The 72,089-nt window shown below is 39.1% G+C and overlaps 1 protein-coding gene and 2 pseudogenes across 1 annotated transcript; 1 reads left to right on the top strand and 2 right to left on the bottom strand.

Annotated features, from left to right (window-relative positions):
• Window positions 1–17,872: 17,872 nt before the first annotated feature.
• On the bottom strand, window positions 17,873–18,983 carry Or2l13l-ps2 (olfactory receptor family 2 subfamily L member 13 like, pseudogene 2; annotated as a pseudogene).
• Window positions 18,984–48,600: 29,617 nt separating this feature from the next.
• On the bottom strand, window positions 48,601–49,542 carry Or2aj4 (olfactory receptor family 1 subfamily O member 4). The gene has a single exon (NM_001000044.1). It carries the CDS (start codon window positions 49,540–49,542, stop codon window positions 48,601–48,603), a length of 942 nt encoding a protein of 313 aa, NP_001000044.1.
• Window positions 49,543–69,903: 20,361 nt separating this feature from the next.
• On the top strand, window positions 69,904–71,832 carry Hspa8-ps7 (heat shock protein family A (Hsp70) member 8, pseudogene 7; annotated as a pseudogene).
• Window positions 71,833–72,089: the final 257 nt, after the last annotated feature.

Here is a 72,089-nt window from a genome sequence, read left to right as displayed (position 1 = left end):
ATCCTAGTGTTACTTTGTTCTGCTATTTCTGACAGTCCCTAGACTGTCCTATAAGCCTGTGTGTCAGGAGTGCTGTAAACCTGTTTTCCTGTTTTCTTTCAGCCAGTTATTGGGACAGAGTGTTCTGATTTCAGACATTATGGACCATTATGTGTTTTAATAATCATAGGAACTCCCCTTCTAGCTAAAGCTTCAGTTAAGTGCTAAATTACATGATTAGTAGCTTCTCCAGTAAGTAGTGTACCCCATGTAAATGTAGAAAATGTGTCAATAGATACAAGCACATAAGAATATCTTCCAAATTCAGGTACATGAATGACATCCATTTGCCAAATCTCATTGACTTGCATTCCCCAAGAGTTAACCCCTTGTGGGATCATGAGAATATACATAGGCTTACAAATTGGACAATGCGAAATAATTGAATAAAAATAATTGGACGATGCGAATAATTTAGCTTGTTGATAAGGAATTTTATATTGTCTCTGTATTCTGCTAACGTTTGTATGGAATGTGTTATGCTCATCTTCTGCAGAAACAAAAGGAACCAGATGACCCACACATTCATTTCCTTTAGAAGTGAACCCAGGGAATTTAGTATGAGATCTAATATGAGTAACAAAGGTTCCATCCTTACAAGCTCTTAATTCATTTTGCAACTGCAGAAAAAATGCTCTTAAAGGCTCTTTATGATTAGAAATAGCAGAAGTATAAATCTATTATATAATCTCTAAAAGTATGTTGAGTCTACCACTAAATTAACATCTTGTGGATACTTTTGAATAGCTCCAATTATAGCGTATCGCTCATTTTGCTGAACAGAAGTATATTTAGTCAGAAAAATTTAATAATTTAATCCATAAAGCACTGTTAGGTTTTAACACAGCTGTGAAAACTGTAAAGCTTCTGATTAGCTGATCCAGATGAAAGACAAGAGGAAATGACATCAACTAAACTTGGGGTTTTTTTTGTTTTTTTTTTTTTGTTTTGTTTTGTTTTGTTTTTTTATTAACTTGAGTATTTCTTATTTACATTTCGAATGTTATTCCCTTTCCCGGTTTCCAGGCAAACATCCCCCTAATCCCTCCCCCTCCCCTTCTTTATGTGTGTTTCCCTCCCCATCCTCCACCCATTGCCGCCCTCCCCCCAACAATCACGTTCACTGGGGGTTCAGTCTTAGCAGGACCAAGGGCTTTCACTTACACTGGTGATCTTACTAGGATATTCATTGCTACCTATGAGGTCAGAGTCCAGTGTCAGTCCATGTACAGTCTTTAGGTAGTGGCTTAGTCCCTGGAAGCTCTAGTTGCTTGGCATTGTTGTTCATAAGGGGTCTCGAGCCCCTTCAAGCTCTTCCAGTTCTTTCTCTGATTCCTTCAATGGGGGTCCTATTCTCAGTTCAGTGGTTTGCTGCTGGCATTCGCCTCTGTATTTGCTGTATTCTGGCTGTGTCTCTCAAGAGAGATCTGCATCTGGCTCCTGTCGACCTGCACTTCTTTGCTTCATCCATCTTGTCTAATTGGGTGGCTGTATATGTATGGGCCATATGTGGGGCAGGCTCTGAATGGGTGTTCCTTCTGTCTCTGTTTTAATCTTTGCTTCTCTATCCCCTGCCAAGGGTATTCTTGTTCCCCTTTTAAAGAAGGAGTGAATCTTGAGTTTCATGTGTTCTATGCATCTAGGGTAATTCAAGCATTTGGGCTAATAACCACTTATCAATGAGTGCATACCATGTGTGTTTTTCTGTGATTGGGTTACCTCACTCAGGATATTTTCCAGTTCCAACCATTTGCCTACGAATTTCATAAAGGCATTGTTTTTGATAGCTGAGTAATATTCCATTGTGTAGATGTACCACTTTTTCTGTATCCATTCCTCTGTTGAAGGGCATCTGGGTTCTTTCCAATCAGCTGAACTTGTTAACGTCAGCCTTCAGCGAGCCCAGAGTTAAGCAGCTTGACAGGTGATCCCTGGATGGAGTCTATCAGCCAGAGGAAACCTGCTGAGACAAATACAGACTAGGAACAGAAATTAAAATTGTCTAGCAATTGTGGAAGTTAAGAAATACTAAGACCAGGGGGAAAATGCCATTTTCAAGAAGAGAAAGGTGTACTTACCTTGGTTCCACTTGATCTATCACAGGCAGGTCCAAGGTTTAGGACTACTGACTCCATGAACCGTATGTGAACTTTAGCTTACAAAAGGATATGTGTTAGCATTTACCATTGAATTAAAATCCGTGTTTTAGAAATCTATTTAACAGGTCTGTTATACAACTGTAAATGTACAGACTGGACAGAGATGTTTTTGCATGATAAGAAGCATCCTTAAATGTATGTTCAGAAAACAACCTAAGAGAAATTAAAATCTTGAGCTTGTAATTGAATGGTAAAGTGCCAGTGATCCATTAACTTATCAGAACTCCATTAATCAATGTCAAAATTCTGAACTCTAAACTAACAATAGCATGTGGAGGAAGCATATTTTAGAATTTCATGGGCTCATTCCATAATTCCCTGTCCTTTGGACATATGAAACTATGTATATTATATAGATGATAACCCATATTTTATAGATTTAATTCATGTGTAAATATATTTTAATTATATTACCTTAAAGTATATTTAATGCATATAACGTTATTCCTTGTATATAACGTATATACTAGTGTATATAGTTCATATCCTCCAGTGTTATAATTCATAGTAAACGCATATAATGGGCATTCATATAAAGATTATTTAGTGCATAGAACTTATATTTATTGGAAATAAATTATATCCAATGAATACAATTTATATTTAATTTGTATATTTTATACTTGTTTATATAATTAAATTGGAGGCCATCTGCGTGAAAGCCAGAGATACAAATCTACAATGCTGCGCTGTTCTTTCGAGCTTACCATGTTGCTCCCTTACAGGAGCATGGCCATTTCTCTCCCTGCTTCCCACAACCTCCTTAGCCTCTGTCCCTCCAGGGCTCAGAGAGTGCTCAGTCAGTGAGCTTGGAACAGCAGAGCCTGTTGGAGACCACAGGAGTAGCCTGTGACCTCCAATGCAGTTGTATGCCTCTGGGTGCAGCTCCAGAACAGCTTACTTAGGTTTCCATCTCTTTCACCAAAGTTTCTCTGATAGGTTTTTCCTTTCTGAGACTCTACTTCTCTTCCTTGCTATCGTGAAATCTTAACTTAACCTCTTCAATGTTGCTAAATTTATTGTGCCTTCCTGATATTCGCTTTTATGAGTTCCCTTATTACTGGCGTGAGGTGGCTTTAAGACTTTAAAACTCAAGCCACCTCCAGAGTCTCTCTCTCTCTCTCTCTCTCTCTCTCTCTCTCTCTCTCTCTCTCTTCTTCTTCTTCTTCTTCTTCTTCTTCTTCTTCTTCTTCTTCTTCTTCTTCTTCTTCTTCTTCTTCTTCTTCTTCTTCTTCCTGTTTGAAGTCCAAGAAATGACCTCTCAGCATCCTGCTCCTACTGCAATGATCTGAAATTATACACCCAAATAAACTATTTATTCCATAAGTTGCAAGATAGAAATGAAAATTCAATATCACAATTAGGGAACTAAGGGGAAATCTTACTAATAGAAAGATTTAGTTAGAAGACAGACTATCAGGACTTGAAGATAAAATAGAGGACTTTAATCATGGAATTTAAAAATATGTTCAAATTTTAAACCTGAAAGGACTGTTCAACAACTTTTGGACACCATAAAAGACCAAATCTTTGAATTAAAGAAATGGAAGAAGAAAACTTCTAGGCCATTCATCAAGTATTATTAGTATCAAGTTCATAGAGGAAAACATGCCCAAACAAAAGCAAAGTATATTCATACAGAGAAGACAACGTACACAGAACAACAGTACATCAAATATAACCAGAAGAAACACCATATATAATATTATAGTTAAAACTCCAAACACACATTGTTAGAAATTGTATTGAAACTGCAAGAGAAAAACCACAAGTAACTACTAAAGGGAAACTTAATCAGAATAATAGCCAATTGTATCAAATTGTAAGCATGGCCTGTCCTTGCACATACTAGTGTCTCTCAATCTCTTTCTGCAGAGATTTAAATGTTTCATTGTAAATATCCTTCACCTCTTTGATTAGGTTCATTCTAACATGTCTTTTCTCTGCCATAAGTGGAAGTGTGTCCAGGATCTCTTTCAAGGCTTGTTTGTTGTTTCTTTACAAAAAAGGTATGAAATTTTGTAGAATTAATCCTATGTACTGCCACTTCATTGATGTTATTGGTCATCTTAGCAGGTTTCAGTGTAATTTTAGAGATCTTTTACATATAATACCATGTCATCTGAAAATAGGAATAGTTTGATTATTTCTTTTCCTATTTGTATTCTTATAATTTCTTTCTTTGGCTTCATTTATTCACAATCCATTGGATTCATTGATTCATGAAGTGCTTTGAAGACTCTATTAAAGTGGACTGGAGAATGGGTAGATCTGCGTTGTTTATGGTTAAAGTATAATTAATAGTAGACTGTTATATTGATTTAACCTGATTTAGGCTTTAGGATCACATACATAGATTTACTATGTTGAAATGTTTGCTCTAATCTTACTCTATAACTTTCACCATGAACACATGGGGAATTTTGTCAAAAGTTCTTTCTGCATTTATTGAAAGAATCATGTGATTTTGCTTTTGTATAACATGATTTATTACATTAATTGACTTTGGATATCCAAGCATCCCTGCTACTCAAAGATAAAGACAGAGCCTTGGCCAATTAGCCAAAAGAAAAAAGATCACTAAACTTTGCACAATCATTAATGGACTTAGAAGCATCACAAAATGCACCATGGCAGTGCAATACACTACCAAGAAATATTTGAATGCCCTATATCCTCCTAAATTGAAAAATATAGAAGAAATGGCTAGATTTCCAGATGCATGAAATCCACCAAAGTTAAACTAAGAAAAGATGAACGATTTAAATAGATATACCTTAAATGAGGAGATTCAAATAGTAATAAAATTCTATCACATAAAACAAGCCCAAGACCAGAGAGATGGGCAGAATAATTCTACCAGACTTTCTTTGAGGTTCTCAAGTCAAATCCTTCTTAAATTATACAAACACACAAACTGAACCAGAAGGAGCATTCTAAACATCTCTTACAATGCCAGTATTACTCTACTACCAAAACAATGTAAAGACACAACAAAAACAAAGAAAACTATAGGTTAATAGCCTGATAATTATACTTTCATAAATATTCAATGAAATATAAACAAACTGATTGTGGATACATATCAAAAAGATTATCCACAACACACAAAACAAGTTTAAGTTAAATAAAAACACATATAAATGTGATGTAGTCCTACCCAATAATTCATTTCCATGTTTTATGAAAATGAGAAAAATTCTAGGTCAATTAAGTCCCTCTAGTCCAGTCTCATATAGAAACATTTGGTAAGGTGGTCAGTATCTATGAATCACAGTTCACAGAAGCATGCTTAAAAGAAAAGAAACAAATGAGAACTTTAAAATCATCAATGCCATGCATTTATATTTTATTGCTTCTCATTCTATCAATACTTAGTAGACCAATGACACATTATAAAATATCATGTGCATATGAAAAATATTTCAGCTGAAAAATAAATATACTTATTTATGAGGTACAATGTAACATTATGATACATGTAAATATTATATAGTGACAGAATCAGGGTAACGAGCAAATTTATATCTGAAACAGTTTTACTTCTTTGGGAAGAATGTATTCAATATCCTGTCTTTGAGATATATGAAACATTGTGTTTAACTATTTTTATCCAAATGCAGAATAACATAACTAAACCTATTTTGATTGACGAGAACACATAGTAGGGTATGTCTTTATATCATTTTGAGTTTGTTATACTTCAATTTTGACCCACAGGGGAATTGACAGATTCCACAATTTCTCTAATTGTATGTTATTAGTGAAACATACTCCTCCATAAAGACTCCCCATATTTCCACTCAAAACAGGATTTAATAAACATTGTCTTTTGTATAACAACTACTCTATCTGTGATGAAACAGTACTTACTTGTGGTTAATGCTGATATTGTTAAAACATTTTATGACCTTGAGATGGCTCAATTTTCCTACATAGTAGACACAGGTCCCATGTGAGTATTGGTTATTTAAATGGGTACAGTCCACACTGTAATGTGTTGTACATATTGAATATACATTCATATTTGTAACGCTCACCTCAGCCGGCAAGGAAGACACAACATATTCGGATTCTTCTCAGCAGCCTTTATTGCAGGAACACCTCATTGTTGATATGGGGACCCCGAGCAACAAAGGCACTAGCCTTATATACAAAACAGGCTATGGCTATATACTTGTCCTCTAGGGATTGGTGGAGCATGAAATACCTCATTAGCATGAATATCACTCCAGCCTGATAGCTGCCAGAGAAATGCCAATACATACGCTTTGTGGGTGTTTACCACAGATGACCACCGGATGTCAGCGCCATCTTTTTATCTGTATGTGCTGCTCCCTACAACTCCTCCTTTTTTGTTTTATAAAAAAAAAGCCATTAGATGGAGGTAGTGGTCTGAGAGAGACCAGACATGTCTCACAGAGTGCCCAGCTCGGCCATGGCGAGCCATTCTTGCAGTTAGGACTGCACCCCAATGGCGAGAAATGAACTTATGCTGTAACACACTGTTCTGGGCTATATGTGTGTTTTTATTGGAGGAGAAATTGGTCAGAGGAGCTTTTGACCAGCCCGTATGTTTAAACGGGGTGTAGCCACCTCTGTCTATGACTGGTCTAGATCAGGGTGTCACGTCAATATTGTCATTGCTCCTGTCTTAGGTTGATCCTCTTGAAGACTCAGAATTACCTGTCATAGGGTTACCCTATCGCCACTGGGCCCCGTGTCTTAGGTTGGTCCAAGCCCGAGGAAAGTTGCCCATCTTTGGATATAATGACATCACTTGATAGTGACAAAAATGATCTAGGGAGAACTCTAGGGAGAATTTTTCAAAGAGGCCAGCCATATGTTGGGAGAAGCACCATTTTCAATGGCAACCATAGCCTGGTAAACAATCGCCTTGTGTCTGGCATGCTCTCTTTTTAAACGGCAGAAGAGCCAGAGACATACTCCGCATCCCAAGAGGACAATGGCCCCCCAGACAAACATGTCAGCCCATTGTTTAAAAAAGGAGAAAGCATGGGTAATCCATGAGGTGAAATCTCCAAATGTGATAGGTTCCAATCTAGTGTTGTTAAGGACAGCAATCTGCATCAGCAATTGTCTCGATAGTTGCTCCGCTTTCATGGAGCAACTATCCAGTTTCCTTTCAGATAATTCGAGATTTTTTTGCTCTGCTGAGAATACTGAGAAAAATTAGCTTGCAAAGGAGTAATGCATAAACCTCTAAGGAAGGAAACGCAGGACAGCTGTGTTATACGATATAATGCTTCAATTTGTTCTTGGATTAAATCTATACATTGATTAGCTAATAGAAGGCCAGATGCCAAGTGGGAATTAAATATTTCTTGTATCTCTAATGCCACTGCGGTTCTTTCCACAATCTGATGGATAGACTCACTGGTCTATACTTGATTAGTCATAGCAATCACGACTGTTGTTGCTGCAGCGGCTGATAGTACAATGGCTGAAATTATAGCTGCCGTAATACCAAAATCCCTTTTGGTTCTTAGTAAATGAAGTATGGGAAAATTATCTGGATTTGCTTCCACAGGGATAGGCACAAAAGAGGGAATCTTGACCATCACTGCTGTATCATTGATGCCATTCCAGCATTCAGCTAAATAGCAGACTACATCAGAGTTATTACAATTTAAAGCATCATCACTTACATTAGTGCTTATCAGAAAGAAGAAAGGTGGTCTAACACATACTGAAGCACCAACGGAAGTATCATTTGCTAAAAGGCCATTAAACTTGTTATTTGTTCTAGTGGCTGAAATATTATACAATGTAAAGTCTTCACCTAATAATCGGGCAAAAGGAACTAGAAAGGTGTATGCTCCCTGCTCATTTGATAATACCCATTGATACTAAGGCCAAAAATTATGCTGGCCAGTAATTGCTATGAACTGCCATAAGTACTGGCCAAGATCTGGCAATAGCCCACAGAGTAAGTGAATCAACCTGGATTACCATTCCCAGCAATAATAGAGTGCGTAGTTCCATTGTCAGGAGTAGCAAGAAGCAGTTTGCGAGTCAAATGCTCAGCCACCCAAATTGGATTGTCTTGATTCTGTGGAAAAACACAAACAGCTCCCCTAGATCTTGAAATCACAGGATCTGGGCCACACCATTTATCAGTTAAGACATCCTTCCACTTTACCTCTGTATTAGTCATAAGTGTAGTAGCAGCATGGCGATCCGCAGCAGAGCGGCCATGCACATCCAGAATTAAGAAATTTAGAGTAAACAAAGCTAAAGAAAGTTGTTCTTTTGGCATTCGGCCACTGGTAATTCCCTCTTTTTGTTTTTGTATAAGCTCTTTTAAGGTACGATGTGCTCTTTGCACAATTCCTTGACCCTGGGGATTGTACGGTAATCCAGTACTATGCTCAACCTGCATTGTCTGGCAAAATGCCTGAAAGGACTTTGCTGTGTAGGCAGGCCCGTTGTCTGTCTTGAGACTATCAGGCTTTCCCCAGGCTGCCCACGCCTCTAAGCAATGACTAATGGCATTACAAGCCTTTTAACCAGTCATCAGAGTGGCATGTATAATACTGGAACAGGTATCAACAGAAACATGAGCATATTTTAAATTTCCAAATTGAGATGTGTGTGACATCCATGTGCCAAGTTTTTAGCGGAATCAGACCACGAGGGTTAATTCCCACCTGAGGAGGGTGGTGAAAAATGAACACAATTCTGGCAATGTAATACCACATCATGAGCTGCAGCTCTAGAGATTTTAATTTTTTGTTGAAGAGTAAAAGCAGGAACATGAAACTTGTGGTGAAATTCTCTAGCGAGATCAACCAGAGCTGCATGAAAAATAAACTCTCTATGAGTACTAGCAACCACCAGGGCGTTATTGCTGGCCATAGGACCAGGCAAATTAGTATGGGCTCGAATATGTTGTATGAAAAATTTATTTTTTCTGGCCCAAATCAATTCTTGTAATTGTAAAAGAATTTGACATACAGTACTAGTCAACCTAATTGGCCCTGCAATTTCAAGTGAGCGCACAGCATTAACTACGTAAGCAGAATCAGAAATTAAATTAAAAGAATCATGAAATCTTTTAAAAACTTAAGCTGAGAATCCCCTTTCAGGATCTCAGTAGCAGCCCTTTATCAAACTGTCTCAGTGGGCTAAAGGCCCATGGAAAAGAAAACATTAATCTTGACCTTGGACACAGCCTCCAGTTGGAGTAGGCTGAAGAGCTGGTGCCAAGACTTTCTCCTCTTATCATCTTAGAGTAAAGCCTGTTCTGTCTGGCAAAACAAAGTTACTCACAGTCTGCTGCAGACTCTTTCTGAAATTACTTTAGGGGCTCCCCTGTCCCCAAATCTGGGGCATTTTGACCATAGGGGCAGGAACTGGCTGCTGAGGGGATAGGATCAAAGGCACTCTCCATGTTAATGATGATCAACGGGAAAGGTAACTTAATGTTGGAGATCAACTCCTCTCTTGGAATAAGGCCAGCAAATAGGGTAGGTTCCCTTAAAGAACTTCTCTTAATGAACGCTCTCCTTCTGTGAGCAAGTGTTGAAGGTCAGGCCACTAAAGGCAGCAACTGGAATATTTTTTTTCTGACCCTGTTCTTTGAGGGATGGATAAAGTCCTTTCTTGTTCTTGTTTTCCTTAGAGTCCTCCCCTGCCTCACTCTCAACCTTTTCAGATCGTTCCTCCTGTAACATTTCTAACACAGCCTGTCCCTTTTTTATAGCCTGCTGACAGCATTTCTGATCTTCTAGGCAGCTACGCACTAAGCGCCATACTAGCCGAACCCCCACATTCAAGGTTCTTTGCTCCCAAGCAAAATCTAAATCCTTCCCCAGCTTATCCCAGCTGTCCACCATGAGATTCCCAGAGACAGCGAACCAAGGTGCAATGGCATCACACTCACTAAGAAATCTCTCTATAGTGCTTCTTTTCATCCTAAGCCTTTTTCTTTCAAACAGCTCTTGAAAAGCCAGAAAAATTGGGTGAGACTGAGAAGTCTCCATGTTCGCTGCAGCAGCTCCGCAGCTAGTTTCGCTCCCTACTACTGTATGGGCTGCGAGCACAAGCACAGATAAAACACTATGTTTCAAAAAATAATGTTGGCTATCAACCAACACACCGCCACTAGAGCTGGGTCCATAAAATTAAATTTCCTTTCGATTTTAAGCTTACGCTAACCAAGAAGCTCCTGAAGAGCTGACAGGAGCGGGGTGGAGTGTGAGTTTCCCATGCTCTATGAGCTTATTTATGATCGATTTATGAGCAGGGCGGGCTGACATGTTTATTTACACACAATCTTGTAGCTCATCATTAGTGGGCTCTTTCCAGCAAATGCACTCATGCCCGGGACGGTGGCAATTCAAACAGTAACAATACCACCACACAAAAAGGGTAAAAGGCAAAAGTGCTAGTACAACCCACAAGGGATCAATTGGGGAAAACAACATTGCAGTGTTCCACAAACCTTTTTGCCTCTAAACCAAGGCTTTCATCGTCTCTGCTTACTCCAGAGAACATTATTGTCCCTACTTGGGAACTTTATTGTCCCTACTTGGGAACTTTATTGTCCCTTTACCCGGTAGCTTTATAGTCTCTTGTCTGGGAGCTTTATTGTCCCTCACTCAGGAACTTTATTGTCCCTTATCCAGGAGCTTTATTGTCCCTTATCCAGGAGCTTTATTGTCCCTTATCCAGGAGCTTTATTGTCCCTTATCCAGGAGCTTTATAGTCCCTCACCCGGGAGCTTACCGACGTCGCCATCTAGATCTTGAAGAGTTCTGAATCCACGAGGATGTCCTCGGGTCTCCGTACAGGCCACTATTTGTAATGCCCACCGTGGCTGGCAAGGAAGACACAACATAGTCAGATTCTTCTCAACAGCCTTTATTACAGGAACACCTCATTGTCGATACGGGGACCCGGAGCAACAAAGGCACTAGCCTTATATACAAAACAGGCTATGGTTATATACTTGTCCTCTAGGGATTGGTGGAGCATGAAATACCTCATTAGCATGAATATCACACCAGCCTGATAGCTGCCGGAGAAATGCCACCACATGTGCTTTGTGGGTGTTTACCACAAACGACCACCGAATGTCAGCGCCATCTTTTTATCTATCTGTGCCGCTCCCTACACATATTTACTAATGAAAAGAATGATAGCGACCGCCAGAACCTGAAGGAAACAGACCGGATAAACAGTTCTCTGCACCCAAATCCCGTGGGAGGGAGAGCTAAACCTTCAGAGAGGCAGACAAGCCTGGGAAACCAGAAGAGACTGCTCTCTGCACACACATCTCGGACGCCAGAAAAAAACACCAAAGGCCATCTGGAACCCTGGTGCACTGAAGCTCCCAGAAGGGGTGGCACAGGTCTTCCTGGTTGATGCCGCCGCAGAGAGCCCGTGGGCAGCACCCCGCGAGCGAACTTGAGCCTCAGGACCACAGGTAAGACCAACTTGTATGCTGCAAGTGACCTGCCTGGTGAACTCAAGACACAGGCCCACAGGAACAGCTGAAGACCTGTACAGAGGAAAAACTACACGCACGAAAGCAGAACACTCTGTCCCCATTCTGGCTGAAAGAAAACAGTAAAAAAGGTCTACAGCACTCCTGACACACAGGCTTATAGGACAGTCTAGCCACTGTCAGAAATAGCAGAACAAAGTAACACTAGAGATAATCTGATGGCGAGAGGCAAGCGCAGGAACCCAAGCAACAGAAACCAAGACTACATGGCATCATCGGAGCCCAATTCTCCCACCAAAACAAACACGGAATATCCAAACACACCAGAAAAGCAAGATCTAGTTTCAAAATCATATTTGATCATGATGCTGGAGGACTTCAAGAAAGACGTGAAGAACTCCCTTAGAGAAACACAGGAAAACATTAATAACAAGTAGAAGCCTACAGAGAGGAATCGCAAAAATGCCTGAAAGAATTCCAGGAAAACATAAATAAACAAGTAGAAGCCCATAGAGAGGAGACACAAAAATCCCTGAAAGAATATCAGGAAATCATAAATAAACAAGTAGAAGCCCATAGAGAGGAGTCACAATAAATCCCTGAAAGAATTCCAGGAAAACACAATCAAACAGTTGAAGGAATTAAAAATGGAAATAGAAGCAATCAAGAAAGAACACATGGAAACAACCCTGGAATAGAAAACAAAAAGAAGAGACAAGGAGCTGTAGATACAAGCTTCACCAACAGAATACAAGAGATGGAAGAGAGAATATCAGGAGCAGGAGATTCCATAGAAATCATTGACTCAACTGTCAAAGATAATGTAAAGCAGAAAAAGCTACTGGTCCAAAACATTCAGGAAATCCAGGACTCAATGAGAAGATCAAACCTAAGGATAATAGGTATAGAAGAGAGTGAAGACTCCCAGCTCAAAGGACCAGTAAATATCTTCAACAAAATCATAGAAGAAAACTTCCCTAACCTAAAAAAAACAGATACCTATAGGCATACAAGAAGCCTACAGAACTCCAAATAGATTGGACCAAAAAGAAACACCTCCCGTCGTCACATAATAGTCAAAACACCAAACGCACAAAATAAAGAAAGAATATTAAAAGCAGTAAGGGAAAAAGGTCAAGTAACATATTAAGGCAGACCTATCAGAATCACACCAGACTTCTCGCCAGAAAATATGAAGGCCAGAAGATCCTGGACTGATGTCATACAGACCCTAAGAGAACACAAATGCCAGCCCAGGTTACTGTATCCTGCAAAACTCTCAATTAACATAGATGGAGAAACCAAGATATTCCATGACAAAACCAAATTTACACAATATCTTTCTACAAATCCAGCACTACAAAGGATAATAAATGGTAAAGCCCAACATAAGGAGGCAAGCTATACCCTAGAAGAAGCAAGAAACTAATCGCCTTGGCAACAAAACAAAGAGAATGAAAGCACACAAACATAACCTCACATCCAAATATGAATATAACGGGAAGCAATAATCACTATTCCTTAATATCTCTCAACATCAATGGCCTCAACTCCCCAATAAAAAGACATAGATTAACAAACTGGATACACAACGAGGACCCTGCATTCTGCTGCCTACAGGAAACACACCTCAGAGACAAAGACAGACATTACCTCAAAGTGAAAGGCTGGAAAACAATTTTCCAAGCAAATGGTCAGAAGAAGCAAGCTGGAGTAGCCATTCTAATATCAAATAAAATCAATTTTCAACTAAAAGTCATCAAAAAAGATAAGGAAGGACACTTCATATTCATCAAAGGAAAAATCCACCAAGATGAACTCTCAATCCTAAATATCTATACCCCAAATACAAGGGCACCTACATACGTAAAAGAAACTTACTACAGCTCAAAAGACACATTGCACCTCACACAATAATAGTGGGAGATTTCAACACCCCACTCTCATCAATAGACAGATCATGGAGACAGAAATTAAACAGAGATGTAAACAGACTAAGAGAAGTCATGAGCCAAATGGACTTAACGGATATTTATAGAACATTCTATCCTAAAGCAAAAGGATATACCTTCTTCTCAGCTCCTCATGGTACTTTCTCCAAAATTGACCATATAATTGGTCAAAAAACGGGCCTCAACAGGTACAGAAAGATAGAAATAATCCCATGCGTGCTATCGGACCACCACGGCCTAAAACTGGTCTTCAATAACAATAAGGGAAGAATGCCCACCTATACGTGGAAATTGAACAATGCTCTACTCAATGATAACCTGGTCAAGGAAGAAATAAAGAAAGAAATTAAAAACTTTTTAGAATTTAATGAAAATGAAGATACAACATACTCAAACTTATGGGACACAATGAAAGCTGTGCTAAGAGGAAAAATCATAGCGCTGAGTGCCTGCAGAAAGAAACAGGAAAGAGCATATGTCAGCAGCTTGACAGCACACCTAAGCTCTAGAACAAAAAGAAGCAAATACACCCAGGAGGAGTAGAAGGCAGGAAATAATCAAACTCAGAGCTGAAATCAACCAAGTAGAAACAAAAAGGACCATAGAAAGAATCAACAGAACCAAAAGTTGGTTCTTTGAGAAAATCAACAAGATAGATAAACCCTTAGCCAGACTAACGAGAGGACACAGAGAGTGCGTCCAAATTAACAAAATCAGAAATGAAAAGGGAGACATAACTACAGATTGAGAGGAAATTCAAAAAATCATCAGATCTTACTATAAAAACCTATATTCAACAAAATTTGAAAATCTTCAGGAAATGGACAATTTCCTAGACAGATACCAGGTATCGAGGTTAAATCAGGAACAGATAAACCAGTTAAACAACCCCATAACTCCTAAGGAAATAGAAGCAGTCATTAAAGGTCTCCCAACCAAAAAGAGCCCAGGTCCAGACGGGTTTAGTGCAGAATTCTATCAAACCTTCATAGAAGACCTCATACCAATATTATCCAAACTATTCCACAAAATTGAAACAGATGGAGCCCTACCGAATTCCTTCTACGAAGCCACAATTACTCTTATACCTAAACCACACAAAGACCCAACAAAGAAAGAGAACTTCAGACCAATTTCCCTTATGAATATCGACGCAAAAATACTCAATAAAATTCTGGCAAACCGAATCCAAGAGTAGATCAAAACAATCATCCACCATGATCAAGTAGGCTTCATCCCAGGCATGCAGGGATGGTTTAATATACGGAAAACCATCAACGTGATCCATTATATAAACAAACTGAAAGAACAGAACCACATGATCATTTCATTAGATGCTGAGAAAGCATTTGACAAAATTCAACACCCCTTCATGATAAAAGTCCTGGAAAGAATAGGAATTCAAGGCCCATACCTAAACATAGTAAAAGCCATATACAGCAAACCAGTTGCTAACATTAAACTAAATGGAGAGAAACTTGAAGCAATCCCACTAAAATCAGGGACTAGACAAGGCTGCCCACTCTCTCCCTACTTATTCAATATAGTTCTTGAAGTTCTAGCCAGAGCAATCAGACAACAAAAGGAGATCAAGGGGATACAGATCGGAAAAGAAGAAGTCAAAATATCACTATTTGCAGATGACATGATAGTATATTTAAGTGATCCCAAAAGTTCCACCAGAGAACTACTAAAGCTGATAAACAACTTCAGCAAAGTGGCTGGGTATAAAATTAACTCAAATAAATCAGTTGCCTTCCTCTATACAAAAGAGAAACAAGCCGAGAAAGAAATTAGGGAAACGACACCCTTCATAATAGACCCAAATAATATAAAGTACCTCGGTGTGACTTTAACCAAGCAAGTAAAAGATCTGTACAATAAGAACTTCAAGACACTGAGGAAAGAAATTGAAGAAGACCTCAGAAGATGGAAAGATCTCCCATGCTCATGGATTGGCAGGATTAATATAGTAAAAATGGCCATTTTACCAAAAGCAATCTACAGATTCAATGCAATCCCCATCAAAATACCAATCCAATTCTTCAAAGAGTTAGACAGAACAATTTGCAAATTCATCTGGAATAACAAAAAACCCAGGATAGCTAAAGCTATCCTCAACAATAAGAGGACTTCAGGGGGAATCACTATCCCTGAACTCAAGCAGTATTACAGAGCAATAGTGATAAAAACTGCATGGTATTGGTACAGAGACAGACAGATAGACCAATGGAATAGAATTGAAGACCCAGAAATGAACCCACACACCTATGGTCACTTGATTTTTGACAAAGGAGCCAAAACCATCCAATGGAAAAAAGATAGCATTTTCAGCAAATGGTGCTGGTTCAACTGGAGGGCAACATGTAGAAGAATGCAGATCGATCCATGCTTATCACCCTGTACAAAGCTTAAGTCCAAGTGGATCAAGGACCTCCACATCAAACCAGACACACTCAAACTAATAGAAGAAAAACTAGGGAAGCATCTGGAACACATGGGCACTGGAAAAAATTTCCTGAACAAAACACCAATGGCTTATGCTCTAAGATCAAGAATCGACAAATGGGATCTCCTAAAACTGCAAAGCTTCTGTAAGGCAAAGGACACTGTGGTTAGGACAAAACGGCAACCAACAGATTGGGAAAAGATCTTTACCAATCCTACAACAGATAGAGGCCTTATATCCAAAATATACAATGAACTCAAGAAGTTAGACCGCAGGGAAACAAATAACCCTATTAAAAAATGGGGCTCAGAGCTAAACAAAGAATTCACAGCTGAGGAATGCCAAATGGCTGAGAAACACCTAAAGAAATGTTCAACATCTTTAGTCACAAGGGAAATGCAAATCAAAACAACCCTGAGATTTCACCTCACACCAGTGAGAATGGCTAAGATCAAAATCTCAGGTGACAGCAAATGCTGGCGAGGATGTGGAGAAAGAGGAACACTCCTCCATTGTTGGTGGGATTGCATACTGGTACAACCATTCTGGAAATCAGTCTGGAGGTTCCTCAGAAAATTGGACATTGAACTGCCTGAGGATCCAGCTATACCTCTCTTGGGCATATACCCAAAAGATGCCTCAACATATAAAAAAGACACGTGCTCCACTATGTTCATTGCAGCCTCATTTATAATAGCCAGAAGCTGGAATGAACCCAGATGCCCTTCAACAGAGGAATGGATACAGAAAATGTGGTACATCTACACAATGGAATATTACTCAGCCTTCAAAAGCAACGACTTTATGAAATTCGTAGGCAAATGGTTGGAACTGGAAAATATCATCCTGAGTGAGCTAACCCAATCACAGAAAGACATACATGGTATGCACTCATTAATAAGTGGCTATTAGCCCAAATGCTTGAATTACCCTAGATGCCTAGAACTAATGAAACTCAAGACGGATGATCAAAATGTGAATGCTTCACTCCTTTAAAAGGGGAACAAGAATACCCTTGGAAGGGAATAGAGAGGCAAAGATTAAAACAGAGACTGAAGGAACACCCATTCAGAGCCTGCCCCACATGTGGCCCATACATATACAGCCACCCAATTAGACAAGATGGATGAAGCAAAAAAGTGCAGACCGACAGGAGCCGGATCTAGATCGCTCCTGAGAGACACAGCCAGAATACAGCAAATACAGAGGCGAATGCCAGCAGCAAACCACTGAACTGAGAATAGGACCCCCGTTGAAGGAATCAGAGAAAGAACTGGAAGAGCTTGAATGGGCTCGAGACCCCATATGTACAACAATGCCAAGCAACCAGAGCTTCCAGGGACTAAGCCACTACCTAAAGACTATACATGGACTGACCCTGGACTCTGACCTCATAGGTAGCAATGAATATCCTAGTAAGAGCACCAGTGGAAGGGGAAGCCCTGGGTCCTGCTAAGACTGAACCCCCAGTGAACTAGACTGGTGGGGGGAGGGCGGTAATGGGGGGAGGGTTGGGAGGGGAACACCTATAAAGAAGGGGAGGGGGGAGGGGGATGTTTGCTCGGATACCGGGAAAGGGAATAACACTTGAAATGTATATAAGAAATACTCAAGTTAATAAAAAAAAAGAAAGAAAAGAATGAAAGCAAAATATAAAATCAATGTAATTAATTCATGTTAGTTTTGTACAAACACGTGATAATATCAGCATAAATAGTATCATGTCACAGTGATATTTGTAAACTCTTAAGGTATAATGTACCATATCATTCATTATTGAATGTTATTAATTAGTGTTATGAGTTAAATGAATATGTGAATAATTATATTAGTTTTAATAATGAATTTTTAATATTAACTAGTAATAAATCACCAAAATTATTACACGTGTGTGGCATACATTACATTTCCGATGGATGACACATGTCTAACTATTCCTCAGAAGTTGTGAGTTAGGAGTAGTGAGGGAATGATCAAGGTTTCATGAAAGAGAATGTCCCAAGGACTCTTTTCATGGCTCCTAGGACCTCCTTATTCCTCAGGCTGTAGATCATGGGGTTTAGCATGGGGGTGAGGATAGTGTAGAAAACAGCCAGAATCTTATCCTCTGTAGGGGAACGAAGATTTCTAGGTCGAAGATAGGTGTAGACAAAAGGTGCATATTAAAATGTCACCACAGTTAAGTGAGTTGAACATGTGGTGAAGGCCTTTTTCTTTCCCTCTTTGGAGCGCATATGGAAGACAGTAAAGAGGACCCAACCATAGGATGCTGTGATGCCAAGAAAAGGCAGTAGGAGAAAGAGACTCGTGCTCACAAACACCATGTACTCATAAACCCAAGTGTCCATACAGGCCAGGGGCAACATGGCAGGAACATCACAGAAGAAATGGTTAATGGACCTAGAATGGCAGTAAGGAATATGGAGGGCATAGACAGTGTGTGCTAAAGAATTGATGGAGCCCAATATCCAGGATCCTATGATCATCTTCAGACACATTATTTTGCTCATGTGAATGGGATAATGAAGGGGATGGCAGATAGCCACAAAACGATCATAAGCCATGGAAGCCAGAAGTAAGCCCTCAGAACCTGCCATAGTCAAAAAGAAAAAGGACTGCACTCCACAGCCCAGAAAGGAGATGTTTTTCTGGCCAGAGAGGAAGTTAAATGCCATCTTGGGAACAGTGGTAGAAATGTACATCAAGTCCATGAGAGAGAGCTGGCTCAGGAGAAAGTACATGGGAGTGTGAAGCCTTGGGTCCACCCGAATGAGGTGGATCATTCCTGAGTTGCCACACAAAGCCAGAGAGAAGACAAAGATGATGAGCAGCAAAAGTAGGCGGCCAGTTTGGTTCTGTGGAAGCAACCCTAACAGAGTGAAATCACTTGAGCTTTGATTCCATTTCTCCATGAAAATGTATATCTTTATATTTCTTGAAGATTGACCTGAAAGCAAATATACTTATCTTATGAAATAGAACAGAATAAAGAGGGACTAGCTTATAATGAATGTTTATACTGAATTGTTCATCTTCCAGCACCGTCATTCTGTTGAATGTATTTTGAATTCTGAACTGAATGTTTCTTCCCAGGCCATGTTCACAATTCAAATGGTCATGTTGACATCATGACCCACCCACCCTAAACTCTGTATTCCCTCCTTCTTGGCCCTCTTCCCCTAACTAACCATACTACAGACAGGGATCTGTTCCTTAATGTTCTGACTCTCAAAATCTCTAATGAGTCTTTGCTTTTCTGGAAAATTCCATCCATTCCCAATTCTCTCTCCTAGAACAAAAAGGTTTTGCGTATGCTCAGATCCACACTAGTCATTAAATGCTATTTTGTGTGTTCATTTCTATGAAAATGCTTTGATTTGTGGAATTTGGCGGTATCAACTGAATACATACTCACAATGAACGTTTTAATAAAACAAATGGCACACACACTGCGTAATATGTATGTTTGTCATATTTTATAATTATAAATATTATATAAATATTTCCAAATGCTACAAATGTTGCTTATATTCACTGCTTTCTTTCCTTGTTCTGAAGTTCAGTTTCTCCATTGACAGAAGTGAGAAGCTTTTAAAAACCTGTTCATTGTAGAAGAAAATGTGCAGTAGTGAATTCTTGACTTTTTCCTCACCCACACTTTAAAATTTTTTATATTTTAAATGAATTTATGTGTAATTGGGGGGTGCGTGCATACCATGATCCTTGAGTAGATGATAGAGTCCCAGTTCAAGAGTAAATTTCCTTCCTCCATTCTCCTCCATTCAAATCTTTACTTGCTAAACCAACTCAGCAGCCCACATAATAGAGTAACTACTTGCTCTTATTAATTGTGTCATTTATGTCACATATATTTTATTACACATGTCAGTGACTCAACTAAGGACAATAAAACAACAACCAAAGCTTCCAGGGATTAAACCACTACCAAAAGACTGACTCAGGGCTCCAACTGCATATGTAGCAGAGAATAGCCTTGTTGGGACACCAGTGGCCCTTGGTCGTGCCAAGGTTGTACCCCCAGTGCAGGGAAATGTTGGGGGATGGTAAGGGAGCTGTATGGGGGAGGAAGATCCATATGAGAGAGGGGGAAGTGAGGGGAGATTATGAACAGGAAACCGGGGAAGGGAGTAACATTTGAAATGTAAATAAAGAAATATATCTAATAAAAAAAGTAAACCAGAAAAAAAATAATTATCCAATTAATAAGTTAAACAATAATAAAATGATTAAGTTCTATGTTTATGTGTATATATTATTATCTATTCCTAAATATAGAAGTATAACATGCTCCATCTGCATAATTTACAGGTATGTATATATTTTCTAGAAGCTTGGGGTAGAATAACAAATTTAATTTGCAAGAGGGCAGGAAGAATACATGATACAGCCTTGATGGGGGAAATGAAAATGGAAATAATGTAACTATATTGTAATTTGAAATGAAAATATCACCTAAAGAGAACAGACATTCTTGCCAGGATATTTTCTATTTTTCTATGGCCTGTGTAATGGTGTCTCTTGCTGCTCTGCTTCATCTGATTCTTCTTCATCTGCTCTCTCAAGAGTTCAAAATCCATAATTATGTATCATCTTTCCAATACATGCTTTTTTTCCTCTTTCCTTTTTTCAGTACAAGAGTCCATGCTTTATATGTATGAGCCCTTGTAGCTGAGAGAACTACTAAACACACAGCCTAGAAATGTTACTGGTCTGGATAGTCATGTTGGATTACTGATATTTTCAAAAATAAAGAACAACAAAAGGTACCTTGTGAAAAAATTTGTATGTAGTAAAAGAGCTTTCAACATTCCATTTGTCTGTGCTGAGCACTAAACAATTGTAAAACTATGTTTATCACAGAAAATTGGGATTGTAAGTTATCTAGAGATATAAAGAAATTATAAATAATATAATTATAAAAATAATTTATAAATTATAAAGAAATACTGATAATGAGGAATGCATAGCCAGGAATATTGCAAGTGCACAGGACCACTTGGCATAGAGTAAATATGATAACAGAAGAATCCTGTCCTCATAACATTTATTAAATACATGGTATAAACCGACAGATAAACATGAAGTATAAATAAACTCTACAGTCACTACCCTTATGATATACCTTCAGAACACCTTTCCTCTTTCTAGACGGTTGCATGCTCTGTCCATTAATTCTTAGAAGATGATGTAATCTGTAGCACAGATTAAAGTTATGACAAGACTAGGCCAAACAAATTTCAAGAATATGGCCTGATATTACATAAGTCCATGTGTGTTTGTTTTTGTGTGTGTGTATGCGTTTGTGTGTGTGTGTGTGTGTGTGTGTGTGTGTGTGTGTGTGTGTGTGTGTGTGTGAAGTCATAAGAGATTAAGGGTAAGGGACAGCTGGAATGGAGCCTTCCTGAGCCACTAGGTTTAGGCATCATGTTAATAGGTCTTTTTTAAGTCCCCTACTCAAAGTGATGACCAAGGAACAGAGTCAGGATGAGGAGTCAATGAGGACAAAAACAATGAGACAAGTGCTTCTGAAGAGCAAGTATGAGGGCAACTATGTAGGGAGCAAAGGATTTATATTCTGATCAGGATAAGGCAGAAAACAAGGAGAGTAATATGCTCTTAGATATACTTTTCATCCTCATCCAGAGCACTCTTGTTCAGAAGTAAGAACATGCGTAGAAGACTAGTTAGAGGGAATTGATATGTTTAGTGGCTGACCCGGATTTAAGAAGAGATCCACATGTCCCAGAAAAGCAATGGTGCCTGTATACATTAGGGCAGTGGGCTCTCTCCCTGGACATGAGCTCCAGTTTGATGATTGATTGATTTCTAGTCCCCAGCACAGCATGTACATACATCAGGCTCTCAACCTGTGTGCCTGTTGGGATGAGTCAAACATTATCTTTAGAGATGATAGATTATTATTGTTCATACTGAGTAAACTGACATTTTAAAAAGCAAGTCATCTGTATCATGCCTTCTGAATAAAGAGAAACCTTTTAGAGGCATTTTCCTTTACTTCCTTGAACACAAGTCTAGCTGTAGAGGAAGGAACATCCTATATGTAGTCTTAGATTTTTCAATTCCTGATTCGGCCACAGGGTCTATAATAAGCTTACATTTCATATATTGACATTTACATGTTAAATTTCTATAAAAGGAAAGCACAAGTGTATGCTCTCAGATCATGTCTCAGTGGTCCATCAGCATGCCTTGAGGCATGTAGAGCAAAAATAATTTTTCCAACCTTAGAAACTATCATTTGGCACCTTATGTTAGAGAACAGCTATTTTTAGGAACCAAGATACCAGGACTTAAGATTTAAGATCTAAGACACTGAGTCAGAACTAAAGCTTTTTCTTTTATTCCCCAGACAATTTCTTTATCCTGTCTGGACTTTTTTAGTGTACCAGAGGCATAGGAAGAGCCATATTCTTGGTTACATTTTAATTTTAAAATCTTTCAGTAGCTGCAAGGTAGATGTCTGTGTGTGTCCCTTGATTACTCCAAAAGACATGAAAAACAGTTGCTTAAAGCTCTGTCTGAAGAGTACTATTATATAGGAATGCTACAAATGCAAGATGCTGGATTTCTTTTGCCAAAGTTATAGGTGTGTACACACACAACACATGGAAAGATCTTTATAGCACAAGAAAATGACCATCAGAGTCTCTGTATAGTCTGAAAAACTCCATGGATCACTGGAGGACATGAACATCAATGAGCCATCTGCTTTCGAGAAACCTCAAGACCAGAAATCTTCAGTTGCTTGCTTATAGTCACAACCTTGAATCCAAGCTCTCTGTAGAATTTAAATACATTTACATTGTTTCCTTTGAATTTTAATTTCTTTTTGGTTTTCTATTTTTATGAAAATCCTAGAACCAGTCTTATGACTTGAAAACCCTATTTCCAGGATCTCTCCTAGTTAATGTGGCCGAAACCAACTCTGTTCAATAATGTCATTCGAATTCAGCTCATCTGAGGAGCATTTACTCATGTTTGTGAGAGAAAGTACCTTTACAATGTAGTCATTCCATGCAGATAGTCTGTGGAACTTGAGAAGTCTTCAGATCCCCCGCCTGACTCACATCCCCTGGCAGGTGTGCCACAAGATAAACTTTCTGTACAACAGCAGCAACTAAAGACTAGAAATCTGCTTCTTCTGAATAGATTCTTCTAGAATCTTCCAAAAATGTCAGGAAAAATTACCTATTACTCATCTTATTCATAATAAAGCCAAGAGAACATCATTATTCCTTTTGTACACTATTTATATTGCCATTGCTCAGATAAAAGATCCTCTATTACTATTTTTAAAAAAAAGAAAAGAGAAATCTTAGATTTATTTCCCACAGACTCTTCTGGTGACAGACAGAAAGGCAAATGCTTTATTTTAGTGCCCAACCTCAGACCGGGCCTTAGAGATTCCTTTTTCCTCTAAGTACTCCCTCATGCCTAAATCTAAAGAGACACAGACTTGGCTATTTCTCCTGAGTTGGCTGCCCTGAAGTAACTCACTTTTGAACTTGAGGAAATAAATATATGACAACCACCACTCCTGTCACTGTGGGATACCAGAAAATAGGCTAAAGACCTGGCTACATGATTCTAGAAAATTACATGAGAGCTGTAAGAATAATGAGCCATATGTATTCACTCTTAAAGCTTAGATCCGAAATGGTTACAAATTGAGATACAAAGCATTTATTGAGACAAAAATCCCGCATTAGTCATAGGGCAATGCAGAGTTCTCGTGGCAAAGCACATATTCAGTCTCAGGAACATCTGGGCTGACAGATCCACCTCTGGTTGAAAAAGCAAGTTCATCAAATTTCAAAACAAATGAAATATTGTAGCCTGAACTTTGTCTGCTACAGTTTGCAGGATGTTCCAGGAACCAGCAGGGCAGATATGTTATTTGCCTGCAAAGTGTCTATTAAGAAATAGGATTGAGAAGACTTATAATTTCACCATCCTACTCAATCTACAGTGAGTTAATGAGCAAACATTTGTGGCATTTAAGATATCTGTGCACTGAGCCTCATTTTATAAATATTTGACAGTGTTACTCGATGACATTATACTCAATAAATATTAGTAAACTTTTACTGAAAGCTTCTACTGCTTAGTTCCAACTGTTCAATGTTGGAAAATGATGACTGCCTATCAAACTTTATCATTATCTTTTATGTAAAACTTCATCTTCTTTTATCAGGGCATTACAAACTGCATTGCCTAAAATGTCTCCATAAATTATCCTCTTTCAATTTCTTATAATGCATGCATGGTCCATATGTAACTCTGAAATGTGCCTTGAGGAAAGGCCAAGCCATGATGACAGACATTACTCCAACTTAAACTAAGGTGGTTTATGAAGAACCACAGCACGACTGCAGTCTCTGAAGACTTTTCTGTAAATTATTGCAATTTTTATCCATACCAGTACTCTTCCTTATTCTTTGGTTTACCCAACAAGGAGTAAATTTGATAAGAAAACATGGCCAGTGAGAATCCTTATTCTGCTACACTCAGTATATCAGCCTATCTCCTTCTGCAGTGTGTGCTTAGCCTTGAATATACTCACAGTCCACACTGCTACCATGCTGGGGGCAGAATGCATCCCCCACAGTGTTGAATGGAATTCAACTCATCGCACCTTTGTCTTTTCCTATCTTTCCTGAAATTATACCATTTTCATAGCACATGAACATTAGTTTTAAGTAAAATTGATGTACTGAAGAGGCATCTTCGATGAATGATTGTGTATTTTTTTTCTCTTTACAGATTGAAACTGATCATGGGTGAAGTGGAGTCTTGAAAGGATTGTAAATACATAGTTTCAGGAGATGTGAACAATGAATGAAAAGTAATAACTTGTTCTGACTTGCAGTTTCCATGGTACCAGGGACTTGGAATGAGGCAGAGATCCTTTACAGTGTCTTAAGAACACTGTTTTGGTCCTTAGGGTAAGGTGGTCCTTCAGGAAACAGTTTATCAGGACAAGGAGTTTCGACAGGCCAGATCCTGCTTAGAAAATATACTGATGATCTTGGAGTATAGAAGAGGAGAAAAGAGGTCTAAATATGCCATATATAGAGACATAAGTTTAAATAGCATACTATATGATTAGATGAGAATTTGATTTCTGGAGTAGTTGTACCAGTTAGCAATCCCACCACCAATGAAGGACTATTCTTTTTTTTTTTAATTAACTTGAGTATTTCTTATTTACATTTCGAATGTTATTCCCTTTCCCGTTTTCCAGGCAAACATCCCCCTCCCCTTCTTTATAGGTGTTCCCCTTCCCACACTCCCCCCATTGCCGCCCTCCCCACAAAAATCACGTTCACTGGGGGTTCAGTCTTAGCAGGACCAAGGGCTTCCACTTACACTGGTGATCTTACTAGGATACTCATTGCTGCCTATGAGGTCAGAGTCCCGGGTCAGTCCATGTACAGTCTTTAGGTAGTGGCTTAGTCCCTGGAAGCTCTAGTTGCTTGACATTGTTGTTCATAAGGGGACTCGAGCCCCTTCAAGCTCTTCCAGTTCTTTCTCTGATTCCTTCAACGGGGGTCCTATTCTCAGTTCAGTGGTTTGCTGCTGGCATTCGCCTCTGTATTTGCTGTATTCTGGCTGTGTCTCTCAGGAGAGATCTACATCCGGCTCCTGTCGGCCTGCATTTCTTTGCTTCATCCATCTTGTCTAATTGGGTGGCTGTATATGTATGGGCCACATGTGGGGCAGGCTCTGAAGGTGTTCCTTCAGTCTCTGTTTTAATCTTTGCCTCTCTATTCCCTGCCAAGGGTATTCTTGTTCCCCTTTTAAAGAAGGAGTGAAGCATTCACATTTTGATCATCCGTCTTGAGTTTCATTAGTTCTAGGCATCTAGTGTAATTCAAGCATTTGGGCTAATAGCCACTTATCAATGAGTGCATACCATGTGTGTCTTTCTGTGATTGGGTTAGCTCACTCAGGATGATATTTTCCAGTTCCAACCATTTGCCTACGAATTTCATAAAGTCATTGTTTTTGATAGCTGAGTAATATTCCACTGTGTAGATGTACCACATTTTCTGTATCCATTCCTCTGTTGAAGGGCATCTGGGTTCTTTCCAGCTTCTGGATATTATAAATAAGGCTGCTATGAACATAGTGGAGCACGTGTCTTTTTTATATGTTGGGGCATCTTTTGGGTATATGCCCAAGAGAGGTATAGCTGGATCCTCAGGTAGTTCAATGTCCAATTTTCTGAGGAACCTCCAGACTGATTTCCAGAATGGTTTTACCAGAATGGAGGACTATTCTTTCTCTACATCCTCACCAGCATGTGCTGTCACTTGAGTTTTTGATCTTAGTTATTCTGATTGCTGTAAGGTGTAATCTTAGAGTCTTTGATTTGCACGCCCCTGTTGACTAAGGATTTTGAACATTTTTAAATACTTCTTGGCAACTCAAGATTTCACTGTTTAGAATTCTATGCCTAGATCTGTACCCCATTTTTAATTGAGTTTTTTGTTGTTTTTTTAGAGTCTAACTTCTTTGGATATATAATATATATATATATATATATATATATATAGAGAGAGAGAGAGAGAGAGAGAGAGATCTATAGATATAGATATAAATATAGATATTTCCAAATCCGTAGGCTGCTGTTCTTTTGTCCTATTGACCATTTCTTTTCTCTTACAGTGTTTCGGGTTTAAGAGGTCCCATTTATTACCTATGAATCTAGGCAATTAGCCATTTGTGTTCTGTTCAAGAAATTTTCTCCTGGACCAATGCCTTCAAGGCTATTTCCCACTTTCTCCTCTATTAGATTCAGTGTATCTAGTTTTATGTTGAGGTCATTGATTCACTTTGACTTGAGCTTTTTGCAGGGTGATAAATATGAATTTGCATTCTTCTACAAGCAGACTGCCAGTTAGACCAACACCATTTGGTGAAGATGCTTTCTTTACTCTACTGTATGGTTTTGGCTTCTTTAGAAAAAAATTGTGTCCATAAGTATGTGGGTATATTTCTTGATCTTTGATTCTACTCCTTTGATCAACCATCTTTTTGTGTACCAATAGCATGCAGGTTTTGGCACTATCTCTCTGTAGTACAAGTTGAGATCAGGAATGGCGATTCCTCCTTAAGAGTAGTTTGTATCCCCAGTGAGATTCCCTTGATGAAAACTAAATTTTCATTGGCAACTGGTTTTCAGTTGAGATAGCTTCAAGATTAGTAATGGGGGCATGTGTCCTCTTTCACTTCGAGAGAATATGGTGCAGACCTTGAACATGCTGACTAGGGTTCTGTGATTTCTTACATTCATTGTCCCTGTTTATTTAAAGGACCTTGTATCCTTTGTGTCCTCCTTCCCCACTGTCTCTTCTTCACAGTTCCCCGAGTCCTAAGGAAAGGGATTTGATTAAGACATACCATATAGGGCCACATGTTCTAAGATCTCTCACTTTCTGCATATTGTCTAGCCTTGGTCTCTGTATTTGTTCCCAACTGCTACAGGAGGGAGCTTCTTTGGTAATAGCAAAGTACTGATCTATGAGACTAGCAGAATGTATAGGAATAATGATATTGCTACATTTCTTTTGAAAAAATGTAGAATTCAATTCACCCTAGGGCCATGGGCTTTCTTCTACCTCTTTCTTGTTAAGCCGAGTAGTCTTAGATATGAGTTCCAACTCTTAGAGTGAGCCTTAAGTCAAACAAAAAGTTGAGTGGTTACTACCACAAGTTTTGTGCCACCATTGCACAAGAATATCTGGCAGGCAAGACACCACTGTAGATTTAAATGTTTGTGTCTGGGTTGGTGTTTACATTTATCTCTTGGTAGCTTGCAGTGAACCTTCTATATCAAAGAATCTAGCATATAAAGGTAAAAATTCTACTTAAGCACCAGACCAGCTTCTCTCTGTTCAATGAGTTCTGAATATGTTGTCGTTAGCACTAACATCTTTCTGTCAATTTTTGGAGAGTCACCTGGAGTGTTAACAATAGCCTAGGTAGTTTAGGGGTTCCTATACCTTTAGCCAACAATTCAATTATATGTAACCCATTCCCAATGCCAATAGGTTCGCTTGATGACAAAAGATATCAGTTGGGCTCTGTCTCCTCCATTATTAAGCTATTCCATTTGAATTACCTTCATAAATGTTAATATGTTAGGTAGGTTTCACTATATTAGGTTTCCATACTGCCACTCACATAATCATTAATTCAAGCTGTGTCTTCCAACATTCCCTTCCTTATTCCTCTCTTCTTTCCCACTCCCACTTGATTCTTAATGAACATAAAAACACAACAAACCCAAACCTATGAAAAAAAATGAAGGCAGTTCTAAGAAAAAAGTGCATGACACCAAGTGCCTAGTGTCAACATCTAGTGCCTTGAGGGTCTCAAGGTTAGAGCAGCATTAACAAGGAAACAGGATGAACAGCATGTCAATGCATATTTTATTGAATATTCCAACAATTTTATACAGAAAGTAGCATAAAGCTTTCCTTCGGTTTCTCATTTTCACCAGGTGATGTTTACCTAGCAATAGCTTATCTTAGTTCAAAGTGACCAAAAACCTCCTTGCAGACTGAGAAATCTGTCAGAAGTCCAATTCTTTGTGTGGTGTCTAATTAAACTACAAACAGAGATACTTTATCATGAGAAAAGGAACATGAAGCCCACTTCCTCAGGTTGACAACTTACTTGGCAGAACACCAGGATGGTTGGCTTGAGGAAGTCTGCCTCCTCTTTATCTTAACATGCTAAGATTAACAAATTCTTCTTTGCTTAGCAGCTAGCATACCGGGAGCATTTGCCAAATGCCATTTCTCTATAATTTCCTCCTATTTTATTTTTTTAATTTAGCTTCTAAAAGATTTTTGCGATGTGGTATATATTTGCAAAACATTTACAAATGAACACTAGTAAAGAGCCAATCCAAAATGCCAAATAAAATAATGTTAATAAGTACAGTAACACCAGCTCCTTCAGGGGCATGGGTCACACTTTGTAGTTAAGTTCTAGGATCCATGCCAGACAATTTATCAGCTAATACCATAGCAATCGCAGGTGCATCATCATATGGAAATTGCTTTTTAAATGTGCTCGGCACTTGATATTGTAGTTGTCCATATTATCTCTAAGAGTAGAATTTCCTTTCAAATGTAGTTGAATCTTTTTCCCATCTTGAAGACTGGCCTTATATTGAAAATTAGCAACATGAAATGTAATAGAATTCCAATCACATTTTAACTGGAGCTGTTTCACACTCCAATATTTTTTGACCTAACCAGGTTACAGATTGTTTTAATGCATCTACTTCTGTCTGTAGCTTCGCCTAAAAGATTCATCTGTTTTTCTCCTTTTCAATTTTTAAATTTGTCTCTTTTAGGAAGCATCTGGAACACATGGGCACTGGAAAAAATTTCCTGAACAAAACACCAGTGGCTTATGCTCTAAGATCAAGAATCGACAAATGGGATCTCATAAAACTGCAAAGCTTCTGTAAGGCAAAGGACACTGTGGTTAGGACAAAACGGCAACCAACAGATTGGGAAAAGATCTTTACCAATCCTACAACAGATAGAGGCCTTATATCCAAAATATACAAAGAACTCAAGAAGTTAGACCGCAGGGAAACAAATAACCCTATTAAAAAATGGGGTTCAGAGCTAAACAAAGAATTCACAGCTGAGGAATGCCGAATGGCTGAGAAACACCTAAAGAAATGTTCAACATCTTTAGTCATAAGGGAAATGCAAATCAAAACAACCCTGAGATTTCACCTCACACCAGTGAGAATGGCTAAGATCAAAAACTCAGGTTACAGCAGATGCTGGCGAGGATGTGGAGAAAGAGGAACACTCCTCCATTGTTGGTGGGATTGCAGACTGGTAAAACCATTCTGGAAATCAGTCTGGAGGTTCCTCAGAAAATTGGACATTGAACTGCCTGAGGATCCAGCTATACCTCTCTTGGGCATATACCCAAAAGATGCCTCAACATATAAAAGAGACACGTGCTCCACTATGTTCATCGCAGCCTTATTTATAATAGCCAGAAAATGGAAAGAACCCAGATGCCCTTCAACAGAGGAATGGATACAGAAAATGTGGTACATCTACACAATGGAATATTACTCAGCTATCAAAAACAACGAGTTTATGAAATTCGTAGGCAAATGGTTGGAACTGGAAAATATCATCCTGAGTGAGCTAACCCAATCACAGAAAGACACACATGGTTTGCATTCATTGATAAGTGGCTATTAGCCCAAATGCTTGAATTACCCTAGATCCCTAGAACAAACGAAACTCAAGACGGATGATCAAAATGTGAATGCTTCACTCCTTCTTTAAATGAGGAAAAAGAATACCCTTGGCAGGGAAGGGAGAGGCAAAGATTAAAACAGAGACTGAAGGAACACCCATTCAGAGCCTGCCCCACATGTGGCCCATACATATACAGCCACCCAATTAGACAAGATGGATGAAGCAAAGAAGTGCAGGCCGACAGGAGCGGGATGTAGATCGCTCCTGAGAGACACAGCCAGAATACAGCAAATACATAGGCGAATGCCAGCAGCAAACCACTGAACTGAGAATAGGTCCCCCGTTGAAGGAATCAGAGAAAGAACTGGAAGAGCTTGAAGGTGCTGGAGACCCCAAAAGTACAACAATGTCAAGCAACCAGAGCTTCCAGGGACTAAGCCACTACCTAAAGACTACATGGACTGACCCTGGACTCTGACCCCATAGGTAGCAATGAATATTTTAGTAAGAGCACCAGTGGAAGGGGAAGCCCTGGGTCCTGCTAAGACTGAGCCCCCAGTGAACTAGTCTATGGGGGGAGGGCGGCAATGGGGGGAGGGTTGGGAGGGGAACACCCACAAGGAAGGGGAGGGGGGAGGGGGATGTTTGCCCGGAAACCGGGAAAGGGAATAACACTCGAAATGTATATAAGAAATACTCAAGTTAATTAAAAAAAAAAAAAAACACTCCTCCATCGTTGATGGGATTGCAGACTGGTACAACCATTCTGGAAATCAGTCTGGAGGTTCCCCAGAAAATTGGACATTGCACTACCTGAGGACCCAGCTATACCTCTCTTGGGCTTATACCCAAAAGATGCTCCAACATACAACAAAGACACATGCTCCACGATGTTCAGAGCAGCCTTATTTATAATATCAAAAAGCTGGAAAGATCCCAGATGCCCTTCAACAGAGGAATGTGGTATGTCTGCACAATAGAATACTACTCAACTGTCAAAAACAATGACTTCAAGAAATTCATAGGTAAATGGATGGAACTAGAAAATAACAACCTGAGTGAGGTAATCCAATCACAGAAACTCACACATGGTATTCACTAATTGATATGTGGATATTAGCTGAAATGCTAGGATTACCCAAGATGCACAGATCACATAAAACTCAAGAAGGATGACCAAATTGGAGATGCTTCACTCCTTCTTTAAAAGGGGGAACAGAATAAACTTAGCAGGGGATAGTGAGACAAAGTATAGAACAGGGATTGAACGAACGCCCATTCAGAGCCTGCCCCACATGTGGCCCATAGATATACAGTCACCAAATTAGATAAGACGGATGAAGCAAAGAAGGGCAGGTTGACAGGAAGTGGATGTAGCTCTCTCCTGAGAGACACAGCCAGAATATGACATATACGGAAGCGAATGCCAGCAGCAAACCACTAACCTGAGAATGGCACCCCCGTTGAAGGAATCAAAGAAAGGACAGAAAGAGCTGAAGGGACTTGAGACCCCATTTGAACAAAAATGCCAACCAACTAGAGCTTCCAGGGACTAAGCCACTCCCCCAAGATTATACATGGTCTGAGCCTAGGCTCCAAATTCATAGGTAGCAATGAATAGCCTAGTAGGGGCACCAGTGGAAGGGGAAATCCTTGGTACTGCCAAGGCTGGACCCCCAGTGAGTGGGATTGTTTGGGGGAGGGCAGTAATAGGGGTAGAGTTGGGAGGAGAACACCCATATCGAAGGGAGGCGGAAGGGTTAGGGGGATGTTGGGCTGGATACTGCGAAAAGGAATAAAATTTGAAATATAAATAAGAAATGCCCAATTTAATAAACATGGAAAACAAAAAAAAATTGTCTCTTTTAAAGTAAAGTGAGCTCTTTCCGTTGCTGCCTTTCCTTGAGGATTATATTGTATCCTGTTACATGTTTATTTTCAAATTACAAAAAAAAATGCTTAAATTTATAAGATTTATAAGCTGGACCATTATGTGTTTTAATAATAATAGGAACTCCCCTTTTAGCAAAAGCTTCAGTTAAGTGCTAAATTACATGATTAGCAGCTTCTCCAGTAAGTAGTGTACCCCATATAAATGTAGAAAATGTGTCAATAGATACAAGCACATAAAGACATCTTCCAAATTCAGGTACATGAATGACATCCACTTGCCAAATCTCATTCACTTGCATTCCCCAAGGGTTAATCCCTTGTGGGACCATGAGAATATGCATAGACTTACAAATTGGACAATGCGAAATAATTGAATAAAAATAATTGGACAATGCAAATAATTTAGCTTGTTGATAAGGAATTTTATATTGTCTCTGTATTCTGCTAACGTTAGTATGGAATGTGTTATGCTCATCTTCTGCAGAAACAAAAGGAACCAAATGACACACACATTCATTTCTTTAGAAATGAACCCAGGGAATTTAGTATGAGATCTAATATGAGTAACAAAGGTTCCATCCTTACAAGCTCTTAATTCATTTGGCAACTGAAGAAAAAAAAATATTCTTAAGGGCGCTTTATGATTAGAAATAGCAGAAATGTAAATCTATTATATAATCTCTACAAGAATGTTGAGTCTACCACTAAGTTAACATCTTGTGGATTCTTTTGAAAAGCTCCAATTATAGCGTATAGCTCATTTTGCTGAACAGAAGTATATTTAGTCTGAAATTTTTAATAATTTAGTCCAAAAAGCACTTTTAGTTTTTAACACCTCTGTGAAAACTGTAAAAGCTTCTGATTAGCTGATCCAGATGAAAGACAAGAGGAAATGACATCACCTGAACTTGTTAACCTCAGACTTTGGCGAGCTAGAGTTGAGCAGCTCCACAGCTGATCCCTGGATGGACTCTGTCAGCCAGACGAAACCTGCTGAGACAGATACAGACTAGGACAGAAATTAAAATTGTCTAGCAATTGTGGAAGGTAAGAAATCCTAAGACCAAGGGGAAAAATGCCATTTTCAAGAAGAGAAAGATGTACTTATCTGGATTCCACTTGATCTATGACAGGCAGGTCCAAGGTTTAGGACTACTGATTCCATGAACCGTATGTGAACTTTAGCTTATCAAAGGATATGCGTTAGCATTTACCACTGAATTAAAATCTGTGTTTTAGAAATCTATTTAACAGGTGTCTGTTATACAACTGTAAATGTACACATTGAACAGAGATGTTTTGCAAGAAGCATCTGTAAATCTATGTTCAGAAAACAACCAAGAGAAATTAAGATATTGAGCTTGTAATTGAAAGGTAGAGTGCCAGTGATCCATTAACTTATCAGAACTCCATTAATCAATGCTGTGCTAAGAGGAAAACTCATATCTCTGAGTGCCTGCAGAAAGAAACAGGAAAGAGCATATGTCAGCAGCTTGACAGCACACCTAAAAGCTCTAGAACAAAAAGAAGCAAATACACCCAGGAGGAGTAGAAGGCAGGAAATAATCAAACTCAGAGCTGAAATCAACCAAGTAGAAACAAAAAGGACCATAGAAAGAATCAACAGAACCAAAAGTTGGTTCTTTGAGAAAGTCAACAATATAGATAAACCCTTAGTCAGACTGAGAGGACACAGAGAGTGCGTCCAAATTAACAAAATCAGAAATGAAAAGGGAGACATAACTACAGAATCAGAGGAAATTCAAAAAATCATCAGATCCTATGACAAAAGCCTATATTCAACAAAACTTGAAAATCTGCAGGAAATGGACAATTTCCTAGACAGATACCAGGTACCAAAGTTAAATCAGGAACAGATGAACCATTTAAACAACCCCATAACTCCTAACGAAATAGAAGCAGTCATTAAAGGTCTCCCAACCAAAAAGAGCCCAGGTCCAGATGGGTTTAGTGCAGAATTCTATCAGACCTTCATAGAAGACCTCATACCAATACTATCCAAACTATTCCACAAAATTGAAACAGATGGAGCGCTACCGAATTCCTTCTATGAAGCCACAATTACTCTTATACCCAAACCACACAAAGACCCAACAAAGAAAGAGAACTTCAGACCAATTTCCCTTATGAATATCAACGCAAAAATACTCAATAAAATTCTGGCAAGCCGAATCCAAGAGTAGATCAAAACAATCATCCACCATGATCAAGTAGGCTTCATCCCAGGCATGCAGGGATGGTTTAATATACAGAAAACCATCAACGTGATCCATTATATAAACAAACTGAAAGAACAAAACCACATGATCATTTCATTAGATGCTGAGAAGGCGTTTGACAAAATTCAACACCCCTTCATGAGAAAAGTCCTGGAAAGAACAGGAATTCAAGGCCCATACTTAAACATAGTAAAAGTCATATACAGCAAACCAGTCACTAACATTAAACTAAATGGTGAGAAATTTGAAGCAATCCCACTAAAATCAGGGACTAGACAAGGCTGCCCACTCTCCCCCTACTTATTCAATAGTTCTTGAAGTTCTAACCAGAGCAATCAGACAACAAAAGGAGATCAAGGGGATACACATTGGAAAAGAAGTCAAAATATCACTATTTGCAGATGATATGATGGTATAAGTGATCCCAAAGTTCCTACAGAGAACTACTAAACCTTATAAACACCTTCAGCTAAGTGGCTGGGTATAAAATTAACTCAAATAAATCAGTAGCCTTCCTCTACACAAAAGAGAAACAAGCCGAGAATAAAATTAGGGAAACGACACCCTTCATAATCGTCGCATATAATATAAAATACCTCGGTGTGACTTTAACCAAACAAGTAAAAGATCTGTATGATAAGAACTTCAGCCTCTGAAGAAAGAAACTGAAGAAGATCTCAGAAGATGGAAAGATCTCCTATGCTCAGGGATTGGCAGGATTAATATAGTAAAAATGGCCATTTTACCAAAAGTGATCTATAGATTCAGTGCAATCCCCATCAAAATACCAATTCAATTCTTCAAAGAGTTAGACAAAACAATTTGCAAATCCATCTGGAATAACAAAAATCCCAGGATAGCTAAAACTATCCTCAACAATAAAAAGACTTCTGGGGAAATCACTATACCTGAACTCAAGCAGTATTACAGAGCAATAGTGATAAAAACTGCATGGTATTGGTACAGAGACAGACAGATAGACCAGTGGAATAGAATTGAAGACCCAGAAATGAACCCACACACCTATGGTCACTTGATTTTTGACAAAGGAGCCAAAACCATCCAATGGAAAAAAGATAGCACTTTCAGGAAATGGTGCTGATTCAACTGGAGGTCAACATGTAGAAGAATGCAGATCGATCCATGCTTATCACACTGTACAAAGCTTAAGTCCAAGTGGATCAAGGACCTCCACATTAAACCAGATACACTCAAACTAATAGAAGAAAAACTGGGGAAGCATCTCGAACACATGGGCACTGGAGAAAATTTCCTCAACAAAACACCAATGGCTTATGCTCTAAGATCAAGAATCGACAAATGGGATCTCATAAAACTGCAAAGCTTCTGTAAGGGAAAGGACACTGTGGTTAGGACAAAACAACAACTAACAGATTCAGAAAAGATCTTTACCAATCCTGCAACTGATAGAGGACTTATATCCAAAATATACAAAGGACTCAAGAAGTTAGACTGCAGGGAGAGAAATGACCCTATTAAAAAATGGATTTCAGAGCTAAACAAAGAATTCACAGCTGAGGAATGCTGAATGGCTGAGAAACACCTAAAGAAATGTTCAACATCTTTAGTCATAAGGGAAATGCAAATCAAAACAACCCTGAGATCTCACCTCACACAAGTCAGAATGGCGAAGATCAAAAAACTCAGGTGACAGCAAATGCTGGCGAGGATGTGGAGAAAGAGAAACACTCCTCCATTGTTGGTGGGATTGCAGACTGATACAACCATTCTGGAAATCAGTCTGGAGGTTCCTCAGAAAATTGGACATTGAACTACCTGAGAACCCAGCTATACCTCCCTTGGGCATATACCCAATAGATGCCCCAACATATAAAAAAGACACGTGCTCCACTATGTTCATAGCAGCCTTATTTATAATAGCCAGAAGCTGGAAAGAACCCAGATGCCCTTCAACAGAGGAATGGATACAGAAAATGTGGTACATCTACACAATGGAGTATTACTCAGCTATCAAAAAAAATGACTTTATGAAATTCATAAGCAAATGGATGGAACTGGAAAATATCATCCTGAGTGAGGTAACCCAATCACAGAAAAATACACATGGTATGCACTCATTGATAAGTGGCTATTAACCCAAATGTTTGAATTGCCCTAGATGCACAGAACACATGAAACTCAAGACGGATGATCAAAATGTGAATGCTTCACTCCTTCTTTAAAAGGGGAACAAGAATACCCTTGGCAGGGGATAGAGAGGCAAAGTTTAAAACAGAGGCAGAAGGAACACCCATTCAGAGCCTGCCCCACATGTGGCCCATACATATACAGCCGCCAAACTAGATAAGATGGATGAAGCAAAGAAGTGCAGGCCGATAAGAACCAGATGTAGTTCTCTCCTGAGAGACACAGCCAGAATACAGCAAAGGCGACTGCCAGCAACAAACCACTGAACTGAGAACAGGACCCCCGTTGAAGGAATCAGAGAAAGGACTGGAAGAGCTTGAAGGGGCTCGAGACCCCATATGAACAACAGTGCCAAGCAACCAGAGCTTCCAGGGACTAAGCCACTACCCAAAGACTATACATGGACTGATCCTGGGCTCCAACCTCAGAGCTGGCAATGAATAGCCTAGTAAGAGCACCAGTGGAAGGGGAAGCCCTTGGTCCTGCCAAGACTGAACCCCCAGTGAACATGATTGTTGCGGGGAGGTCGGTAATGGGGGGGAAGATGGGGAGGGGAACACCAATATAGAAGGGGAGGAGGAGGGGTTAGAGGGATGTTGGCCCGGAAACCGGGAAAGGGAATAACAATCGAAATGTAAATAAGAAATACTCAAGTTAATAAAGATAAAAAAATCAATGTCAAAATTCTGAACTTTGAAATAACAATAGCATGTGGGGGAAGCATATTTTAGTTTCATGGGCTCATTCCATAATTCCCTGTCCTTGTGGACATATGAAACTATGTATATTATATAGATAAGAACTCATAATTTATAGATTTAATTCATGTGTAAACATATTTTAACTACATTATTTTAAAGTATATTTAATGCATATAACTTTATTCTTGTATATATGTATATACTAATGTATATAGATCATATCCTCCACTGTTATAATTTATAGTAAATATATATAATGTGCATTCATATAAAGAGTTAGTGCATAGAACTTATATTTACTGGAAATAAATTATATTCAATGAATACAATTTATATTTAATTTGTATATTTTATATTTTTATATAATTAAATTTGTTTATATAAATATATATAATGTGCATTCATATAAAGAGTTAGTGCAGAGAACTTATATTTACTGGAAATAAATTATATTCAATGAATACAATTTATATTTAATTTGTATATTTTTTATTTGTTTATATAATAAATTTGTCTGCATGAAAACCAGAGCTGTGAATCTGCCATGCTGTGCTGTCCTTTTGAGCTTACCGTGTTGCTCCCTTACAGGAGCATGGCCTTTTCTCTCCCTGCTTTCCACAGCCTCCCTAGCCTCTGCCCCTCCAGGGCTCAGAGAGTGCTCAGGCAGTGAGCTTGGAACAGCAGAGCCTGTTGGAGACCACAGGAGTAGCCTGTGACCTCCATTGCAGTTGTATGCCTCTGTGTGCAGCTCCAGAACAGCTTACTTAGGTTTCCATCTCTTTCACCAAAGTTTCTCTGATAGGTTTGTCCTTTCTGAAACTCTACTTCTCTTCTTTGCTATTGTGAAATCTTAACTTAACCTCTTCAAGGTTGCTAAATTTATTGTGCCTTCCTGATATTTGCTTTTATGAGTTCCCGTATCTGTATTTTCTCTTCTGGTTCTGCTAGTATGAGTAAGGCTGATTACAGAAAGGTTAAAAATTTTGCAAAAAACAGGTATAGGAAGGTTGCTTTGTCAACACCAGCCCACAGCAAATATATGTCTAATAGCCTAAAACACCACCAAAATAAAGGACCAAATTAACTCAAACTTGCAATTTTATCCCCTTACCAAACAGCCTTGTTTTAATCTTTTTTTTTCCTTTGCCAATTTTCAGTATCTATACTGAATGCTTATTGATAACTTCTAAAAGATTCTAAAACCTTCCTTGCCCATTCTATGGTCTAAAAACTCCGACTTCTTTTCTTTTTAATTCTGTGCTTTATTAAACATTATAATTCTTGCTAACTATTCTGTGCTAGGAACTTAAGTCTTTGCCACTGCTATTTTAATAAATGCTAATATCTGACAATTAACACATACTGTGTAACAGCTAGGAATTAAGTGAAAAGATTGATTGCTGGTACTCCTTTAAGGGAAAGAATTAAGATGCTTTATACAGATAAATATACACAGCCACTTATACTTTCAAAGATTCATACACCCACATTCACTCTGGTCAGACCCGACATTCAGTCACAATCATCTCCACACATATTCATACATATTTACATACACACTCATATACCTATACACATATTGCAGAAGAAAAATCACTCATGCTTTGGAGATGAAATATTAGAAATTGATAGCTTGTCCTTTTCCCCTGTAATAGAGAGGTTTTCTGGTAAGCGCCCTGAACAAAGAGGTTTTAAGCAGTGGAAAGTTACTCATTTATAACAAAGTTTATTCACCAAAGTTTTCACCCCTCCTTGCATAACTTCCTTTTTCAAGTACCCTGTAATTGGGTGCCACTTGTAAATGTCTAGTGTGTTCTTTTCCCGGAGGTAGAGTCGCATTAACAAGATACAGGGGGCACACAGTCATACTCAATCAAACCATACTCTCCTCAAAGTTTCAGCATATTTTATAGAAAAAGCAGAATAAAGATTTCCCATGGTTTCTTGTTCCCACTGTGTGCTGTTTACCTAGCAGTAGCTTATCTTAGTTCAATGTGACCAAAACCTCCTTACAGACTGAGAATCCATCTGCAGTCTAACTCTTGGTTGTGGTGTCTAATTAAAGTATAAACTAAATTACTTTATCATGAGAAAAGGAACATGAAAGCCAATTCCTCCAGTTTGCAGCTCACTTGACAGAACACCAGGACTCTCTGCTTGAGAAAGTCTGCTTCTTCTTCTTCTTCTTTTTTTTCATCTTTATTAACTTGAGTATTTCTTATTTACATTTTAATTGTTATTCCCCTTCCTGGTTTCCAGGCCAACATCCCCCTAACCCCTCCCCTTTTTATGGGTGTTCCCCTCCCCATCCTCCCCCCATTACCGCCCTCCCCCCCAACAATCACGTTCACTGGGGGTTCAGTCTTGGCAGGACCAAGGGCTTCCCCTTCCACTGGTGCTCTTACTAGGCTACTCATTGCTACCTATGAGGTTGGAGCCCAGGGTCAGTCCATGTATAGTCTTTGGGTAGTGGCTTAGGCCCTGGAAAGTCTGCTTCTTCTTTATCTCAGTCTGCTAAGATTAACAGAAATCTGCCATTGCCTAGCAGCTAGCAAGCTGGGAACAGTGTCCTCATGTTATTTCTCACTCCTAGGTAAAAAGGTAAAGATATTTCATATTAATAGATTAAAGGTACATTTAAAAAGCTTTAGGAAAGGAAGAAGAAATTGTACACAAAAACAGCAGATGCAAAGGAAGGTTGAAACTCAGGATAAAATCAGCGAAAAAGAAATAACAGCAGTAAAAAATATCAAGACTCAATGAAAGAATCATTGATTCCTTTGAAAAAAATCATTGTTATGAATCCTTACCCAGAACAACTGAAAGAAAGGGGGAGAAGTTCAAATGAACAACATTGGAGATAAATCAGTGGCACTAGACAGAATACTGAGGAAATTCAGAGTGTTATGAAAATTGTACTCAAGCAAACTGAAAAACCTAAGACAAAGTATTTATTGATGTACAAAACCTACCAAATTTTAAATCAAAATGAAATAAACAACTTAAACTGATCTGTAGCCCCAGTGAAATAAAAGCAGTAATCAAAAACCTCACAACTAAGTAAAGGGCCAGATGATTTCGTTTTTTACTTGCAGTTGAAGACTATACTACGGATATGTAATATAATTCATTATCCACTCATCAGCTAGAAGACATTAAGTTGATTTCACTTTCCGGCTAGCAGTGAAAGGTGCTCTGTGACTGGAGTAGCAATGGACATGGATGAGCCCGGTTCTCCGAGTAGGATGCCCAGTACTTTCGGGATATGGCCTGTTTCTGAAGTGGGATGTACAGTACTTTGAATATATGTCAAGGAGTGGCACAGCTAGAGCCTATGTTAGATTTACTTTCCGCTTTTTAAGAACTCTCCATACTGAATTCCATGGTGACTGCACTGGTTTGCAGCCCAATCAATAGTAAATTAGGGTTCCCTTTTTCCAGCACACTCTTAGCATTTGTTGTCAGTAGTTTTGTTGATCTTTAACATTATGACTTGGGTCAGATGAAACCTCTTGTTTTGGCTTGCATTGTCCTAATTGATATAGTCAAGGGATTACTGATGATATGATAGTATACATAAGCAACCTCCAAAATCTTACCAGAGAACTTCTACAGTCGATAAACAACTTCAGCAAAGTGGCTGGATATAAAATTAGCTCAAACAAATCAGTAGCCTTCCTTTATACAAATGAAAAGCATCCAAGAAAGAAATCAGGGCAATAACACCCATTACAATAGTCACAAACAATGTAAAATATCTTAGTGTAACTCTAACCAAACAAGTGAAAAATCTGTATGAAAAGAACTTCAAGTCTCTTAAGATAGAAATGAAGACCTCAGAAATGAGGAGATCTCCCATTCTCATGGACTTGTAGGAATAACATAGTAAAATTTGCCGTCCTATCAAAAGCAATCTATAGATTCAGCACAATCCATATCAAAATTCCAATACAATTCTTCAAAGACATAGAAAGAGTAATTCTCGATTTCATATGAAAAACATAAAACAAAAAACCAAAAATACCCAGGATAGCAAAAACAATTTTTAACAGTAAAAGACCTTCTGGGGTAATCATCATCCCTAACCTGAAGCTGTACTACAGAACAATAGTGACAAAAACTGCATGGTATTGGTACAGAGACAGACATGTTTATCGGCGTAATAGAACTGAAGACCCAGAAATAAAACCACACTTATGGACATATGAACTTGGACAAAGAAGTCAAAAACTACACAACTAAAAATGAAAGCATCTTCAATAAATGGTGCTGGTCTAACTGGCCGTCAACATGTAGAAACATGAAAATAGATCCATATTTGTCACCTTGCACAAAGCTCATACCCAAGTGGACCAAGGACCTCAACACAAAACCAGAGACACTGAATCTAATAGAAGGCAAAATAAGAAAGAGCCTCAAACTCATTGGCACAGAGGGAAATTTCCTAAACAGAACTCCAATGGCTCAAGCTCTGTGATCAAGAATTGATAAGTGGGACCTCATGAAACTGGAAAGCTTCTGTAAGTCAAAGGACAGTGCTAATAGGTCAAATCGGCAACCTACAGATTGGGAAAAAAATCTTCACTAGCCCCACAAATCTGACAGAAGGTTGATTATCCAAAATATATAAAGAGCTCAAGAAACCAACCTCCAAAAAAACCCAAGCAACCCAATCAAAAACTGAGGTATAAAGCTAAACAGAGAATTCACAACAGAGGAATCTCAAATGGCCAAGAAACACTTAAGTAAATGTTCACAGTCCTTAGTGACTGGGGAAATAAAAATCAAAATGACACTGAGATTCCACCTTACAGAAATCAGAATGGCTAAAATCAAAAACTCAAGTGACAGAACAAGTTGATGAGAATGTGGAGAAAGAGGAACACTCCTATATTGCTTGTGTGATTGCAAACTGGTACAACCACTTGAAATCAATCTGGAGGTTCCTCACAAAATTGGAAATAGATCTACCTGAAAACCCAGCTATACCACTCTTGGGCATATGCCCAAAGGACACCCTACCATACCACAGAGCACATGCTCCACTATGTTTATAGCAGCCAGAAGCTGGAAACAACCCAGATGTCCCACAATAGAAAATGTGGTTCATTTACACAATGAAAAACTGTTCAGCTATTAAGAACAAAAACATCATGAGTTTTGCAGGCAAGTAGATGGAACTAGAAAATGTCATTCTTAGTGAGGTAATTCAGACACAAAAAGTCATGAATGCTATATATCAATAACAAGTGGATATTATCAAAAATGTACAGAATACCCAGGACACAACCCTCATGACTCAAGAAGGTTAACAAGCCAAAGGGCACAAGTGAGGATGCTTCCATCCCATTTGGGATGGAGAAGAAAACAATCACAGGGAGCCGAGGGAGGGAAAGACCTGGGTGGGCGAAGAGAAGTGAGGGGAAGAGGGGGACATGATCAGGTATTGGATGGGGGAACAGGAGTAAAGCCCTGAAGAACAGCAGAATGAGTAGAAATATGCAACCTCGGGAGGTGGGAGTGTTGGGATCTCAGAGGTGAGAGACTTTCAGGACTCAAAGTGGGGACATTAGATGAATGCTCTTCAGTGGAGAGAGGAAAATTGTAGAATCCACCTCCAGTAGAAAGACAGGGCATCAAGTGGAGGGATGTGATAGCCACCCCACACTCAAAAACTTTAACCCAGAATTGTTCCTGTCTAAAATGACTGCAGAGACAAAAATGGAAAAGAACCTGGTGGAAAGGCTGTCTAGTGGCTGGCCCAACTTGGAATCCATCCCAAGGGGAGGTTCCAAGTCCTGACACTATTTTTAATGCTATGTTGTGCTTACAGACAGGAGCCTAGCATGGCTGTTTTCTGAGGGGCTCAACAAGCAGTTGACTGAGACAGACACAGATGCTTACACCCAACCGATGGACTAAAGTTAGGGACTCCTGTAGTTGAATTAGGGAAAGGCTGGAAGAAGTTATAGGGAGGGCCTCCCCATAGGAAGACCAGCAACTTCCTATGAAGTCTCAACTAGCCTGGACCCCTGACATCTCTTAGACATTGAGCCACCAAACAGACAGCATGCCCTAGCTGGTCCTAGGCTCCCAACACATATACAGCAGATAACTGCCTGGTCTGGCCTCAGTGAGAGAAGATGCACCTAAATCTCGAGAGACTTGAGGCCCCACAGATAGGGGAGGCCCAGAGGGGGCGTGATTATCCTCTATGGGAGAGGAGAAATGGGATAAGGAACTATTAGAGGGCAGAGCAGGGGGAGGATAATGACTAGACTGTAGAAAAAAAGATTAAAGATAATTTTTTTTAAAAATGTATATGGCAGTTATAAATACAGTTAAAACATCTTAATAGTCTAGTGATTTTATTTAATTAAATCAATTATCTATTTTAAAAATATACTAGGCATTTAGAAATTGTCCTTGTCTTTTCATTTGAACCAACAAGGCAACAAAGGCACAATAAAATGCTAATATTTACATTTTGCTTTTTAATAATTTTGAAACTCAGTTTCCTGTGTGGTAAAGGTACTAAACACTTAATAAATACTTTATCTAAACAATTTTTATCTTTCTTTAATCATAAAAGCACAGGTATGAGGCTGGAGAGATGGCTCAACAGTTAAGAGCACTGATTGCTCTTCCAGAGGTCCTGAGTTCAATTCCCAGCAACCACATGGTGGCTCACAACCATCCATAATAGGATCCGATGTCCCCTTCAGGTATGTCTGAAGACAGCAACTTCCATACATGGAATAAATAAAATAAATCTTTTTAAAAAGTACAGGTATAAGCAGTTATTCAGTTGACAATGACCATTTTTCTGAATTTGAGAAGAATTTGTTGTAGATGTTTAAAATCTGGTAGAATTTCAAGGAAAATCCATCTGGGCCTGTTGGTGTTACTGTTTCTGTTACTGTTGCTATATTTGTTATTTGGTTTCTCTAGAATAGTTTTGATTTTTGTTTCAATCTATTTATTGGTTATGAGGTTGTTTCAGCTGTGGAATTCTTGGTTTAAGTTTGGTAGATATGCTAGATATAAAATTGGTACACTTCATTTAGATTTTACAAATTAATATAAATACAGGTATTTAAAGTACTCCCTTGTAACATTCCAGTATTCTTTTCTGCTCATTGTTGTTATTCCTTTTTGAGTCATTGCTTTGCTTCTTTTGGTTAGTTAGGCCAAGGATCTGTTGATCATACTTAACTTCTCAAAATGGAGCCTTTTGATTAATCAAATCTTAGTACTGCTTTCTTTGTCTCTAGCTCATTAATTTCTGCCCTGATTTTTATTATTTCTTACTACTACTGACTTGGGATCTTAACGTGTTCCAGAAGTTTTGTTGTGTTGTGTTTTCATTTTGACTTAGCAGAGGAATTTATTTATATTATTATCAGTTCTTTGACTGATTTATCACTCAGTAATGAACCCTTTAATCTCTGTAAACCCATGTAATTGCTAAAGATTTAAACTTAAATCCACTTAAACTTTATCACACTATGATCAGATATAATACATAGAGTTATTTCATTTTTCTGACTTTTTTATGATGTATTTTGTTTTCAAATATGTGGCTTATTTTAGAGAAAATTCTATGTGCATATTCTCTGGTGTCTGGATAGAATATTCTTTGGATACCTCTTAAGTCCATTCTATGCATCATATTATTTAATTCTTACATTTCTCTATTTGTTTTTCATCCAGATGCCCTGTGTATTTGAGAAGATGGGCCACTGAACTAGCCCAATATTATTGAGTTTTTGTGAATTTGGTTTTGTCATGGAATATCTTGGTGTCTCCATCTTTGTTAATTGAGAGTTTTGCTGGATATGATAGCCTGGGCTGCCATTTTTATTCTCTTAGGGTCTGTATGACATCTCCCCAGGATCTTTGAGTGAGGTAACCCAATCATACAAAAACACTCACTGATAAGTGGATATTAGCCTAAAAGTTTGAATTACTCAAGATACAATCCACAGACCACATGAAGCTCAAGAAGAATGACAACCAAAGTGCAGATGCTTCAGTCCTTCTTAAAAGGTGGAATAAAAATATTAATAAGAGGAGATATGGAGACTAAGTTTGGAGCAGAGACTGAAGCAATGGCCATTCAGAGCCTGCCCCACCTGGGGATCCAGCCCAGATAGATAGATAGATAGATAGATAGATAGATAGATAGATAGATAGATAGACAGACAGAGATAGAGATAGATAGATAGATAGAGATAGATATACACACATACAGCCACCAAACCTAGACAATATTGCTGATGCCACAAAGTTGATGACAGGAGCCTGATATAACTGTCTCCTGAGAGGCTCAGCAAAAACATGACAAATACAGAGGCAAATGCTAGCAGCAAACTATTCAACTGAGAATGGGTCCCCATTGGAAGAGTTGGATAGATGTCTGAAGGAGCTTAAGGGGCCTGCAACTATATAATAACAACAATACCAACCAAACAGAGCTCCGGGAGGGCTAAACCACTACCCAAAGAGTACACATGGACAGACTCATGGCTACATCTCAATATATAGCAGTGGATTGCCATGTTGGGCATGAGAGAGAGAAGACCCCCTTGGACCTGTCAAGGCTGTACTCTGCCCCCCCCCCCCAGTGCAGGGGAATGTCAGGGTGGGAAGGGGAAGGGGTTGTTGAGGAGGGGGAACACACTCATAGAATAATGGGGAGGGAGGATAGGATAGGGAGCTTATGGTTGGGAAACCAGGAAAGGGAATAAAGGGATCCTGCTGTAATTCTGATAGGCCTGCCTTTATCTGTTACTTGACCTTTTTCCCTTACTGCTTTTAATATTCTTTCTTTCTTTTGTGCATTTGGTGATTTGATTATTATGTGATGGAAGAAGCTTTCAGTCTATTTGGAGTTCTCTAGGCTTCTTGTATGTTTGTTGGCATCTTTTTCTTCAGATTAGGGAAGTTTTCTTCTATAATTTCGTTGAAGATATTTACTAGCCCTTTCATTTGAGAGCCTTTGCTCTCTTCTACAGCTATTATCCTTAGATTTGATCTTTTAATTGTGTCCTAGGTTTCCTGGATGTTTGGGGCTAGAAGCTTTTTCATTTTGCATTTTCTTTGACTGTTGTGTCAATATTTTCTATGGTATCTTCTGTACCTGAGATTCTTTCTTCTATCCCCTGTATTCTGTTGGTGATGCTTCCATCTATGACTCCTGATCTCTTTCTTAGGTTTTCTATCTCCAGGGTTGTCTCCCTTTGTGATTTCCTTATTGTTTCTATTTCCATTTTTAGATCCTGGATGGTTTTGTTCAATTCCTCTACCTGTTTGGTTCTGTTTTTCTGCAATTCTTTAAGGGATTTTTGTGTTTCCTCTTTAAGGGCTTCTACCTGTTTACTTGTATTCTCCTGTATTTCTTTAAGGGAGTTATTTATGTCCTTCCTGAAGTCTTCAATCATCATCATGAAATGCAACTTTAAATCAAAATCTTGCTTCTCTACTGTGATGGGGTATCCAGGACTTGCTCTACTGGGAGAACTGAGTTCTGATGATGCCAAGAGTAGCCTTGGTTTCTGTTGCTTGTATACTTGTGCTTGCCTCCCACCATCTGTTACTCTCTACTGCTACCTGCCCTTACTGTTTCTTACTGGAGCCTCTCCCTCCTGTGTTCCTGATTGGGTCAGAATTCATCAAAATCCAGCTGTCTCTGTGATCCTGTGATTCTGTGATCCTGTGATCTTGAGATCCTGGGTGTTTCAGAGGTCCTGAGAGTCTAGCACCTCGGAGATCCTGAAATCCTGGTGTGACCAAGCTCCTGAGATCTTGTTGTGTCAGAGCTCCTAGGGCTCAAGCTTTCTCAGGGAGTTGCAGGAGTGGGTTGGGAGCCAGAGTTCTGGGTTTGCTCTGGGCACTGGTGCAAGCTGGAAGGAACCCGTGCCTCTGGTTGGGCAGGGGTTTGTGTGTCCCTGGTTCCTATGATGTTTCCAGTTACTCTGAGTGTTGGGAAAGATGTTGGGGCCTCAGCTGTGATCTTGAGTGTGTTAGAGCTCCAGTCAAGCTTCCTCTGTGATCCTGTGATCCTGGGCATTTCAGAGCACCTGAAAGTTGGGCTTCCTCTGGGTGTTGTGGGAATTGGTGAAGAACCAGCACCCAAGGTCTTTTCAGGGCATTTGTTCAGACCTGTAGGGCTTTTGTTTTGTTTTATTTTTGTTGGATAACACTCACTATTGTCTTTAGGTTCATTGATTTTTTTTTCCTGTCTTCTTGAAAAACACCTTGAAGTTTTTAAGCATTTTATGACTGTATTTTAACTGGGTCCAACTAGACAACTCTCACTGGAGGGAATCTATGTAGACTGAAGAATTTGTGGGGATGTATAATGTTCAACATTTCAAATGGTTTTTCTTTTGGTGATGAGTCCTGCACATATGCAATTTTTTTATTTTGTATCTGATGTGGTCTCAATAGACTTGACTGAAACAAGGATATGTATCCTGGACAAGACTGAAGGTTGTAAAGGTATGGATGGATTTCTTAATTAGAGAACTAGATATTAGAACCAGACTCAGGCTGATGATTGAGATGAATACCTTGGGTCAAAGATCCAGTCACTAAGAAGTGTCTGAGCACTGTATGTACTGACCAGCCTGGATCATAGCACAAATTTCACATAGGGAGTAAGGGAATATTATATAATAGACAGAGAGGACTGGGTTGGGGCAAGATACTTCATCCTAATCAAAACCTGGAGCTAAGTCATCATTTTAATCTTTGGACTAGAGAATTTATAATACTTTTTTTATTAACACAATTATGCATTAGAAGAAATTTGCATCTTAGAGTAATCATCTTCTGAAAATAAGTTTGTCTTCTTGAACCACCAATCTCCTTGAGAAGTCCTGGAGGAACTTCTTGGACAACTTGCAGAATGAGGATAGAGACAAGGATTAATGTTGTACTGCACTGATGCTTGTCATAAGAATCAGTTTAAACTTCAAAATCTGAACAAATACATAAGAGACAGACTGGAGCTCATCACATTCTTGCATTCTTTTACTGAGTGTAGTCATACTATGAAATATTCATTCTGCCCCTCATAATTACACTGTGTCTTTATTTGGTGAAACAGGACAGGTATGCAAGCCTAACAAGTATGCCTGGGTATAACTAACATTACTGTGAAGTAAATGTGTGAAATAAACAGAGAAGGTGAGTTTACAAAACACCAAAAAATGAGGCACTTTCAAGTCAATTTTTATTCAGGAAATTGCTTTGGACTATGTTTTTCACAGCCATGAGGACATCTTTATTCCGAAAGCTGTAGATTATGGGGTTGAGTGTAGGTGTCAGGATGGTATAGAATATCGCCAGAAACTTATCCTGCCCTGGAGTGTGGTATGAGCGAGGTCTCATATATGTGAAGATGAATGGCCCATAGTACATTATGACAACAACCATGTGAAAGGAACAGGTAGAAAAGGACTTTTGCCGAGCCCCCGATGACTGCATTTGGAAGACAGTGAGGAGAATTTGCACATACGATATAGAGATCATGGAAAATGGGATTAGCAGAAAAATAATGCCACTCACATAAACTCCTCTCTCATAGTGTGTTGTGTCTATACATGACAACTTCAACATGGCAGGGACTTCGCAGAAAAAGTGATCAATAGCCCGGGAGCGGCAGAAGGGAAAATGGAGTGCAAAAGCTGTGTGCACTATGGAGTTGAGGATCCCCACTAGCCAGGAGCCTGCAGCCAGGAGCCCACTGGAGTTATCTCTCATCAGCACAGGATAGCGAAGTGGGTGGCAGATAGCCACATATCGATCATAGGACATGGCTGCCAGGAGAAGGCACTCACCACCTAGCAAGGTGAGGGACAGGAATATCTGGAAGCCACAGCCTGCAAAGGAAATGGTTCTGCTGCCTGAGAGAAAGTCGGCAATCATTTTAGGAACAATGTTGGAAATGTGCAAGATGTCCATGAAAGAGAGGTGACTGAGCAGGAAATACATTGGGGTATGGAGTCGAGAATCCCTGTGGATTAGGAGGATCATGAGGGTGTTTTCTGTTATTGTCATAATAAAAATGAAAAATATAAATGAGAAAAAAACTAAGCTTGTCTTGGAAGAAGAGAACAGTCCCAAGAGGATAAAGTCGCTGCTGAAAGTGTAGTTCCCAGGTCCCATCATATCTCCTCCTATGTTACCTACAAAGAGATGATTATTTAACTATGAGAAAGTTGCTAAATCTTGGAGGCACTTACAAGTTCACACAATGAAATGAGTTGATATGCAATTTCTATTCACCATCAAGTACCTTACAGAGGGCTTCAGAGTGGATGTGTTATACAAGTACATTTTTTGTTGTGGTGTTTCTAACAAATTTTAGTATCTAGTGCAGAATGTACCTTTTTATATTTTAGATGTGAAACTTCACTTACTTGCGTATGCTTTACTTCTGTCCAGCCATTTCTTGAGTAAAGCTTTTCACAATTGTTCCCCCTGTGTAAGCTCCACTAGGGAGTCCTGGACTCTCCCTAGACCCTAGGCATTGTAAATTCTTTCATTGATTAACTGCATTTTCCAATTGAAACTCAGACTTCCCTGCTGTTTTGCAATCTGCTCCATTTTGAAATCTTGGATAAAACAAACGGGCTCCACTTATGAAAAGTAGGAAAGAATCACAACAGCATGGACTGTCTGGGTCGTTCTGTGCTGAGTTCAATGCAATGAAGGGAGCTGCCCTAGATTAGTTTTAGAAACATTCAACACTTCTTTCAAATGACTATGTGATTGAACATCTGTGTGTGTGTGTGTGTGTGTCTGTGTGTGTGTCTGTGTCTGTGCATGCATGTTTGTGTGTGTATGAGAGAGAGAGAGAGAGAGAGAGAGAGAGGGAGATAGAGACAGACAGAGAGACAGAGACAGAGAGACAAAAACAGTGATGGAGACAGAGATTCTACATGTATCTAAAATATTTCTTTATTTCCTGAAAAGTTATTTACAATCCTTAACTTATATAGTTCATTATTAACCCAACTAGCCTGCACAAGTGGCTTAGCTGATACCTACCTAAGAAACCACATAAAAGCTCATTGTTCTTATCCACTTCATGAGTCAGGCTGTGCATGTCTCATCACTGAGCAATGTTCCGCTAAATTCTCTTTGAAGTTTCCTTCTAGCTTTAGGCACAGCTATAGATTAACTTCGTATGAACTGCATAAGCTTTATCAATTTCCTTCATTTTATTTATTCACTCATGTGTATATGTGTGCATGTATATGTACACACATGGAGGGGTCAGCAGATCAGTTCTTTAGAGACAGTTAGTGCTTAGATTACATTTTCATTTTACTACCTCGTCTTTATTCTCCAGAAAAAGTATGCAAACTTTTAATTTTAGCTGGTAGTCATTGCTCAATAATTAAGATAAAGCTATACATTCAATTCTGAGAATACTTATTGACAAAATGTGTGCTACGGAAATAGTGAAGAGTATTACATTTAACTGCATACTTACATGAAAGCACTGATTTTATTGTCTGCACCTATAAATGACCCACTAGTAAATCCTATCATAAAATCTTCAAGCCTCTAATTTCACTTGGTTGGTAAGAATCTGCATGTGAACAACAGCATAGTCTAGTGTTAATGCTTACTGATCAAGCACATGAACATGGGTTTAACTCCAAATACTGTTGGTTCCTACAAATTTACACACTAGCATTTAAACATCCAGTAAACACTGAAGTATGTTCATTTTTAGTAAATAACATATCAGGTGCGTGAGTAAAAGAAATGCAATAATTTCTTGGCTACAAATTGAAGTTCTGTTAGGTCAAAAATATGTTTTAAGATGGCAATACAAACTATATATTATCTGCAGACACCAAACCCAAACACTATTGCCGATGCCAAGAAGTGCTTCCTGACAGGGAGCCTAAGAGGCTCTGCCAGAACCTGACCAATACAGATGCAGCTGCTTGCAGCCAACCATCAGACTGAGTGTGCGGACCCCAATGGAGAAGTTAGGGCAAGGACTAAAGCTGCTGAAGGGGTTTGCAATCGCATAGGAAGAACAGCAATATCAACCAACCAGACCCCCCAAAGTTCCCAGGGACTAAAGTACCAACTAAAAAGTACACGTTGGGGGCAGGGGGACCCACTGCTCCAGCTGGATATGTTGCCTTATTGAAAATCACTGGGAGGGAAGCCCCTTGGTCCTCTGGAGGCTTGATGGTCCAGGGTAGGGGAATGCTAGAGTACTGAGGCAGGAGTGGTTGGACCAGTTGGGGAGCACCCTCATAGAGGCAGAAGGAGGAAATAGGAGGTCTGTGGAGGGGAAACTGGGAAGGGGAATGACATTTGAAATGTAAATAAATAAAATAACTAATTAAAGGAACTGAAGGGGCTTTCAACCCTATAAGAACAACAATACCAACCAACCAGAGCTCCCAGGGACTAAACCACTACCCAAAGACTATACATGGACAGACACTGGACTACAGCTGCATATGTAGCAGAGAATAGCCTTGTTGGGGCACCAGGGGAAGGGGAAGCCCTTGGTCCTGCTTATGGCTGAACCCCCCATTGTAGAGGAATGCCAGGACAGGGAGGCAGGAAGGGGTGGTTGGTTGGGGAGGGGGAACACCTCATAGAATAATGGGGTGGGGGATGGGAGAGGGCATTTATGGATGGGAAACCAGGAAAGAAAAATAACATTTGAAATGTAAATTTAAAATCCAAAATAAAAATGAAAAATAAACTGTATGTCACTGTCTTAAAACAAGTTAAGAAAGTTTAAGGCAAGATAGATAGGTAGATAGATGATAGATAGATAGATAGATAGATAGATAGATAGATAGATAGATAGATAGATAGATAGATAGATATCCTAAAATATAGTTTCTGTCTCATTAAACAAAACACAGACCAGACAAAACTATGAGAATTTGTTTTAAAGCTTCTTTGAAATTCAATCAAGATGATATCAGTATTTGCTAGGGTTGTTTTTAAGATGAAATGAAACAGATTAAATACATGCTAGAGGGGGGAAAACATATTCTAGAATAGCAAGAAACAATAACTAAGACTGTTACTAGAATTGTTTTGTTAATAGTCTCCTATAGTTGCTATGTTCTCACTTGTTAATATTCTAGGGTAGTTTAGATAGGAGGGGGATATAAGGAAGAGGAAAGGATAGAGAATGGGACAAGCAGCTGAAAGTGTCAGATGCAGATATTTGCACCCAACCTATGAACAGAAGCTGCTGACCCCTGTGATTGAATTAGGGGAAGAAGCTGAGGAGGGCAACCCTTTAAGAGGACCAGCAGTCTCAATTAACCTGAACCCCCGAGATCTCTCAGACACTGGATCACCAACCAGACAGAATACATCAGCTGATTTAAGGTCCCCAACACACATACAGGAGAGAACTACCTGGTCTGCATTCAGTCAGACAAATTGCACCCAACCCTCAAGAGACCAGAGGCCCCAGGGAGTTGAGAGGTCTGATGGGGAGGAGGTATGAGATGTGGACCCGTGAGTGAGTGTACCAGGAGGGTAATAAAATCTGGAGTGAGTGTGTGTGTGTGTATGTATGTATGTATGTATGTATGTATGTATGTATGCATGCATAGATAGATAGATGATAGATAGATAGATAGATAGATAGATAGATAGATAGATAGATAGATAGATAGATAGACAGACAGATAAAGAGAATGGGAAAGTCTTGGAGACTACAGATGAAGATCCCAAGATGAAACCCAGCCAGGAGAAATTATGTTACATTATGACTCCCTGTATACTTAAGTGGGTTTGTGGGCTTCCTAGAAGAGAAATAATTAACATACTGGGTATGAATGTCTCAGTAAGAAATACACTTGAACATATGCTTGGAAAATAAAATGACACTGCTGAGCCATCAAGCTGATCACAAATTCATTTCCCACCAACTGTTGTTTGTTTGCTTGCTTGTGTCTGTGTGTGTGTGTGTGTGTCTATGTGTGTGTCTGTGTGTGTGTGTCTGTGTGTGTGTCTGTGTGTATGTGCCTGTGTGTATGTGTCTGTGTGTGTGTGTCTGTGTGTGTGTGTCTGTGTGTGTATCTGTGTGTGTGTCTGTGTGTGTGCGTGTGTCTGTGTGTGTGTCTGTGTGTATGTGCCTGTGTGTGTGTGTCTGTGTGTGTGTCTGTGTGTGTGTCTGTGTGTGTCTGTGTGTGTGTCTGTGTGTGTGTCTGTGTGTGTGTGTCTGTGTGTGTGTGTCTGTGTGTGTGTCTGTGTGTGTGTCTGTGTGTGTGTGTCTGTGTGTGTGTCTGTGTGTGTGTCTCTGTGTGTGTGTGTCTGTGTATGTGCGTCTGTGTGTGTGTGTGTCTGTGTGTGTGTGTCTGTGTGTTCAACACTCTGGCTACACGCAATCCCTGCAGAGTTGATACGTATCTAGACTTTTTACTGATAGCGATTTTTAGTAAAATCATATATATCACAATGTCATCAAATTCATAACGCCAGGTGCTGAGCTATTACAATAAGTCCCCTCTAACAGCCTTCATCCAGCAAAGCCGTGAACGGGCATCCGTGATTCTGGAGCTCACAGATTCCGAATGGCGTCCTTTTGCATCATGGAAAAAGCTCACATCTCCTTCCTTCTCTCCTGTATACAAACCACACCTTCACACAAATCATACTTCTTCAAGCTCTGCCTCTGTAAACAGCGTCCATGTAATGTGTCCTCTCAAATTCTATGAAACATGTGTACACATGGTAGTTCCACATGCCCATTACTCACCCCCAACTTTGAACTGAACATTTCCACTGATTCAGCATCGAGTGCATAATCCTCTGCCATTTATTTTCCTGAACACCTATAGAAGGTGACTAACTGATGTTGTTCTCCAGTTATAGTCCATGTGGATGAGAACTAAGACACATACCTTTATCACTTCCATTACATAGGTTTCAGCATATGATTATGAGCAATTCAAATGGAAGGATTACAAGAGCAGGAAGCTGTGGCTCCACTTCCCTGTCAAATGAGTATATTCTCAATCACAAGACCTGCTGCAGGTTGCCAACAGCAGCACCTATTTCCTTTTTAAAAAATTATTAAAGCCTTGTTTTATATTCATTACCTGTCTGTTTCGCTGAAGACAAAACCAATTTCTGTTGTATTATATACCTGATAAGACGGAATTACAGTATCTATAAGGTATTTCCAGTATAGTAAAAGTGGCTGAAAGAAAAAAAGAAAGTGATCAGTGAATCTAGAAAATGACTTTGTCCTTTGTCTAGTCCCACTTATCTATTCTAGCACACACATACACACACTCACACACACACACACACACACACACACATTGCAGCGAGTAAGGCTTTGTTGCTAATTTCAAGAAAAGTACAAAATATTGAGCATGTGTTTGGTAAATTACAACAATGGTAATATAAAGTCAGGTTTGAGTTAGCAAAGATGAAAAATAGGTTTTGCTGATAAACATTGACATGTCTCACATATGGAAGTATATTACGTAACTCATGTGACTAAGAGCCTGGTAAGAATAAAAATCTTTAAGCAATCTACGCTTAAATAATAGAGCATGTCAGTATTAAATGCACATACCTGCATTACTAGGAGAGTCCCAGGTCATACCTTTCAAGCACTGTGCCCCGAGCACTCTCTTGAAGAGAAAACTCTGAAATGTTTAAGCCAAGTTTCTTACTCCTCAAATTTATTATTGTAATATACCTCCAATGCAACCCATATTTGACTAATTTCTGAGCAATCAAAAGACTAAATTCTCTTTCTTGACAGCACATCAGAATGATATTGCTTTAAAACAGAAGTGAAATGTCCACTAGTTTTGAATCACAAGGACTCTCAAGATATAGGTCTGGCTGTTACCACTTTAAACTCTAAATGATAAAAACCTCCTAAAGTAACGTTGGCAAATGTGGCCACCCAGTTTGTGATCATCCTCATATCTCCTACATGTCACATAGGAAGTGAGTATGGACAAAGAAAAGAACTCAAAGTAAGGGCCACACCAATGATGCATCATTACCATATGGGCACCAAAGTATCTTCAAAGGACCAGATGAGCCACACAGCTTCATCATGGCAACCAAGCTCTTCAGGGGGGTGGCTGCCTATCAAGAGTGTTTAAATTACTTCTTTGAAGTTTAGCAGTTTTGATTGGAGAAAGAATAGTGGCAATAGCCATGACCTTTCTAGTTCTGTTTAGTTTAATTCTCACTTCTTGTTAGTAAATTAACGTAGTGAGTAACACTGTCTCTCACCTTCCTACAGCTAAAACAAAGCAAAAATTTTAAACTTCACATGTTCATATTTCTTCTAAGTTATTTCAAATAATTTTATTGGGTGTTTATCTAAACGACAATTTCATTTAATCAATTTTAGAATGTCTAATTTTAAATTAGATGATAGTATGCTACTTATATAATTATTATACAATGATATATGTCTTTGTGAACAGAATTAATGTAATGTAATAAAGTATTAATAAGAAAAAGTTCATTAAATTGGGTTCAAATATCTAATAATAAAACAATAGCTATCAGCACCCATTCACAACTTACTCCCGTAAACACTCCCATTAGTGTGTAAACTTGTGTGACCTCCAATTTAATATAAGTTTAGACTATCGTATTCAAACCAAGTAATTCTCATTTTGCATAACATAGAAGTTAAAAGTATCATATTATATCGATGAATTCTCTGCCCTAGATTCTCAAATTTTTAGTTTTAAAAAATCAACATTTCTTTCTGTAATACAGCTTTGAATACGTAAATATTTTGTCACATTTCCATAATTTCTTTAAAAATTCATGAAATTGTCTATCTGTATTTAGCATTTCCAGTGAATGTTTTGTGTTTACAAAATTTAGCCAATGTCCTATCTTTCCCATACTTTGGTTTCTTCTACAGAGACCTTCTGCCCTAATAATTCCAAAGGTCTCAAGGCTTTCCATTCTCCAAATATACATTTGAAATGCTCTTAGCGTAGAGCCTCATGCTTTCTGCAGAGAAGATTAGTCTGTGCTGTTCAGAACCAGCCAACTGCATCAAGGCATCACACTCAGTAAGCGAAGGGTTTACATGAGTTCAGTAACTGCACCAGTTCAGGACTGGGGATTACCACAGCGTAACCAGGCACATGGTGAGGCAAAGCATGCATCCCAGCAGGACACAGTCTTCCCTCCTTGTCCTCTTGCTCACCACATACCTGATTTACCAGGTAACACACTTTATCCTCTAGGTTCAGCAACATAAGGGGCATCTTCAGGATGCTGTTCTCTTGATAAATGCCTCTATAGACGCGATGGAAGGTACCTCACATCCAGAATCCACTTCAGATTAACTCAAAGTGGGCCTGGATCATTAAGGTGCAACATGGATAAACGTGGAAGACATCTAGTCCCCTTGAAATTCTTGGTGTGTGGTATCTGAGAGAGAAAGCAGCCATCTTTTGAAAGGAAAGCATTGAGAATTGGATCCCCTGAGAGTCAGCTGGCATACAGAAGTGACCTGTGTGGGAAAAATCAGTACACTGTGACATTCTTTGCGTTGAAACAAAAGGATTTTGGCATCATATAATCAAAAAATAACAATCAAAATATATAAATAAGTGTTACATTCTGAGAACTAATTTTATTGATCTGGTCATAATACTTATGACTAAACTTTTCCATGCATTTCAGACTTCAAGCAAGATATCAAACATCTCTTGTTTAATAAAACCTTACACGATTTGTTCTAAGTTTGAGAGAGATAACTTAAGATGACCTAGATCATCCGGCCCGCAGCAGCTCTCTGCTCCCAGACCCCATGAGAGAGAGAGACCTCACCGCCAGGTCAGGTGGGCACTCCTGAGGCTGCAGAGCGGAAGAGACCACCAACACTGCTCACCCCTGCCCACATCCCTGGCCCAAGAGGAAACTGTATAGGGCCTCTGGGCTCCCGTGGGGGAGGGCCCAGGAGCGGCAGGACCCCTGCCTGAGACACCGCCGGAACCTGAAGGAAACAGACCGGATAAACAGTTCTCTGCACCCAAATCCCATGGGAGGGAGAGCTAAACCTTCAGAGAGGCAGACAAGCCTGGGAAACCAGAAGAGACTGCTCTCTGCACACACATCTCGGACGCCAGAGGAAAAAGCCAAAGACCATCTGGAACCCTGGTGCACTGAAGCTCCCGGAAACGGCGGCACAGGTCTTCCTGGTTGCTGCCGCTGCAGAGAGCCCCTGGGCAGCACCCCACTAGCGAACTTGAGCCTCGGGACCACAGGTAAGACCAACTTTTCTGCTGCAAGAAAGCTGCCTGGTGAACTCAAGACACAGGCCCACAGGAACAGCTGAAGACCTGTAGAGAGGAAAAACTACACGCCCGAAAGCAGAACACTCTGACCCCATAACTGACTGAAAGAAAGGAAAACAGGTCTACAGCACTCCTGACACACAGGCTTATAGGACAGTCTAGCCACTGTCAGAAATAGCAGAACAAAGTAACACTAGAGATAATCTGATGGCAAGAGGCAAGCGCAGGGACCCAAGCAACAGAAACCAAGACTACATGGGACCATCGGAGCCCAATTCTCCCATCAAAACAAACATGGAATATCCAAACACACCAGAAAAGCAAGATCTAGTTTCAAAATCATTTTTGATCATGATGCTGGAGGACTTCAAGAAAGACGTGAAGAACTCCCTTAGAGAACAAGTAGAAGCCTACAGAGAGGAATCGCAAAAATGCCTGAAAGAATTCCAGGAAAACATAAATAAACAAGTAGAAGCCCATAGAGAGGAGACACAAAAATCCCTGAAAGAATTCCAGGAAAACATAAATAAACAAGTAGAAGCCCATAGAGAGGAGACACAAAAATCCCTGAAAGAATTCCAGGAAAACATAAATAAACAAGTAGAAGCCCATAGAGAGGAGACACAAAAATCCCTGAAAGAATTCCAGAAAAACACAATCAAACAGTTGAAGGAATTAAAAATGGAAATAGAAGCAATCAAGAAAGAACACATGGAAACAACCCTGGATATAGAAAACCAAAAGAAGAGACAAGGAGCTGTAGATACAAGCTTCACCAACAGAATACAAGAGATGGAAGAGAGAATCTCAGGAGCAGAAGATTCCATAGAAATCATTGACTCAACTGTCAAAGATAATGTGAAGCGGAAAAAGCTACTGGTCCAAAACATACAGGAAATCCAGGACTCAATGAGAAGATCAAACCTAAGGATAATAGGTATAGAAGAGAGTGAAGACTCCCAGCTCAAAGGACCAGTAAATATCTTCAACAAAATCATAGAAGAAAACTTCCCTAACCTAAAAAAAGAGATACCCATAGGCATACAAGAAGCCTACAGAACTCCAAATAGATTGGACCAGAAAAGAAACACCTCCCGTCACATAATAGTCAACACACCAAACGCACAAAATAAAGAAAGAATATTAAAAGCAGTAAGGGAAAAAGGTCAAGTAACATATAAAGGCAGACCTATCAGAATCACACCAGACTTCTCGCCAGAAACTATGAAGGCCAGAAGATCCTGGACTGATGTCATACAGACCCTAAGAGAACACAAATGCCAGCCCAGGTTACTGTATCCAGCAAAACTCTCAATTAACATTGATGGAGAAACCAAGATATTCCATGACAAAACCAAATTTACACAATATCTTTCTATAAATCCAGCACTACAAAGGATAATAAATGGTAAAGCCCAACATAAGGAGGCAAGCTATACCCTAGAAGAAGCAAGAAACTAATCGTCTTGGCAACAAAACAAAAAGAATGAAAGCACACAAACATAACCTCACATCCAAATATGAATATAACGGGAAGCAATAATCACTATTCCTTAATATCTCTCAATATCAATGGCCTCAACTCCCCAATAAAAAGACATAGATTAACAAACTGAATACGCAACGAGGACCCTGCATTCTGCTGCCTACAGGAAACACACCTCAGAGACAAAGACAGACACTACCTCAGAGTGAAAGGCTGGAAAACAACTTTCCAAGCAAATGGTCTTAAGAAGCAAGCTGGAGTAGCCATTCTAATATCAAATAAAATCAATTTCCAAGTAAAAGTCATCAAAAAAGATAAGGAAGGACACTTCATATTCATCAAAGGAAAAATCCACCAAGATGAACTATCAACTCCTAATTATCTATGCCCCAAATACAAGGGCAACTACATACGTAAAAGAAACCTTACTAAAGCTCAAAACACACATTGCACCTCACACAATAATAGTGGGAGATTTCAACACCCCACTCTCATCAATGGACAGATCATGGAAACAGACATTAAACAGAGACGTAGACAGACTAAGAGAAGTCATGAGCCAAATGGACTTAACGGATATTTATAGAACATTCTATCCTAAAGCAAAAGGATATACCTTCTTCTCAGCTCCTCATGGTACTTTCTCCAAAATTGACCATATAATTGGTCAAAAAACGGGCCTCAACAGGTACAGAAAGATAGAAATAATCCCATGCATGCTATCAGACCACCACGGCCTAAAACTGGTCTTCAATAACAATAAGGGAAGAATGCCCACATATACGTGGAAATTGAACAATGCTCTACTCAATGATAACCTAGTCAAGGAAGAAATAAAGAAAGAAAATAAAAACTTTTTGGAATTTAATGAAAATGAAGGTACAACATACCCAAACTTATGGGACACAATGAAAGCTGTGCTAAGAGGAAAACTCATAGCGCTGAGTGCCTGCAGAAAGAAACAGGAAAGAGCATATGTCAGCAGCTTGACAGCACCCCTAAAAGCTCTAGAGCAAAAAGAAGCAAATACACCCAGGAGGAGTAGAAGGCAGGAAATAATCAAACTCAGAGCTGAAATCAACCAAGTAGAAACAAAAAGGACCATAGAAAGAATCAACAGAACCAAAAGTTGGTTCTTTGAGAAAATCAACAAGATAGATAAACCCTTAGCCAGACTAACGACAGGACACAGAGAGTGTGTCCAAATTAACAAAATCAAAAATGAAAAGGGAGACATAACTACAGATTCAGAGGCAATTCAAAAGATCATCAGATCTTACTATAAAAACCTATATTCAACAAAACTTGAAAATCTGCAGGAAATGGACAATTTCCTAGACAGATACCAGGTACCGAAGTTAAATCAGGAACAGATAAACCAGTTAAACAACCCCATAACTCCTAAGGAAATAGAAGCAGTCATTAAAGTCTCCCAACCAAAAAGAGCCCAGGTCCAGACGGGTTTAGTGCAGAATTCTATCAAACCTTCATAGAAGACCTCATACCAATATTATCCAAACTATTCCACAAAATTGAAACAGATGGATCACTCCCGAATTCCTTCTATGAAGCCACAATTACTCTTATACCTATACCACACAAAGACCCAACAAAGAAAGAGAACTTCAGACCAATTTCCCCTATGAATATCGATGCAAAAATACTCAATAAAATTCTGGCAAACCGAATCCAAGAGCACATCAAAACAATCATCCACCATGATCAAGTAGGCTTCATCCCAGGCATGCAGGGATGGTTTAATATATGGAAAACCATCAACGTGATCCATTATATAAACAAACTGAAAGAATAAAACCACATGATCATTTCATTAGATGCTGAAAAAGCATTTGACAAAATTCAACACCCCTTCATGATAAAAGTCTTGGAAAGAATAGGAATTCAAGGCCCGTACCTAAACATACTATAAGCCATATACAGCAAACCAGTTGCTAACATTAAACTAAATGGAGAGAAACTTGAAGCAATCCCACTAAAATCAGGGACTAGACAAGGCTGCCCAATCTCTCCCTACTTATTCAATATAGTTCTTGAAGTTCTAGCCAGAGCAATCAGACAACAAAAGGATGTCAAGGGGATACAGATCGGAAAAGAAGAAGTCAAAATATCACTATTTGCAGATGATATGATAGTTTATTTAAGTGATCCCAAAAGTTCCACCAGAGAACTACTAAAGCTGATAAACAACTTCAGCAAAGTGGCTGGGTATAAAATTAACTCAAATAAATCAGTTGCCTTCCTCTATACAAAAGAGAAACAAGCCGAGAAAGAAATTAGGGAAACGACACCCTTCATAATAGACCCAAATAATATAATGTACCTCGGTGTGACTTTAACCAAGCAAGTAAAAGATCTGTACCATAAGAACTTCAAGACTCTGAAGAAAGAAATTGAAGAAGACCTCAGAAGATGGAAAGATCTCCCATGCTCATGGATTGGCAGGATTAATATAGTAAAAATGGCCATTCTACCAAAAGCGATCTACAGATTTAATGCAATCCCCATCAAAATACCAATCCAATTCTTCAAAGAGTTAGACAGAACAATTTGCAAATTCATCTGGAATAACAAAAAACCCAGGATAGCTAAAACTATCCTCAACAATAAAAGGACTTCAGGGGGAATCACTATCCCTGAACTCAAGCAGTATTACAGAGCAATAGTGATAAAAACTGCATGGTATTGGTACAGAGACAGACAGATAGACCAATGGAATAGAATTAAAGACCCAGAAATGAACCCACACACCTATGGTCACTTGATTTTTGACAAAGGAGCCAAAACCATCCAATGGAAAAAAGATAGTATTTTCAGCAAATGGCGCTGGTTCAACTGGAGGTCAACATGTAGAAGAATGCAGATCGATCCATCCTTATCACCCTGTACAAAGCTTAAGTCCAAGTGGATCAAGGACCTCCACATCAAACCAGACACACTCAAACTAATAGAAGAAAAACTAGGGAAGCATCTGGAACACATGGGCACTGGAAAAAATTTCCTGAACAAAACACCAATGGCTTATGCTCTAAGATCAAGAATCGACAAATGGGATCTCATAAAACTGCAAAGCTTCTGTAAGGCAAAGGACACTGTGGTTAGGACAAATCGGCAACCAACAGATTGGGAAAAGATCTTTACCAATCCTACAACAGATAGAGGCCTTATATCCAAAATATACAAAGAACTCAAGAAGTTAGACCGCAGGGAGACAAATAACCCTATTAAAAAATGGGGTTCAGAGCTAAACAAAGAATTCACAGCTGAGGAATGCCGAATGGCTGAGAAACACCTAAAGAAATGTTCAACATCTTTAGTCATAAGGGAAATGCAAATCAAAACAACCCTGAGATTTCACCTCACACCAGTGAGAATGGCTAAGATCAAAAACTCAGGTGACAGCAGATGCTGGCGAGGATGCGGAGAAAGAGGAACACTCCTCCATTGTTGGTGGGATTGCAGACTGGTACAACCATTCTGGAAATCAGTCTGGAGGTTCCTCAGAAAATTGGACATTGAACTGCCTGAGGATCCAGCTATACCTCTCTTGGGCATATACCCAAAAGATGCCTCAACATATAAAAGAGACACGTGCTCCACTATGTTCATCGCAGCCTTATTTATAATAGCCAGAAAATGGAAAGAACCCAGATGCCCTTCAACAGAGGAATGGATACAGAAAATGTGGTACATCTACACAATGGAATATTACTCAGCTATCAAAAACAACGAGTTTATGAAATTCGTAGGCAAATGGTTGGAACTGGAAAATATCATCCTGAGTGAGCTAACCCAATCACAGAAAGACATACATGGTATGCACTCACTGATAAGTGGCTATTAGCCCAAATGCTTGAATTACCCTAGATGCCTAGAACAAATGAAACTCAAGACGGATGATCAAAATGTGAATGCTTCACTCCTTCTTTAAATGAGGAAAAAGAATACCCTTGGCAGGGAAGGGAGAGGCAAAGATTAATACAGAGACTGAAGGAACACCCATTCAGAGCCTGCCCCACATGTGGCCCATACATATACAGCCACCCAATTAGACAAGATGGATGAAGCAAAGAAGTGCAGACCGACAGGAGCCGGATGTAGATTGCTCCTGAGAGACACAGCCAGAATACAGCAAATACAGAGGCGAATGCCAGCAGCAAACCACTGAACTGAGAATAGGTCCCCTATTGAAGGAATCAGAGAAAGAACTGGAAGAGCTTGAAGGGGCTTGAGACCCCATATGTACAACAATGCCAAGCAACCAGAGCTTCCAGGGACTAAGCCACTACCTAAAGACTATACATGGACTGACCCTGGACTCTGACCTCATAGGTAGCAATGAATGTCCTAGTAAGAGCACCAGTGGAAGGGGAAGCCCTTGGTCCTGCTAAGACTGAACCCGCAGTGAACTAGACTGTTGGGGGGAGGGCGGCAATGGGGGGAGGGTTGGGAGGGGAACACCCATAAGGAAGGGGAGGGGGGAGGGGGACGTTTGCCCGGAAACCAAAGAATTATTATTAAGTATTAAATAAATTTAAAAAAAATATGCCCTAAGACTATCAACAGCGGGGACACTCCCAAGCTTCCACATTGCTAATGCCTCTCCTCCAATACTCCTGAAGTATTACTTACTAAAATCTATATACCCCTGAGTTTGCTCTTCCCAGGTTCTTACATGGCTGTACACTCTCACTTCTCCAGATCTCAGGCCTAATCTTTCTGCTTCCCTGACATGCAATTCTAAAACCTTCCTCCTATAGTTCCATTGCCTGGGAAATCTAAAGTCCTGCCTCTATCTCCCTGAATAACCTCTGGCTGCCAACAACTTTCATTCACCAATCAAAGACAACTGAGGACAGGGACCCTCAGCATCTTACAGGTAAATGTCTGGGTTCCCATGTAATTTGGGGAGCCAAACTACGACAAATAGTAGTAGAACCAATCCACAATAGTTGCCATCACTCCACTGGGGGACCTGTTTAACTAGTGGAGGTAGTTTCTTCACATTCCATCTCTTTATTGTTGAGCATTTTGGCTAAGATCACACCCATTGAGTCTAGGGAGCCTCTCACATCCCAGGTCTCTGGGACTTTCTACAGGTTTACCCCACCCATGGCTGCTGCATATTTGCATTCATAATTCTAGCCCTCTGGGCTTCTTTCTTGTGAGCCCCAATACCTGATCCTGCCCCCTTTTTACCTCCCTCTCTTCTCCCCCCTCCCTGTACCTCCCTCCCTCTGTCTCCCATGATAATTTGTTCCCCCTTCTAAGTGAGATTTAAGGATCCTCACTTGGGCCTTCCTTCTTGCTTAATTTCTTAGTGTCTGTGAGCTATATAGTGGATATTCTGTACTTTTTGGCTAATATCCACTCATCAGTGAGTATATGCTATGCATATACCTTTTGGGTCTAGGTAATATCACTCAGGATGATATTTTCTAATTCCATCCATTCACCGGCAAAAATCATGATGTCCTTGTTTTTAATAGCTTAATAGTATTCTATTATGTAAATGAACTACATTTTTATATCAATTCTTCAAATGAGGGACATCTGGGTTGCTTCCAGTTTCTGGCTATTATGAGTAAGGTTGACCTGAACATAGTGGAGTAGCTGTCCTTCTGGTATAGTAAAGAATTTTTTGAGTATATGGCCAGGAGCAGTATAGCTGGGTCTTTAGATAGAAATTTTCAATGTTTTGAGGAACTACCAAATTGATTTCAAGAGTAGTTGCAAAAGTTGCAATCACACCAGCGATGGAGGACTCTTACCCTTTCTCCACATCCCTCCCAGGATATGCTGTCGCTTGAGTTTTTGATCTTAGCCATTCGGACTGGTATAACATCTCCAGGTCGTTTGATTTGCATTTCCCCAATGACTAAGGATATTGAACATTTCTTTAAATGCCTCTCAGCCCTTAGAGATTCCTCTGTTGTGAATTCTGCTTAGTTCTATACCCCATCTTTTGATTGTGTTATTTGGTTTTATGCAGTCTAACTTCTTTGGTTTTTTCTTTTGGTTGGTGATTAGCCCTCTATCAGATGTAGAGTTAGTCAAGCTCTTATCCCAATCTGTACATTGCTGTTTTGTCTTATTGACAGTGACCTTCGCCTTGCAGAAGCTTTTCAGTATCAAGATATCACATTTATCAATTGTTGATCTTAGATTAGAGCCTGAGCCGTTGGTGTTCTGTTCAGGAAATTCTCTCCTGTACCAATGTGTTTGAGGCTCTTTCACATTTCTCATTTCACATTTTCTCTTCCATTAGATTCAATGCATCTGGTTTTATGTGGAGGCCCTTGATGCACTTGTACTTGAGCTTTGTGCAAGATGATGAATGTGGATAAATTTGCATTCTACTACATTCCAATCCCAGTTAGACCAACACCATTTGTTGAAGATGCTTTCTTTTATCTAGTATATGGCTTTGTCTTCTTTGTTGAAAACCAAGTGTCCATATGTGTGTGCATTTATTTTTGAGTCTTCCTATTCCAACTCTATTCCAATGATCTACCTGTACTGGGTTGGCCTAATGCTACTTGTATTTTAATGTTAATATTGGGCCCCAACTCTCATTGGCTCAGAGAGGAGAGAGTCCTCATGTAAGATGCTGAGTAACCCTGCCTCCAAGTTATTTCTGATTGGTAAATAAAAATGGCAGCAGCCAATAGCTGAGCAGAAAAGACATAGGCAAGGTTTAGGTTTTGTGAGCTTGGGGTCAGTGGAGACCACAAGGAGGAAGAAGGTGAATGGAGGAGAGAGAAACCACCATGGTTTGGGAGAAGGAAGAAGACACTCTGGGTTAGGTGAGCCATAAAAACATGGCTCTGATAGCTGGTGAATTAGAGTTCAGAGCAGCCCAGATGAAACATAGTAAATAGTAAGTAATTACTCAGGGTTGTTGATAGGAAACTAGATTCTAATGACACAGAAAGTACTATTCATCCAGCTCTTGTGCTGCTTAAAACTTACTGCAAATATGAAGGTTTTGTGTCTTTCATCTGGGAACTATAATAGCCAAGGGAAGGTAAAAATTTCAGGCCAGTATTAAATAATTATTACGAACTCTATCTGTCTGTCTTTGTACCAAGACTATGTGGTTTTTAACACAGTTGCTCTGTAGTACATCTTGAGGTCAGGGATGATGATTCCCTCAGAAGATCTTTTATATTTTAGATTTGTTTTGGCTCGCATGGATTGTTTTGTTTCCCTTATGAAGTTGAGAATTGCTCTTTCCATGTCTGTGAAGAATTGTGTTGGGATTTTAATGGGTGTTGTACTGAATCTGTAGATTGCATTTGCTAAGATGGCTATTTTCACTATATTAATTCTATGGATCCATGAGCATGGAATATCTTTCCATCTTCTGACACATTTTACAACTTCATTCTTCAGGGAACTAAAGTTCTTGTCATACAGATAGATCTTTTACTTGCTTGGTTAAAGTTACACCAAGATATTTTGTATTATTTATAGGTATTCTAAAGGATATTGTTTGCCTGTTTTCTTTCTCAGCACATTCATCATTTGTATAAAGGAAGGCTATTGATTGGTTTAAGTTAATTGTATATCCAGTCACTTAGCTGAAGTTGTTTATCATCTGGAGGAGTCTGTGATAGAATTTTGGGGATTGCTTATGTACACTGTCATACTATCTACAAATAGTAATACTATAAATTCTTCCTTTCTAATTCGTGTCCCCTTTTGTTCTCTTATTGCTCTACCTAGAACTTTGAGTACTATATTGAATAGATAGCAAGAGAGTAGGAAGACTTGTGTCTTCTTGATTTTAGTGGGACTGTTTCAAGTTCCTCTCCATTTAATTTGATGTTGGTTTACTTATATTATGTTTAGGCATGTGCCATGCATTCACGACGTCTCCAAGACTTTTAAAATGAGGGGTGGTGCATTTTGTCACAAGATATTTCAGCATCTAATGAAATGGTCATGACTTTTTGCCTATATAGAGAATTATGTTGACAGATTTTTTTTGAATATTGAAACATCTCTGCATCCCTGGAATGAAGCCTACTTGATCATGATGAATTTTTTTTATGTGTTCTTGGATTCAGTTTGTGAGAAATTTATTGAATATTTTTTGCATTGATATTCATAATCAAACTCAGTCTGAAATTATTTGTTGGGTCTTTCTGTGACTGAGGTATCAGAGTAACTGTGACTACATAGAATGGATTAGGTAGAGATCCTGTTTCTATTTTGTGGAGTAGTTTGAAGAGTATTGGTATTAACTCTTCTTTGAAGGTCTGTTAGAATTCTCCACTAAAACCCTCTGGCCCTGGGCTTTTTTGGTTGGGAGGGTTTGGTTGACTATTTCTATTTGCTTAGGTTTTTATTGCACTGTTTAGATAGCTTATTTGATAGATCCTGATTTAACTTTGGTATGTGGTAGTAACTGTCTAGAAAATCATCCATTTGATCTAGATTTTCCAGTTCTGTGAAGCTTTTAGAAGTAAGATCTCATGGTTTTTTAATTTCCTCAGTTTCTGTTTTTATGTCTTCTTTTTCTGATTTTGTTAACTGGATACTGTCTCTAAGTCTTTCAGTTAGTTTTGTTTATCTACATTGTTGATTTTCTCAAAGAACCATTTCTTGGTTTTTCTGACTCTTCAATTGTTTTTTGTTTCTAATTATTTGGTTTCAGCTCTGAGTTTGATTATTTCCCGAAGTCTACTCCTTCTGTGTGTTTGCTTCCTTTTTTTCTAGAGCTTTATGATGTGCTGTTAAGTTACTAGTATAGAATTTCTCCAGTTTTTTTTTATGAAGTCACTTAATGATATGATTTTTCCAATTAACACTTTTTTCACTCTGTGCCATAAGTTTGGGTATGTTGTCCCTTCAGCTACAATGAATTCTAGAAGGTCTTTAATTCTTTCTCTATTTCTTTCCTGACAATCTTACCATTGAGTAGAGAGTTGTTCAGTTTTCATTAATATGTGAGCTTTCTATTGTTGTTTTGATGTTGTTGATGTTGTTGTTGTTGTTGTTGTTGTTGTTGTTGTTGTTGTTGAAATCCAACCTTAGTCTGTGGTTATCTGATACAATGCATGGGATTATGTCAATCTTCTTAAATCTATTGAGGTTTGTTTTGTGACCAGTTACATGGTCAGTTTTGGAGAAGATCCCATGACATGATGAGAAGAAGATATTCTCTTGTTTCAGCATGAAATATTCTATAGATATCTGTTAACTGTGTTTGGTTGATAACATGCTAGTTTCACGATGTCTCGTTTAGTTTCTTTTTCAATGACCCATCCATTTGGTGAGAGTGAGTAGTTGAAATCAACCACTACTATTGTGTGAAATTCAATGTTTATTTTGAGATTTAGTGAAATTTATATTACCAATGTGGGTGCCCTTGCATTTGGTGTATAGATCTTCAGAATTGGGACTTTATCTTGGTGAATTGTTCCTTTGATGAAAATGAAGTGTTCTTCACCATCCTTTTTTATTTCTTCTGGTTAAAAGTCTATGTTATTGGGTATTAGATTGGCTACTCCATTTGTTTCATGGGACCATCTGCTTGGAAAACTTGTTTCCATCCCTTTACCCTATGTGGTAATGGCTTTCTTTGCTTCTGAAGTGTGTCTCTTGTATGCACCAAAATGATGGATCCTGTTCGCGGTTCCTTGTGTCTTTTTATTGGTGAATTGAGTCCATTGTTGTTGAGAAATATAATGATCAATCATTGTTAGTGTCTCTTACTTTTGTTGTTGGAGGAATTATGTGTGTATGATTCTTTTATTTTGGGTTTGTTGTGATATGATTAATTTCTTGTGTTTTCTTTGTGTAGTTATATTCCTTGTGTTGGAGTTGTCCTTCTAGTATCTGCTATAGGGCTGGATTAATAGAAACATATTGTTTAAATTTGGTATTGTCATGGAATATCTTGGTTTCTCCACCTATGATGATAGAGAGTTCTCCTGGGTATAACAGTCTGTGGTCTCACAGGGTCTGTGTACCACCTGTTCAGGATCTTCTGGCTTTTAGTATCTCTACTAAGAAGTCTGGTGTACTTACCCCTTTTAATATTCTTTCTTTGTTCTGTAAATTTAGTGTTTTGATTATTATATGGTGAGTGGATTTTCTTTTCTGGTCCAATCTATTTGGTGTTCTTTGGTGTAGGCTTCTACATTTATGGCCATCTCTTCCTTTAGGTTAGGGAAGATTTATTGTATGATTTTGTAGAAGATAGTTTCTTGCTCTTTGTACTGAGAATCATCACTCCCTTCTACTGCTATTATTCTTAAGGTTGGTGTTTTCTTTTTGTCCAATCTTCCTGGATGTTTTGTGTTAGAAACATTTACTCTTTAAATTTTCTTTGATGGATGCATCAACATCTTGTACAGTACCTTTTACACCTGAGATTTTCTTTTCCATCTCTTGTATTTTGTTGGTAATACCTGCATCTGTAGTTCCTGTTCTGTTTCCTATGTTTTCCATCTCCAGGGTTGCATCCATTTGTGGTTTCTTTATTATTTTTATTTTCTCTTTTTAGGTCTTGGTCCATTTTGTTCAATTCCTTCACCTTTTTGATTGTATTTTCTTATATTTCTTTAGGAGATTTGTTTCATTTTTCAGGAGTTTATCCTGTTTACCTGTGCTTTCCTTTATTATTTCCTCACTGAATGTGCAGCCAGCTCTTGGGCATTTGTGTGGTCTCATAGTCAGCGCAGCCAGGCCTACATGCAAGCAGCCATGTCTAAGGGACCAGCAGTTGGCATTGATCTTTGCACCACCTACTCCTGTGTGGGTGTCTTCCAGCATGAAAAGGTGGAAATAATTGCCAATAACCAGGGTAACTGCACCAAGCCAAGCTATGTTGCTTCCACCAACTCAGAATGATTAATTGGGGATGCAACCAAGAATCAGGTTGCAATGAACTCCACCAACACATTTTTTATCCAAACAGATGATTGGACATAGGTTTGATGATGCTCTTGTTCAGTCTGACATGAAGGATTGGCCCTTCATGGTGGTGAATGATGCAGGCTGGCCCAAGGTCCAAGTTGAATACAAAAGGGGAGACACAAAGCTTCTATACAGAGGAAGTATCCTAGGTGGTTCTGACAAAGATGAAGGAAATTACAGAAGCATAATTTGGAAAGACTGTTACCAATGCTGTGGTCACAGTGTCACCTTACTTCAGTAACTCTTGGGTGGCAGGCAACAAAAGATGCTGGAATTATTGCTGGCCTCAATGTGCTTCAAATTACCAATGAACCAACTGCTGCTGCTGTTGCCTATGGCTTAGATAAGAAGGTCAGAACTGAAAGGAATGTGCTGATTTTTTTACTTGGGAGGTGGCACTTTTGATGTGTCAATCCTCACTATTGAGGATGGAATTTTTGAAGTCAAATCAACAGCTGGAAATACCCACTTGGGTGGGAAAGACTTTGATAAATGAATGATCATCAATTTCATTGTTGAGTTTAAGTGAAAGCACAAGAAGGACATCAGTGAGAACAAGAGAGCTGTCTGGCATCTCCAGACTTCCTTGAGTGGACCAAGTGCACCCTCTCCTCCACCACCCAGGCCAATATTAAAATTGATTCTCTCTATGAGGAAATTGACTTCTAAAACTTCAGTACCCATGCTTGATTTGAGGAATTGAATGCTGATCTGTTCCATGGCACACTGGACCCTGTAGAGAAGGCCCTTCAAAATGCCAAACTAGACAAGTCACAGATCCATGATATTGTCTTGGTAGGTTGTTCTACCAGGATCCCCAAGATTCAGAAACTTCTGCAAGACATTTTCAATGGAAAAGAACTGAATAAGAACATTAACCCCCATGAAGCTATTGCCTATGGTGCAGCTGTCCTGGCAGCCATTCTATCTGGAGACAAGTCTGAGAATGTTCCGAATTTGCTGCTTTTGGATGTCATCCCTCCTTCCTTTGGGATTGAAACTGCTGGTGGAGTCATGACTGTCCTCATCAAGTACAATACCACCATTCCCATCAAGTAGACACAGACTTTCACCACCTACCCTGACAAAAGTCAGGTGTACTGATCCAGGTATATGAAGGTGAAAGGACCATGACCCAAAGACGTACAACCTACTTGGAAATTTGAGCTCACAAGCATACCTCCAGCACCCTGTAGGGTTCCTCACATTGAGGTTACTTTTGACAATGGTGCCAATGGCATCCTCAATGTTTCTGCTGTAGATATGAGCACAAGAAGGAGAACAAGATCACCATCACTAATGACAATGGCCACTTGAGTAAGGAGGACATTGAGCACATGGTCCAAAAAGCTGAGAAGTACAAAGCTGAGGATAGAAGCAGAGAGATAAAGTTTCCTTCAAGGTTTCACTGGAGTCTTATGCATTCAACATGAAAGCAACTTTTGAAAATGAGAAACCTCAAGGCAAGATCAACGATGACAAATGGAGAGTCTTGACAAGTGCTAACATCATCAGCTGACTTGATAAGAACCAGACTTCAGAGAAGGATGAATTTGAGCATCAGCAGAAAGAACTAGATAAAGTCTGCAACCCTAGCATTGCCAAGCTGTACCAGAGTGCTGGTGGCATGCCTGGAGAAATGCCTGGTGACTTCCTGGATGGACTCCTCCATCTGGTGGTGTTTCTTCAGGCCCCACAATTGAAGAGGTGGATTAAATCAGTCCAAGTAGAGGGTATAGCATTGTTCCACAAAGACCCAAAACAAGTAACATAGAGTAATAAAACTATTCAAATTGGCACCAATAAATAAATAAATAAATAAAGGAGTTATTTATATCCTCCTTAAAGGCTTCTATTATTTTCATGAAATGGGATTTTAAGTCAGAATCTTGCTCTTCAAATGTGTTAGTATAGCCAGGACTTCTTATGATAAGAAATGGGGTTTTGATGTTTCCAAATTACGTTGGATTTTG

The sequence above is a fragment of the Rattus norvegicus genome, chromosome 11 (assembly GCF_036323735.1).
Source record: "Rattus norvegicus strain BN/NHsdMcwi chromosome 11, GRCr8, whole genome shotgun sequence".
In the NCBI taxonomy this organism is placed as follows: Eukaryota; Metazoa; Chordata; class Mammalia; order Rodentia; family Muridae; genus Rattus; species Rattus norvegicus.
Note: the sequence above shows the minus strand (reverse complement) of the source record. Positions and strands in the feature narration are given on the sequence as shown.

What these genes read in the sequence shown, in the direction of transcription:
- Or2aj4 (NM_001000044.1), bottom strand. Translation starts at nt 49,542, where the DNA reads ATGGGACCTGGGAACTACACTTTCAGCAGCGACTTTATCCTCTTGGGA.